The sequence below is a fragment of the Epinephelus fuscoguttatus genome, linkage group LG4 (genome assembly GCF_011397635.1).
Source record: "Epinephelus fuscoguttatus linkage group LG4, E.fuscoguttatus.final_Chr_v1".
Classification (NCBI taxonomy): Eukaryota; Metazoa; Chordata; class Actinopteri; order Perciformes; family Serranidae; genus Epinephelus; species Epinephelus fuscoguttatus.
The window spans coordinates 7,381,882-7,453,970 of record NC_064755.1 but is presented as its reverse complement, the minus strand read 5'-3'; the positions used below and the strand labels follow the sequence as shown (position 1 = coordinate 7,453,970).

At 41.0% G+C, this 72,089-nt stretch overlaps 2 protein-coding genes across 5 annotated transcripts in view; one reads left to right on the top strand and one right to left on the bottom strand.

Annotated features, from left to right (window-relative positions):
* Positions 1-20,584: 20,584 nt before the first annotated feature.
* On the top strand, positions 20,585-57,123 carry siah1 (siah E3 ubiquitin protein ligase 1). Of its 3 annotated transcripts, none has more exons than XM_049574725.1 (5): positions 20,585-20,761; positions 43,893-43,949; positions 51,135-51,316; positions 53,725-54,021; positions 55,295-57,123. In XM_049574725.1, the coding sequence occupies exons 2-5, from the start codon at positions 43,940-43,942 to the stop codon at positions 55,664-55,666; spliced, it is 861 nt and encodes a 286-aa protein (XP_049430682.1). In that variant the 5' UTR covers positions 20,585-20,761; positions 43,893-43,939; the 3' UTR covers positions 55,667-57,123. The 3 variants fall into 3 exon arrangements, with proteins under 3 accessions (XP_049430682.1, XP_049430683.1, XP_049430681.1); XM_049574726.1 differs by lacking the exon at positions 20,585-20,761 and adding an exon at positions 20,861-23,818; XM_049574724.1 differs by lacking the exon at positions 20,585-20,761 and adding an exon at positions 37,825-38,967.
* A 10,727-nt stretch (positions 57,124-67,850) lies between these two features.
* The window catches only part of lonp2 (lon peptidase 2, peroxisomal), a 36,495-nt gene continuing 32,256 nt past the window's right edge, over positions 67,851-72,089 (bottom strand). For both annotated transcript variants that reach the window (XM_049574722.1, XM_049574723.1), the window contains exons 15-17: positions 72,020-72,089; positions 70,817-71,007; positions 67,851-70,735 (exon numbers count right to left, since the gene is read on the bottom strand). The exon at positions 72,020-72,089 is cut by the window's right edge and continues 138 nt beyond it. In XM_049574722.1, the coding sequence (XP_049430679.1) occupies positions 70,505-70,735; positions 70,817-71,007; positions 72,020-72,089 (492 nt within the window). In that variant the 3' untranslated portion in view covers positions 67,851-70,504. The remainder of the gene's footprint in view (positions 70,736-70,816; positions 71,008-72,019) is intronic.

The following is a 72,089-nucleotide window of genomic DNA, read 5'->3' as shown; positions in this document are numbered from 1 at the left end:
AGTACTGCAGGAAGAAGCACTGAGCATCCTCTGTTTTCATCTGAAATATTCTCTTTTCTCAGGCAGCGGCCGTACCTCTAACGCCACCCTCAGGTCAAACAAAGCAATGTTTTTTCTCCATGTTTCATCCTTCCCACATTTTTTGAGTGAAGTGGTCATTACATCCTCACAGCATGGCCACAGACTTTTAGTCTTGTTGTATTTATGGAGGGAGCATGATTTTTTTTTTTTTGTCTTAAACCTAGTTCACGTTACACAATTTTCACCCCGATTTTGTGTCGCAGAGACTATCGTAATCTTTTGAGTGTGTTTCTGTCAGCGGTAGTCTCTGCGTTATAACCTGTGTGCACACCACAAGATTTCTCCACCAAGCCCTTGCCGACAGAGCCCCAGATAAGGTGGTGACGTCACCAAACTTGGAGACGACACATCGTAAAGGCATGGATATTCTTTCCAGTGTTGAATCAGATCTGCCTGCAGGGCCTGGATTCAAACACAACGCACTCCCCGTGATCTTGTGGACGCTGCCATTGTTGTTGTTGCTTGCCGGCTTGTCAGTCTTGCCAGATCTTGGGAGAGAAACAAGCAACCAGGGCTATGGAAACAAGCCCAAAAGAAGCGACTATCATGCATTTAAGTAACTTATTAGACTGATATAGAGAAAGGTGATGTTTAGAGAGCAAGCCCAAATAAGCAACTCCACTTTAGAAACAGGCCCAAAGTCGCGGCTAATAAGCGGACCTGGCAAGTGGCAACCCTGCACTTGCCCTACTCACATTTTTCTACTCACTCCTGTGTGCTGACGTGGGACGCATCCCACCTCTCATTGGCTGATGCTCTTTGTCAGTCGTGTCAGACTTCTCCAGTTTTCTAACATGCCAGATATCCAGTCCCAGTCACAGACGAGGGGGCGACTTGCTCGTAGGCTTGTTCACATACGAGGACTCGTCGTGGAAGACTACATGCCGACTCACCTCCGACCCAAGGCGGTTCTAAAGATCCTCTGCAACATCAAAATCGTGGTGAAAATCGTGTAATGTGAATTAGGCTTTACACACCCAAAGTAATGCTTCATTATTTAATAAAATACTTGTATTACACAATAACCAACTGTGTTAACTGTGATTTATTTTACAAACATGGTAACAGAATAAGCCTTTTAAATGCATCAAACCCCAGATAAAGATAGATGTCAGTTCAATGTCTAAATGTCCTGTTACCAAAGACTATTAAAATAATGGACATAGCTATTGTGATGTCACCCATTGGCTTGTGGACCCCTGCTTTGAAGCTTCAAGTTCAGTATTTCGCCTGTCACAAATTTGGCTTTTTAGAGCCAGAAGTGAAAATATTTGGGCAAGAGGCACTGTAGAGTAGCTAAGTTTGGATCTGACTAAGAGGCCCTGGACACTATCAGCACCCAGTACAGTACAGTACCTGTCACTCAAAGCAGCCACGCCCTTTGTCATGTGTAACTTTAGGCCTTAATGAAATGTAAAAAGGTAAGTTAAACAAATATCCATTCCCTAATACACATGTTGTGAAAAGGGGAATTAGCTGCAGAGACCAAAAACCACTTTTTGTACCAGGCAGTAAACATGTTTATTTCTGCTGTAGTTGGGCATTTAAACATGGGGGTCTGTGGGGACTGGGGACCAGTCTCAAGTGGCCATTCCAGAAACTGGCACTTTTGTGTTAGCTTCATTTTACAGCCCTGGACGTTGCTGTTGGCCTGTTGATATAAAGGAGGTGTGTGTGCATGTGTGTGATTGATCTTTTGCAGTGGCTGAAGGCCTCAGAACACCTCCTCTCCCCTTTCCGCAGTGTTTACAACCTCCCCAATTCATCCATGATCTGATGATATGATGGTTTCTTAGAACTTCTGGATATGTGGCATTGTTTTAAAATGACATAGTGAACCAGATGACTCAGTGTAGCTGCTTGTTTAAAGAGAATCCAGGTGGCAAAGCTGTTTTATACATGTTATGACACCTGCAGCTGATTCACTATTTAAAAAGCTTCACATGAACTCAACATCACTGAAGATAAAATAAATGTCACAATACATAGTGTCACTGTATATGTCTGAGTGTTTTATTGAATGCAACACCAAACCAGTGCAGTTCAAACATTAGTGTGGCAGAGTGCGCTCAGTGGACGGCTGGGATGGCAGCTTTCTGTGGTTTGGTTCACATCCACTCTCAGGAGCCCCTGCACACAAGAGGAGAACAAGCAGTTAGCTTTAAGAGGGGTGGTTGGAGTGGTTCACATAATCCTGCAGACTGAGAGTAAGACAGATCAGCTTTGACTTATTGAATGAGTGATCACATCAGGATAAACAGGTGCATATGTGGCTAGTTTACACAATAACATACATTATCTTTATAAGTCAAAAGCTCATACTCATCTTTAGTCCACAGCAAACAGCAGCAGCTCAGGTGGTGTAATAAGACAGGGAACATAAATAATAGTTAGTTAGTTAGTTAGTTAGTTAGTTAGTTAGTTAGTAATATGCATTAACAGGCTCATGCATCAGCATTGATTACTATTTATGTATTTGTATCCTATTCTAAATCACAGAAAAAAACACAGAAGCTTGTACTTACTTTTGTCGTCCATGGTGAACAGCAGCAGCTCAGGGAGAAAGGGAACATGAATAATGGTTAGTTAGTTAGTTGGTTAGTTAGTTAGTAATATATGCATTAACAGGCTCATACATCAGCATTGATTACTATTTATGTCTTTGTATTATATCCTATTCTAAATCACTTTCTTTCTGAGGCAGAAGCTCGCACTTACTTTTTTCGTCCATGGTGAACAGCAGCAGCTCAGGTGGTGGAGTGAGATGAACCTTTAGTATGACAAAACAAATGTTGGTAAGACATATACTCTTTGAATTATTGAATATTATGAGTATAATATGTTTAAAACAGTTACTATACCTTTTAGCCATGTGAAAGCATTTTAGTTTCTGGAGGAAAATGTTCAGTCATCTGGTGGTCTGAGAGTGATGTCCTGTGTTCTTTTTGAATTTTGCAGCTTTCTTCTTCTGTCACTGCCGTCATCTTCATTGTTGACCTGGAGAGGACTCTGTGCGTGTGTGTGTGTGTGTGTGTGTGCACACGCATGCGCATGCGTGCATCTTCCTCAGCCCCGCCAGACGCAAAGGCTACATGCATGGGGTGTCAACAGCCCCGCCAGACGCAAGGGCTACCTGGGTCATCGCCGGCCTTGCCAGACGCAAAGGCCCTCAGGATGAAAGAAAGGTTGATCAATCCGCCGTGCAATGAATGAGGAGATACTCCCTAAAAATCCCAGTGCAAGACGCTACCTGGGGTCCTAAAAGCCCCGCCAGACGCAAAGGCTACCATATTTACCTCAGCCCCGCCAGACGCAAAGGCTACCTTATTTACCTCAGTCCCACCAGACACAAAGGCTACATGCACGGTGGGTCGACAGCCCCGCCAGACGCAAGGGCTACCTGTGGCATCGCCAGCCTTGCCAGACGCAAAGGCTGACACTCAGGATGGAGAAAGCATCCATCGATCCACCATGCAAAAATGAGGAGACACTTACAAAAGTCCCAGTGCAAGATGCTACCTGGGGTCCTAAAAGCCCCGCCAGACGCAAAGGCTACCTGAGGCTTTGCTTGCCCAGCCAGACGCAAAGGCCAGCCCTCAGGGTTGAAAAGGGTGAATCCAATGGTCCCAGTGCAAGACGCTACCTAGGGTGTCACCAGCCCTGCCAGACGCAAAGGCTGCCATGGGAGTCACTAGTCTTGCTGACATTTTTCATGCCAGACCATCGTAGACTCAATCCGAGTCACCCATCAGCCCCACTCTCCCTCTTCACAACCTCCTCCCCATCTCTGTCTTCCCTGGTCCTCTTTGTGGCCATCTACCCTGCAATCAGAGGCTCAACATCTTACAAGAGGTTAGCATCAGGGTAAGAAACAGGTGCTCATCATGCTGCAGGAGCAGTATGAAGGGCATGAAGATGAGTGTGGTGAAACTTCTGGAGCAGGCGGAGGAGCAGGTGGAGGAGCAGGTGGAGGAGCAGGCGGAGGAGCAGGTGAATGAGCAGATTCAGGAGCAGCTGGAGCAACAGGAAGAGCAGCAGAAGGAGCAGCAGGAGGAGCAGCGAAAAGAAGCAGATCAGCAGAAGGAAAAGCAGGAAGGAAAGCCAGGGGAAAGGCGGGAGGAATTGCAGGAGGAAATGCAGGAAGAAAAGCAGGAGGGTAAGTGGGAGGGAAAGCAGGAGGAAATGGAGGACGGAAAGCAGGGAGGAAAGCAAAGCAGGGGGAATAGTGTAAGGAACATAGGGAGCAGGGTAGAAGGCAGGATAAGGGAATGCAGGACTCACCACCCCAGGGTGCAGTAGTGGGAACCAAAGCTCACCCAACCAGGTGCCAGGCCTGGCCTCCTGGATCACGTCATCCACCCTGACAGGCAGGACTTGGTCATCGGGGGAGCTCGCATTGCCACCTAAAGAAGAAGAAGAAGAAAAGATAAATTTAAACGAAAGTCACATTCTCCACTTCATAAAACAGACCAAATTGTTGAATCTCAACCAATAAGCTGTCGTTGTTACAAATACTCTTTAAACTATCTGTGTGCAGACTATCCAAGAAAATGTTGCCCACAATTCTACATAATAATAATCATACTCACATTGCTGGTTTTGCCTCTGACAACACATCTTGTTTCTTATAACCACAATAAAAGTCAGACTAGTAGTCAGAGCAATCAGCCACAGTTGTGTCATGAGAGGAGAGACGATCTGACACTGTGGGAACTGTGTGTTTCTAAGAGGATGTCACTGCCTCCAAGATAAGGTGTGTTAAACACTGAATGCGTTTACATGCACACTAATAAACCAATCATTATCTGATTTGTTACCTGATTATTCAAGTGGTCATGTAAACAGCATAATCCAATAGGCTTTATCAGATAAAAGCCATTATCTGATTATGAGAAATCAGATAAACACATTTAGCTTTTTCCCCAATAGTCAGATTATTCGGTGCATGTATACCCTTTAATCTGGTTTCTTTTGGGTTTTGCTATTTTATACTCCCACTCCACTACATTTTAGAGGGAAATATTATACTTTCTACTCCACTATGTTAATCTGACAGCTTTTGTTTCCTTTCATATAAAGATTTTACATAAAATAATATATTTTTTTATATTCTCAGTGTTTAAATTATCACTTTCATTTTATCTTACTTATATGTTATACACTTTGTGTGACAAGTTTATATACAGTACACTTGTATATTGCACTTTGCAGTACTTTTACTCACTAAGTATGTAAAATTGGCTCCACATTGATAAACTACACATTAGAATGCTCTCACATGTATTTGTTAATGATAAAAACCAACAGTACTGTAAGAATATAAGCTGTCAGCATGATGAGAGCTTTATTTTGCAAATATATGACTTGCGTACTTTTCGAGGTTTTTCAAGGATATGAGTACCTACTGTAACAGGAAGTTTGAGTTTTAGGTCATGTACTTGGGGAGAAATCCAACTGAAGGACTGAATCATGAAGTAAACTAGGTTTTTCTGATTATGAGATTATTGAAGTGCACGTAAACGCGTCAAATCGGATTATTACCATTAGCCTACCTGATTATTCCCAGTTATCTGATTATTGTGTGCATGTAAACGTGCTCACTGAGATGGAGCCAAAGCGTTAGAGCGCACAGACCTGCGCACGCAATTACGCACCATAAAACGTGGGCACTTTTAATGAATTATGTACAATCGATAAAAGAGCCTCTCCAGAAAATAATCACAGCAAAATCTGTGTTTTCTCGGCACACTAATTGTTTCTATTCAGTTAACGTCACTCTCCTAATTTATGAGTTGCAAAGTTGCAGGACGCGCACAGTTAGTACATGGAAAAACCTCCCTCATCTCTTCACTTCATCAGAAAATAGCACATGGACGAGTGAAGCAGATTTCAATAGATTCACACAATACTAACATGTCAGGTAACGTTACAAGCTGTGAGTGCAGACTGAACAGCTTTGGTTGTAGGTCCAATAACTGTCACACACTTCAGTTCACTTCATCTCTTTTATCCAGACTCAGAGCAATATATTCATCTGTTTGTGGATTTTGTGGAATTTCGGAAAATTAGTTCACTAATGTGACAAAAGGACCCGACAACATACCAGATACATTTTAAGCAGCATCCTCAACTTTTGCTCCTAAACGTTCCATCGTCTCCATGGCGCACAAGATCAACATATTTTTGGCATCATTCAAAAAAAAAAAAAAGGTCGAGTCGCCATCTTTTCCCCAAAAATGTCGATGACCAATTTGGAAAATGCGATACCCTCAAAAAAAAGATAACAGTGTTTTCTACTCACTACCCCACTGTTTACACCTTTCACACCTGTCCCGCATTCAGCGCATTCTCAATAGGCTATAAAATAATTATTTTACATTTTATTTTAGTCGAGTTTCACTCAAAAACAACAGTGTTTTCCGACAGGTCGACTAACATAACCTAACTGTCTTTACATTCAACAATTAACCATAATTCAATGTACATTTTAACTGAAATGATCTTTTAAGGATTTAAGGAACATAAAAAGGCTAAATTTGACATGATATTAATACAAGATGTCTTACCGGCAAAGGAAGTCATCCACCGCCAGGCTCTGGTCAGGTGCTCCATCGCAGGGGGTCCGGACGCCATGTTGTCAGCAGGTAAGGTTTGGTGGAGTTGAAGTTGACCTCGTTAGGTTTTTCTTCAGCTCAGTGATCCAAGTGTATTTTTTGCTACAGGTTGTTTCCAACTTTCCAGCAGAAGGTTTTGCAGTTCAACTCGTTTCAAGTCCAAGTGCAAAAGGGGAGTTTGAAAGGTCTGCAGCCTTTATATACCCTCAGTAGAGCCGTTCTGTTGCCATGGCTTTTACTGACGCACGTGCGTGCGTGTGCGTGAGCAACTGAGAGATCATATACAGTACATTGATGGTATATGGAGGCTGTTGGGCATTTGTGTGTGTACGGTAGGTGTTTCCATAGATAGGTGATGTGTATGAGCTTTCAGAAACACCTGATGTATCACTGTAATGATGAATGATTTCCACCCAACAAGTTTAGATTTAACATTTAGATTTAGATTTTTACATTGGTATTATAGCAAATATATTTTTTCACAAGAAAAGTAAATATGACACAGTTCACAAATATTGCTGTCAATCTAGTAAAACAAAAAGTGACTTAAAAAAAAGAATCACACCACTTTTCTCAAGTATTGTTTGGAGCTAAATGTGTGGAAATGTTGCTGTTAATTTCAGCATGTCCCACCCTATAGTTTTCAGCTGTGTGATGATTCATTTTCCAGATGATCCAACAGGGTTTTTCAATAATTTATTTACCTTAAAAAGAAGGAACATTTTCTCAGCACATGGGAACAAGGAACACTTCATCCTTCAGTTCATCACAAACACTTAAATTCAACACTTCTGGAGCTACATTTTCATGGAACAGGAAGATGGGGGAAACTGTCATCTTTAAAGTAACTAAAGCTGTCAGACAAATGTAGTAGTGCAGTAAAAAGTAATATTTGCCTCTGAGATGTAACACAGTCCAAGTAGAAAGTTGCACTAAATGGAAATGCTCTGTAAAGTAGCTCAAATGTGAAGTGAAGTACATTACAAGAGGTAATGTACTCAGTTACATTCCACCACTTGATGTTAGCAGTTGAACATCCTCCCCCTGATGTCACTGTGCATGTGTTTGTGTTTGCACAGTGCACACTAGTCCTCATGTGTTCATGGTTGGTGTTTAGCTGCAGGACTTCAGGTAAAACTAGTGAGTGAAGCCTAAACACACATTTTGGGCCTTATTGCTATCACTGTTCCATACCTCACACACTGCTTCAGCATCAGATTGAAATCACCATCACACATTACGATCATGTGCTCTGACAGCACAGCAGGTCTGAGTCACTGCTGCAGATTCGTCACTAGGGGTCAGTGTGCAGTAAGATATCACCACTGCAGTCACGTTTCCTGTCACTTCACTTGACAACTTCTGGCTTCACCAGATGTCATTTACTATGTACCATCTGTGACCACACATTTGGCAGAATAGTGCATGAGAGTGAGCAGACTGTAAAGGCTCAACAGAGATAATGGATCAGCATGCCGTCATCTCCCAGCAGGCATTTAAGAAAATAAAACGACTCCTTTCACTATTCTCCACTGCAAACGAAGAATTCAACATAGGATGGATATTTCAAACTCTAACTTGATCTTTTTGAGTTACTTAAACTACCGTACTTTATTTTACTACATACAATACATATACTGTGTTGGTGCAGAGAGCAAAAGGGTACACAAAGGTTATTATACATGCAACAAATATAACTCAATATACCAGTTAATAGATGTGGCCAATTAGGTGATGCCACAAACTAATAAGTAGGTCATGGGCAGTACTTGTGGCTCTGGTAAGTCAAATCTGTGTCATTAATGACATAAACAAACAAATGAACAAACGACACAGGTTTGACTTACCAGAGCCACAAGTACTGCCCATGACCTACTTATTAGTTTGTGGCTCTGGTAAGTCAAACCTGTGTCGTTTGTTCATTTGTTTGTTTATGTCATTAATGATGTTTGATATTTGTTTAAACATTTTATTATTTGGGTAATATTGGGGTGCAACCATCCTGAAGTTTTGTACTTTTTAGGGGATTTAATTTTAATTCTGCTAGGAGATTGTGGTGAAATATTTTATTATTAATGTGGTATTGTTTTTGGAAATGTGGTTTGTGTAATCTTATTCACAGGTTGAATACTCCCAGTGCTGCAACAGTGGGTGTCACCTTCCCAGTCGTGGTCCTCTCCTCCTTTAATAAACGTTCTTGATAAATAGCCGATAACCTGCCTGTTGCTGTCTCTTTACTGAAGTCCCTGTGTCTTAATTGAACTGATTGAGTGTGAAAGGAGATAAGCTTTTAATTCAGTCGTTTATACTTAATTTAAACATCTTTATTTTTAAGGGTCCAGTGTGTAAGATTTCAAGGGACTTAATTGTGTCTTGAGAGGATTGCAGATTTCTATTAGCTGGCATTAGCTTCTACTAGCTTGCTGGCTAGTTCAGGAGGTTAATACCAGGAGCCAACATTTCCACAGAAGTCTCTTCTTCTCCAAAACAAATGGACCCGGTTATTTAAACCAGTAAATAATGTAATGCAGTTTCACACTGAAAAATCATTGTTTTTCCAACACTGCTGGACGCTGAGGGGCTGCTAACTACAGTGGTCGATGCAAAAACACAAATGGTTGTATCTAGAGTCAGTGTTTGGTTTGACTCTTTTGGGCTACTGTAGAAACATGGCAGTGAAACATGGGGATCTCCGTGGACGAGGACCAGCTCAGATAAAAATGGTTCATTCTAAGGTAACAAAAACACTATCTTTATTTTCAGGGGATTATAAACCAAAGAAAATATACTTATTATATTCTAATTCCATCTCTGCCAATATGTACCCCTAAACCCTACACACTGGACTTTTAATACATTCTAAATATTGTAATCATTGAGATCATACCCCATTGAAAATGTACCTAACCTTCCACATTATCTATTTTCTTAATGCATATGTCAATGTGTTGTGTGTCCATGATTGTCCACAGTAGTGATTGATGAAAACAACAGACAAGCACTGGAAAATGGTTTATTAATGGGGCTCTATGTGACATTCGGAGTATATGAGCTGTCTAGACTCGGTTCTTGACATTGAGGTGCCTTAGCTGGCAGCTAGAAGCTAATGGTGGAAACTCCATTAAGAGTGTTAAATATCAGCAACAGTGCTGGGAGAGGTAATGATGATAACCAAGGGAGAATGGCAAGGTGGGCATTGCGCTCCCACAACAACGTCATCCTGAAATCAGCACTAACCTCCACATGAGCACAGTGCAATGAGATGGGGATGAGCTAGCCAATAGTGGGATGCACACACGCACTAACATGGGCACGAGGCCGGACCAATTTACCACAACAAACCACATGAATCTTGGATTACAACACACACAGAGGAAGTGTGACTTCATTCTCTGTTCAGTACACCATCACACGACTACACTGTTACATGACAAATAGTGGTTTGCTGTTAAAATAAAGCAAAATAAAGCCATTTTTTGATTGTTTGTTTTTAGATGTTTTTTTTGTATTGCATTTTACACTGAATTATTCAGCAAGATTCGTTAAATATTCATTCATTGCCTGAATGTTCCATCACTTTTCTCACTTAATAGTGAGACCATGAGACTGAAGCTGGCTGACAGTCCCATTTAAATCTATGGGTTGGTTTATTGTAATAAAGGTCATGTGTTAGTAATTAAGAAGACTGTGACCGTTCATTTTATCTCCAAATCTGCAGGCTGCCATCTTTTCAAGCTCTTTTACGAGCCTTGTTTTTCAATTAGATTTATTACGTGGCACATCTTTTGTGAGCAGTGTTTATACAGTGTGAAATTCCATTAAAACACACTGTTTGCAAGCTGTTTCAGTTTGTAGTGTTGTTAAGAATAGAGGATGACGTTGCTTTACAAAGCCAAACCCTGGTGAATGAGTAATCATGGTGTGTTACAAGTTTTGCGTTCTCTCGTGTGGTCAGTTTCTCATGAAGAGTATATTTTTGTAGGGTAAACCCTTTAGTGTGGCAAAAAGCAGTTTAAACTGAGGATTTCACAGTTTTAAACATGGACTTTAAACCATTTTTGTCTTTTTTTTTTATCATTGGTACAAGGACAATAATCTGTAGTATTGTTTTACCAGCTTGATACCTTGCCAAACACCATCTGTAAAACATGGTTAAATGCAACTGATTTTAACAGAGTGCTACAAGGATGATGTTTTTCTGAAGGCTGACACGGAAGTTAGCATCGCCCTGGTTCCCTTGTCAAAAAGCCTATGGGATGTTTCCATTGGATTTAGATTCTTGCCAAAAATAAGCTCTGCGGAAAAAAAAATTTGTTATACTTGCATGTTTTGTTCAGTAAGATAACCTTCACAAATGAACACCTGTTTTATGATTTTTGAAGCCCAAATGCAACCACCAGAAGAAAAAATCTAATGTTAGGCTATAAACAAACTACACTGTCACCACCACAGCGAGGCTGTAAAGCCATGTTCAGCGTGATGATGTTCTGTAGCCTCATTTAGCCACTAGTTAGCCACCGCCTTTTTTAGGACACACAGAAGCTTCAAAATTCACAAGTGAGGTATTTCCTAATATTTTTTTAAGTTGTAGATCAACTTAACTTGCATGTATTGATCAAATACCTTATTTCAGGAATCTATAACAAAAAAAAAACATCCAAAAAAACCTATTGACTTTAAGACAAGGGAACCAACATTGCTAACATGCTAACTCATTTCCAGGTTTCACAACTCATTCATGCGGTATTCTATATAAAAGTGATTTGTGGTGACAGTAATTTTAATGCATCAGTACCTTTTTGTGCATTTCTGTGGCTATAGTTTTAAAACACTCATAAGAAGACTAACAGGGAGTCTCTCTGGTCAACCTGGTTTCACTCCAAAGTTGTCAAAATCTGGTACTTGGTCAGTGACTTCCAGCAGACACCAATGCAAAAAGCTGTCCTTTCACATCGGAATGATATGCCGCCGATCTGCATTGTTATTTAAAAGCAAGCAAAAGTTAAGGCGGTGGCAGTCTGAGTAGGGTGGGCAGGAGCAATGATGGATGGGTCCAACAACCACCGACCTTCACATGGGAGACAAATGCTCGCTTCCCGCAAGATTATAAAGCCAAACCCTATTTTTTCCTAAACTCAACCACATGCTTTCATTGCCTGAACATAACCACGTGTTTTTGTTGTTGGAAAAAAAAAAGTCAGTTTGCAGTGTTGTACCGATGAAGTGCATTTATTTTGACTGTATGTACATTTCCTGTGAAAACAGAATTGTATTATGAAAACTGACAATGCATGTAACACACAGAACTTGACAAGGTGTCCCAGAGCATCAACAATCAACACAGCCAGGGTGCCTTGCACATCATATCTTGAAGTGTAACGTCATTACCAAACGTAAGTGTTGAGGTCAGAGTGAGGACATGTTGCTATCGTGCCTGACCGACCCCAAGTGGCAACCTCAGTGGCTGAAAAATGAAGCCAATATGAAAGTACTAAGAAAGTACAGTTCTTTGAATGGCCACTTGAGGCTAGTCCCCGAAGCCAGTCACTCCCCATAGACCACCATGTTAAAAATGCCAAACTTAACAACAGAAATAAACATGTTTACAGCCTGGTACAAAGAACAGTTTTGGTCTCTATAGGTAATTTCCCCCATCATGACTACTGTACAGGGGTGAATTTGTATATAACTCACCCGTTGACATTTTATTAGGCCTACTGTTCTGCATAATTATGGGGGTGACAGGCTGCAAATGTTTCAATGTGTAAAAAAAATTGACAAATAGATTTAGATGATTTACATTTTTACTGTAGCATAACATACTGGACATTTTTTTGCCTGTGAATGACTTATATATATATTAATTATATATATTAATATATACTTTTCATTGTTAACCCATATATCATATAAACCATTAAACTTTCCTTATTTGATGTAAGAACAATGCTTTATGTTCATGTCAAAGAAGAGTTAGCATTTTAATATCTTTAACATACTGGGTTTTAAGAAGGTCAGATGAAAAGAAATAACATATGTGAGGGAGTCTCTGCTAAGATTACTTTAAGCTTAAGTCATTGCCTCACCTGACAGGATAACTGAGGCAGGATCTGTAAGAGATGACATCTGGGGCACATGGCTAAGAGTCCTAATCAAGTGAACAGAGGAGGGTTTTTGTGAGTCTCCATGGCATCAGCTTTTATTTTTAGCCTGAGTCCCAAATGTATCCATGTAGCTCATTGCTTCATGTTTACCTCCAGAGACTGAAACGTTTCAATCTGACAGTGTTGGGAGGCAATAGAGAAACTGCTGCTTTTTATTCATCTGATTCACTCAGTCACTGCTACTTTCATTCACCATTTTCATTGTCCTCATTCCATATTTTAAAAGGGAGTGTCCTAAGGCACCTACACATCCAAACTGTGCTTGAATGGCATGTCCCTGACACTCCTGTTTGGGTTGTTTCACCTGTTAGGGCAGGACAACCTTGGCTTTCTTTTTCCTTCTTTTTTTTTTCTTGTAACGTACATTCAGTTCATCAGGAAACTTTCAGCTCCACCCAACTTAAACCTGAGCAGAGGTCTAATGAGCCTGAATAACTGAAAACATCTGTTTGGTTGTGAAAGGTCTTTGACCAACCGGCGCTCCCTTACATTCCACTTTGTATCCAACACCCACATTGCAAAAACACTGCTTTCCTTTGCTTTGTGACAGTGAAACATTCACAGGAGTCAAATAATAGTAGGCGTTTTAAGGATGGTGTGGTCCCCCTTTTTGAACAATTTCCATGTTTTCAATTTGATTTTAAAAAGGAAAAACCCATTCAACATCCTGCCAAAAAAGCCAGTGGCCCATTGAAAATCCCAGGGTTAAAGGTTGTGTCTATGTAGACAGGACGGATGCCAAAAGGAAATCAATCCTGCCGGACTGAAACTTAATATTGTACTTCCTGATATTGGATATGGAGGGATTTTCAGGGGGAGGCCCTGTAGGTGTAGGGATCACACACGTTTGGAGTAATGATTATATAAGAAGCGCACATGTTTCAGTCACTTTGCCTTCATGCAAATGTGTGCAGCCTGATCCCTGCTAAGCTGACACATGGACTTATAGGTAAAAGTCTTTTTTTTTCCTAGCAGAGAATTCAATTTTTTACAAACCTCTTAGACTCAAATCCACATTATCATACGATCTGATTATTCATTATTTTCCAGAGACAAAAAAAACATGCTGTTCTAACACAACCCAGCAGCAGCATTACATAAGCAACATGCTTCTCGCAAACCTGGCTCTCATTATGCAAATGCATGTGGCTTGTGTTTTAGGCAAAGTGACTTGCCAACACTGACAATGTGTGTGTCCGGAGATTATTCCTCGATTGCAGTGAAAAATACTGATGCTAATCATACTCAGGTCTGACTGAGCCAAAGAAATAGCTTCAGGGGAATTCCCTGCGGACCAGGCGGTCTAATTCGGGACAGATTGGGGTGCTTCTTGTTGCCATAAGAGGCCTTTGCATGCAAAGCGTATGGCTACTGCACAGCTCATTTGGCAGTAACACTGTTTGACTCTGGATTACAGGAAGAACAGAACAAATATTTTGTTTCCCTGGGAATTTTTAGCATTGGATCTAGACTACACTACTCTCTTAAAACAAGTGGCGTAATGTTGAGTCTTTTTAGGTTCTCTATCTTGGTACATATATGACACCCCTAAACAGTTCAAAGTGGAACCATTTTACAGGATTCAATATAAATAATGCCTACAGGGCTCAATCCTAAGCACCTATGGGTTTTTTGAAAATTCTTCATAATGAAGAAGAGTTTTTTTTGTGAGTATAAATATGTTATTTTAAAGGGACAGTTCACTCCAGAATCAAAAATTCATATGTTTCTTCTTACCTATAGCCTAGTGCTATCTGTCTAGATTTTTTGGTGTGAGATGGCGAGTGTTGGAGATATCGGCCATAGAGACATCAGCCTTCTCTGGAATATAATGGAACTAGATGCCACTCGGCTTGTGGTGTTCAAAGCGCTAACATATATATCTATATATCTATATGTATGTATATATATATATATATATATATATATATATGCACGTTTGAAAAACTCAACAGGAATGTCTCTTTCAAGATAACGTCTGTGCGATGCTCTGTATAGCCAAAGTAGGAGTCTTTCAGGCCTGTGTGGGCACAGGATGTGATTGTGCCTCCTTCCACCACTTCTGAGCACAAAATGGGGAAACACTGGTGCCCATTATAGACTTGTGGCTTTTACACAGTTAATTAGGCCACTCAAATCTGTCTGTGCCACTGTTTCCCTGTTTTTCTGAGTCAGACTCTGTCCTTTATTGCCTTTCTTGTTGCTCTGTGGTCCTGTGTGTGTAATACACAACCTTGTAGTTATGGTTATAAAGACATAGACAATGCTGTTTTTGCTGCACTTGTGCTTTGATCACTGCCCATAGACCATGACTTAATAGCCGGATTTCATAATCACATAATTACATTAATCCACCGTAAAGTTATTTGGCAGCCAGAAGACTTTAAGCTACACAGCAAGCTGGTGAGAGGAAATACAGGACATGATGTAATGTGACACTGAGTTTGTTAAAGCTTTTTATCCATAAAAACAACCTCTTCTTGAGTGTCATAATTCTCTTGTCATCATGTGGGAACCTGCAACACCTTGTCATGTGACCCAATGTGGACTTTGGCCCACGCTGTAGTTTGATAGACCTGACCCAAGACTCTCACAGGAGAAAAGACACACTTAAAGGAATAGTTGGACATTTTGGCAAATATGCTCATGCCGAGAGTTAGATGAGAAGATTGACATGTCTGTATGCTAAATATGAAGATACTGCCTGTTAGCTTACCTTGGCTAAGTATAAAAACAAGAAATAGGGGGAACACTTAGCCTGGCTTTGTCCAAATGTTATGAAATCTGCCTACTAGCACTTTAAGCTCACCAATAAACCATAGACTGTATAATGGACATACATACAATGACATCACCAGGCCCTCAGGAAAGCAGCTTAGCCTTGCAGATATTTTTTCCCAGTGGTCACTCGTGGTATTGCAGTGAAAAAATCAGCCCAAAAAAAATTCCCAAAGAAACCATTATAAAAGAGATGCTTGTAAAACTGTTGACAGGACCCCTCTAATGGCAAACAAAGTCATTTATGAATTTGTCTATTATGAATTTTTGATCCATGGAGGTTTTATGTTTGTAAAATGTCACTAGAGCTGAGAAAAGCAATTTAAATATCTGAGACGTCATCACAATTTTAAGTCTATGAGCTGAGCAGGAACTATTTGGAATTTTTGAACTGTTCTTTGTATTTTGATAACATTTGAATATTGTGGGGTTGTGACATCACCAGTATATTACTGCCAAGTGGGGGACTGTGGGCACTTCTGGAGGCAGCCCCAAGTGGCCATTAAAGGAACTGCAGGATTTTTGGAAATCTGCACTCAGCCCCAGAGCTTGCCTCTTGTAATTAACACATCATATGTCGTTTATTTAATCTGTACAAAAACTGAAGTATAAAATCAACAAATTGTGGTTTTATTAGAGTTTAAGAATGTAGTCACTGCATCTTGCCAAGAAGTATTTTTTGTACATGTTAAACAAATGAGAAATAACGTGTGACTTGGTGAGGTGCTTTGTTACCTTTGGAAAGACCCAGGCTAGCTTGTTTCCAGGCTTTATGACATGCTAGGTTAACCAGCTTCTAACAGGAGCGTCACATTTAGCTTAGAGACATGAGTGGTGTCCTTTTACAGTTTCACGATATGAACTGCCACTATTGGCATATCATAATGACAATATCGATAACAATAGGCCTGATGTTGGATAATACATCAAATTTCAGTCAAACATATTGTGAGACAAGCACCTTGCACAATAGCGCATCAGTAGCATCAAACCAACAATGCTTCAAATGCCATTCCCAATCCAACCAGCTGCCTGCCTTATACTCAGCTATTTCCCTCATTTGACCTCCTCTGCTGCAGGCAGCCAACTGGAGCTAGAGGACAGGGGTTCAAAACCAGTCCGGTCAGGGTTTTCCACAAGAATCTTAGCTGTAAACAACAAGTCCTCAGTAAGAAGCCTGAGAAATCCACAGCTAAGAATTTGCATTGGTTTCAGGATAAGCATCCACTGCCAAACAGCGTTATGTCTGGAATTTGCTGATGAACATTTCTGCCGGCTCCCATTCACCTTCTTCCTCTTCCTCACCCTCGTCTTTCTTTTTACTTGTCTTTCCACTCCACCCTCTGCTCTTCTCCCCTCTCCCTTGCATCTATCACTGCTGTCTCCACACTTCCTTCCTCTCTTTATCCCAAACTCTCCTCTCAGGCTCCCCTCTCTTCAAACTATCCCCCTGACCTCCCCCTCCCAAATTTTCCTTTCCCTCAAGCCGCTCTGTCTGCATCTTTTCCTTACCCTCTTCACTTGAATAAGAACAAAATAAAACAATATGTATGTTGTTATGTCCAACCAGAAATTCAAATTCTAGCAGCATACCAGCGCAGCTTAACATTCTCTTGGGTTTGGATCGCCTCACTTCCTCTCCCTTCCTTCCCCCAACCCCTCTCCCACATACTCCTTGCTGCTCTCTCTGCTGTTTTTCATTCCTTCTCTGTTTGCCCACACTGTATAATTCCCATCATCATAGGGAAATGGGCTCACTCATAATTGCCTCCAACACATCTACAACAGGACATCCAAAAAGTTTCTCTTGTTCAGTGATGATGACTTTCAGAATAACTGGTCAGCACAGATCTAGTTAGCAAAGACATTTAATTCTCTTCTTAAATAAAACTTTATAAGCCCCAGCATTAATGATTTTTTTTATTATGAATATTTTTATTTTATAGCCTTCTTTTTATTATATCCTCCAGAGTTTACAGTTATGTGTGAATTTCATTCAGTGCTTCTGTTTTATCGTTGTACTTTATAGCAGCCTAGTGCATTGTTTTTTAATCTTTAAAACAGTTGTGTATTTGGGGAAAGTGCTTTATTATGATTAGCCTACTTAAAGTAGCAGCAGCAGTAGTGTCACTTAGTATGTACTAGAAAGAAGTGTTTATGCAGTGATTATGATATGGTTGGTTGAATTCTTTCAGAAAAATATAGGGGGTCATATAGTGGATAACTAAGAGTAAGACTCTATGCTAGCAGCTCAGCCACGCTTAACACAACGTTTCCTTGAGCTAAATGCTAACATCTCCATGGTATGCTCACTTGTTCACTATAACAATGCTGGTGTTTAGCAGGTATCATATTAACCATGTTTACCATCTTAGTTTAGCATATTAGCATGCTAACATTTGGTAATTAGTGCTCAACTTTAAGAACAGCTGACAGCTACAATGACGTTGTGGTTTTTTTACCCATGGGTGGTGGGTAAACTTTACCCTTGAGTTGGTGCGATAGTTTCACCCAGTAGTGGGAACCACAATTGGCCCAAACTTGGTTAAAATTGACTCTGTAGTATGTTTTCAATGATTTGTTTGTTCGTTTGTTTGTTTTGTTTTGTTTTTGTTTTGTTTTTTTAGAGTGTAGCAAGTAGTATTTTCAAGTATTTGGGTATGAAACACAGGATTGGACAAATTGAAATTTTGGCTACATGATGGCACAAGATGAAACTGATGATGAAAATTTGAGGGATTACAAAAGTTACTTCTATTAAAGCAAGAGTGTGTACGATATAGGGAGATTCAGTGGCATCTAGCAGGAATGACTGCACATCGCAAACATTTGAAATCCCCTCTGGTAAGAATTAATTAGGTGTCCGTCCATTCATTCATTCATTCATTTTCCGTAACTGCTTATCCTGTTGAGGGTCACAGGGGTGCTGGAGCCTATCCCGGCTGACACTGGGCGAAAGTGGGGGTACACCCTGGACAGGTCGCCAGACTATCACAGGGCTGACACAGAGAGACAGACAACCGCACCACGGGGTTTGAGCCCCTCACCCTGGGTTCAAAACTGAACCCTCTTGCAGGGAGGCAACCATGCTAACCACCGCACCACCCTGCCATCTTTTACTGGGAGCCATAAATTGGCTTCCAGTAAAAGGTGGCAGGGTGGTCTTCTCCTCTCCAAGACAAACAGACCCAGGGATTTAAACCGATAAAAACACTGAATAAAGCAGTTTCACATTACAAATCAGTGTTTCACCAACACTGTTTGAAATGCCCGAGACAGGCCACTAGCCCAGCACCTGCATATGTGTTCTCACCTTTGTTCCCTGATAGCTTAAGATCCAGACATTACATGTACCAAACTTCAGAGTAATCCATCCAACTGTTGTCAAGACATTTTATTAAAAAACATGAATGTCAGCTTCATTGTGGCGCTAGAGGCAAAGTCAGGGGATTACCCAAAAGCATTAGGAGTCATCTCCTAGAGACCATCAATGTCTGTGGAAATTTTTACAGCAATCTATCCAAAAGTTGTTGAGTTTGGTCAGTCTGGACCAAAGTGGTCGACTGACTGACATAGTCATCCCCTAATCCCAGCATCAGCGTGGCCAAAAAGATGGTGTGATGTACTGTTAGAGAGAATATTCACATAGGAAGCTATCCAGAAAAAAAGTGTTATTCCTCAATATATTATCCATATATTGGACACGGAGGTGTTACACGCTATATTTTATGATAATTAAAGAGCATACCATTTACATCCAAAATAAAGGGGTGGTGTTATACTGATACTGTCGTGATAGAGGTAGTCTACATTGTACTGTGCTGAATGTTCAGAGAAAGAAGCGGTGTCCTCAATATATTCAGAGAGAAATGTATGTCTGTATGATTACAATAAGACGTATACTTACAGTGCCTAAACCATTGTTGAGGACAGGACAATAGGATTATATTTACAAAAGTCTGTTCCATCTTTCACTTTTTTTTTTTTGCTGTGTGAGTTTCTCTTGCCCTCCCATGCGCTCAGGCTGCTGCCAGCCTACTGGGACAATGCACTTACATAACCAATCCTCCTCTGTAATCCCAGCCTGTGTGGCTCCTCCCACTGCCTCCCTTCACTCCTCCCCTCTCTCTCACAATGTCTCCCCCTCCTGATGCCCTTGCTGCTGGTGGTGGTGAGGGGGGGACTCCCTTATGTCCAGATTACTATGGAGGAAGTGACATGACCTCTTAATCTTAATCTCACCCAGTTATATGTATGCTCAGCATCAAGACTGAATCACACGGCTTCATTCTCAAATGCTGAGACACTGGTGTTCGGCTGGGAAACATGATAGTTTCATACTGTCAACTTTTTGTAATTTGCTGTTACTGCCCAAAATCTCATGCAATGTCATTAAGGAGCTTAATTAGGCTATTAAAGTGTCAAATTTTGTCCATTGTCTTCCCACACTAGTGTAATGTTAATGAAGCTTCTCACAGGATCACAGGGTACAGGATATGTAGGTGCACCCATCTCAGCGTTACCAGACTTGTTCTTGAAGACTTTTGCCACTCATTCAATCATCATTTTTTCCCCAAATAATTTAAAGCTTTTAACGCAGTTGTCCTTTAATTACAATACAACCCAAACACGGGCATTCACTTGTGGTAAAAGATATGACAACGAATTGGAGAAGTGAAAGCAAAATGATGTCAAAGTACAGTGCGATTTGAACAGCACTGTCAACCTTGATTCTCCAGGGATAGTGCAGGTGTGTGTGAACCTGTGAGTGAGTGTGTGTGTTATGTGAAATATCCTTAAACAATATGAAAGTATGAAATTAGGTGTAAGGCAGTGGGTTATGCAGGTATTTACTCTAAATTGTAATGTAATTGTCAGTTTGGACCCATTTGTAGGCTACAATATGCGATTCATGCAGAGCGCGCTCTCGCGACAAACTTCAACAACTGCGCGCGCTCTGGTGCGGCTGGTACTTAACGCCTGGCGTCTCGTCTCTGTTACAGGAGCAGTGCGAATGTGTACACCGAGCAAACGAATGAGACGATAAAGAAGGATCCCGTGTCTATCACCTCGCCATACATTCACCCTTGGATCTGCAGTGAACTGAAGGATATTTCGCCCGAGGTAAGCGGGTGTGCCGTGGCGAGTGGAACATCGGTTTTTCGAGTGTAGTGTGTGTTGGGGGAAAACAACAGCTCCGCTGTAGCAGACGTTAGCTTCCTTCATTAGCGCGGTGCTAATGTTGGCTGTTAGCTAGCTGTGCTTGGCAAAAAAAAGCTGGCTAGCTGTGTCGGTGGCTTGTTTGTTGTCGTGACGTTTTGAAATACACACTTCTCTGTGGTGTGCAGTCGATTGGCATGCTCGAGGAGCAAACGTCTATGTCAACGTCCGCTGAGCTATGCATGAACAACGTTAAGGTATCGGTTTCTTAGCTTGTTCACACACACATGCTAAGCTAACAAGTCACCGATTCAGCTAGCCTCTATGCTACGGGGTACTGCTTTACGGCAAGACAAGGCCTTGTGTGTCTGTAACAGTTAATGCTAGCCAGGCTTCGCCGTTGTCTGTCTTGCCAGACAAGGCCATTTTGCTTTCAAAGCAGGTTAGTTCAGGTCAACAGAAACCCATCATGGCTTTGTTTTGTGTGGCTACGTTACTGGCAGAACCCGGTTTAGTCACGGATGTGGAGGAAGTGATGACTTATGTTTACTCAAAGTAACGACTACGGCTGCTGTCAGAGAGCCACCGTGACTGTGTGTGCGTGTGTTTGACCTGTTTCAAAGGGGAGGACGAGTGAATGTCAGCTTTTTGTTGTTATTGTTCCTGAGATTACCCTGATCTGCTTTATTGCATCTTTACCTCTGTGTGCAGCAGCTGAGCACGTATTGTAAACGTGGACACCTGTAGATGTATTAGGAACTGTGCTGCTAGAAACAGAACTGTAATGGTAACCTGGTATGACCCTATGATTGAGTTACTTCAGTCAAGTAAGGGAGCCCCCAGTGTCTTCATTGATGCAAAAGCTTCAGATGTAAAAATGCTGCAACATGAAATGCATGAACTGGGCAGTATGTTAAGTTTGCAAGGTTGAAAACTCTTGCTGTTAGTGTGCACCCTGTGATGATTGGAGATGACTTATTCTCAGTTGGAAATATAGAATCTTTTAATTAATCCTGTCAGAGGTTTTCATTATCTTTACATGAAGGGGGAGCATGCAGATGGGAAACACATACTCGAGCAGAAAGATGTCAACATGCAAAATGCAGTGCCTTTTAATGTATGATTGTGTTAGTAGTCATATGACATGCAGGTGAGCCTGTTTGTACATGTTCTTCTCAATATACTTATGCTCCACAAACACATACAATAACACAACAGAACAGTTTGTCAGATGACACCTTTAGAGCTGAGCCTATACAGAGACTGTATCGCCAAACTCTAGGTGAAGAACCTTGAGGTCATCCTGATATTGCTGGTTCAATTGCAACAGTGTTGGAAATAAGCACCAGACACCAGCCGAATGCTGGTAAAATATGCAAGTGGCTGCTAATTTGCTTCACTCACCCGTCACCAAAAAATAATGATCTGTTAAGGGGTGATAGATTTTGGAATCCACCAGCCACAGTGGCATGTGGACAGGAAAGTTAATTTCCAACCCTGACTGTTAATGTCACACATTGTGCTTTTAATGACCTTTGTTCACGTTAATTTGATAATTACTGACAGCATATTATACAGCTTGTTGAAACAGAGCAGATATAATAGGGATATCTATTTTGGATATGTACATGGGCATAAAAAGTCCTTTGGTCATCAATTCAGTATGTTACTGATGACAGAAGTATTTGTCACATTATTTTCCTGATTGACAACCAGCAAATGTTTCCCTTTTCATGACTAACAATCAAAAAACAAACAAATGAAAATGCTTAACTTTTTACTAGGGGTTTACCAATAATGGATTTTTAAAGGCTGATTTAATAACAATAGTTTGGAACATGCAACTTGACAGCCAAATAATCACCCGATATCACCCCCAAGCCCCACAGAAAAAAATCTGACGGTGGTGGAAATGAGCTGTCTTTGACTTTACAACAAACTGGATAACAGTCAAACTGAACATCAGAGTGTTAAATACTTAAGTACATCAATCTGGATCACTAAATATTAACTGATGAATACCTACATAGGTACATAAATCTGGAACTGAACATAAAACTAACTGTAAAAATACAGGTGGGAGTGATTATTGTTTTATAGCTATTAAAGGATAACTTCAGCATTTTTCAACCTGGACCCTATTTCCCCATGTCTATTGATCAAAAAGACTGATGTGAACAACAATTTTTGAAGTTGGTCCAGTATTGAGGGAGCTGCGGAACGAGCTATAATGGAAGCACATGGGGCAACTAAACATCGTCACTGTATGTCCATTAAAAGTAGTTATTTTTGACACTCAGATTGTTGTTTGTCTAAAGTGTCCCTTTACCTTTCACTTGATCCAATGTGTTTGTTATTACCTCCTTACACAGAAGTCTCCTTCTGAAATATCGCAGTATCACCAGATGTCACTTGTTGCAGGAAAACAACAGTGGAAATTGTGTCTGAGTTCTGGAGAGAGTATAGTAATCAGAGTAGTTTACATTTTACTGTAGTTCATTGTTATCTGAAAGATATTTAGTGTCATGGATGATGATTTACCTGATTTCTGGATGACGCCTTTGGATTTGACCGCCGCTGCATTTATGTGAACGGAGTATATGCTGAGAAGAGTGGTCAAGGAGAGAGAGAGAGGAAAGAGGCAGCGGAGGCTCTGCAGGATGGAAAGCAGAGAGACCATGGAGTTTCTGATGTTGCTGTGACCCTCTCCCCACAGAGGGAAAATGCCTATGTTGTAAGGAGTGGTTCAGATTTGTGCATTTCCGACCTGTGCCGACAAAATGAGGATTGAATCTCCGAGCAGTTGTCATACACCTTGTTGGATATAGGTGCGCTAGAGTTTTGGCTAGTTGTGCTACAAATGGATCCTAACACACCTGTCCATACACTGCCCATGAAGACCTGCAGGTCTGCAATGACCACAGGGATGACTGCTACCAAGAGCAGAAGATATCAGGAGCTTATTTTCTTAAAGAAAACTACTGTTCCAAGAGTGGATTTACCTGCTGCAGACAAGTGGAGGTAGGCTAATGCTATTAGCTAACGTGATTATGTTTACTGTGCATAGTGTCACACATGAAAGCATGGCAGAATAACAGCAAAAACAATCAATAAACGATTAGAAGGTCCAAAATATCAACTGATACAGCACTGATTATAACAAATCTATATTGATTACCCATTTTCATCAGCTAACATTTGTAATGATAAAATAAGTGATATCAACAAGCTGACACTGTCTATGCCACAGTGTGCGCACGTGGTGGAAAAACAAGATTTTTTTTGCTTTGGTATTATACAACCTGTGATATATTTTTATTATATTTATATGCCTACATTTGCCCTTCCTATACATCAAGGAGATCCCTACTGGCTATGAATGATGACAGTAATGTTTGTCATTGTACGAACCTCTACACACGGTCTTTTCAAATAAGATAAGCATTTGTTATTCCCACAGCGGGGAAACTTGTGGTGTTACAGCAGCAAAGGAAATAGTGTAATAACAAGAAGCATCAGCAAGAAGTCATGAATGTGTAAATGGTAAAATAATTAAGAAGTAAACCTCAGCTGCCTTTTCTCTCTCTTGCTGTTCTTCCACTTTTCATGCATAGATTCCGTGACAAATAATGGCAGCGACAGAATTCTAAAGCCTGAGCTGTATTTGAAATCCAGTAAATAATCATCCATGAAATTGAAAATCTGTTAGAAAACACTAAAATACATCTTCTATAAATGGATCGAATGAAAGGTAAAGAGACACTTAAGTTGCCCTGGCTGCGGGCTCCCTCAATACTGGCCCAAGTTAAAAAAAAATAAAAAAAAAATTGTTCAAATCAGTCTCTTTAATCAGTTTACACAGGGAGATAGGGTCCAGGTTGAGAAATGCTGAAGTTATCCTTTAATTTTCCTAACATCAACCTGAGATTATCAGGTACACAATGACGTCACCTTTACTTTGTGTGTGGAGCTTCCATCAGAGAGAGACAGTATTTCTAGTCCTTGTATTTGATATATGTATTTCATACCTAAGTGGAGTCATTTTGTGTTTTCAAAATACTCACATTAATTTCTCCATGATCCGTCAAACATAAAAAAACAAGACGTGGTGAAAACGCAGGAGGGCTTTTAATTTGAAAAGAAGGCTTTTGATATAAACAGTTACAGACTCACAGACTTTTGCTATAGTGCTATTAGCGGTCCAGCGGTCCAGCTGCAGTCCAGCTATAAACTTTATGTAAATACATGTTAAAATGAAGAACAACTTAGACACAATCACAGAGCAGAAGGGAGCTGCTTTCTCTGGTGCCGTATCCACAGATCAGCTCCTTTTGCTCCATTTAACACAACCCTCCCCTCTTCAGGTCCGATCGGTGATGCGTGTCCCTGTGTGCCTGGTGGAGGCGGTGCAGCCATTGGCCACTATCGAAGCCAAGTTCCGGCGATAATGATAGTGTAACATCCTATCGGCGTTGATTATATGGCCAAACCAATAACTCAGTGGCCCTCTGCTTTCTACAGTCAGATAACACTGTGGCCATCAGTCTGCTCATCAGCAGGGTCACTTGTCCTCTCGGATGATTTACACCAAATATAGATTCAGTTTTCATTCATTAAAGATCAGTATAGGCTTGAGAGCTGCATGGCATTGATAAGAAGAGAGGTGGTCCCATTTGTTGTCAAAGATTGGAATTGCAACACATCTGCTCACAGCTTGTAATAATTTTCAGCATGTATTTTAACTTGTCTGGTGCTGCCAGGTGGTTTATTTCTATTAAATGCATTAATTGCAGTGGTAAATCAGCCCTTGATTGGATGACTGTAATGAAAAGCAGTAATACTCTGGGTCCAGAGGAATGAAGTTAAAACCACTGGTTTAGAGTTCTGCATATTACTACAGTGAAACTGCACTAAAGAGTACTCAGGATCCAGACTTAACACATTTACAACCAAGTCACAGATGTGATTGTAGGAATAAATCCAGGTAAAAGCCTGGTCTCCAAACCCAAATGGAAACCTGCCTAAAGCTCAACTAAAAAATCCTAGTGGAACCTTTTTCTTTTAAATGACTTGGACACCCATACGGCATGTGTTCTGTTACTCTCACTGGCTTCTGCTCAGGTTGAAGTTGGATGATAAAGGTGGGAGTTGTCCAGCCCAACAGGTGCAACAAAACTAACAGGTGACTTAGGGATCCTAATCCATCAGTCTGCACATGCCCTTGCAGTCTTGAGATGAGGTCTAATCAGCTAAAATAAGCACACACCCATACAATCCTGGGCCAAAAAATGGACTTCTTGTTTTTTGCTGAGTGTGCTCTGTACAGTGTTGGTTGTCTGTAATGCAGCAGCAGAGATGAACTTGTTTTGACCCGAGGGTTTTCAGTAGCTTTTAAGAGGCTTAGTCGTTCGGTAATGTAGCCACCGGGGTGGTTGTCATATGTGGATGGATGTTGACAGATGCCAAGATGACAGGGATTTATGTCATGGATAGGAAAGACTCATCCTCATGAAATCCTCATACTTGGTGAAATGCAGAACATAAAGGTTTGCTTTTGCATATTTTCTTTAGTTGGATGAAAAAGTAATATAGCTCAGTTGTAGTGGCTCAAACTCAGCAACTGTTTGTAGCTGAGCTGTAATCGTTTGCAGAGATCACGGTTTGATGCATACATCAGTATATATTTGGGATAGCAGGAAAAACAAGATTGAGTTTTTTGTCAGTTATGTAGAAAATATGTTACTGTATAGAAAATATTTAACTATTTAGATTTAATGTATAATGGAAAAAACAGATTTGTATTTGTATTTATTTATTTTTTAAAATAACAGGGACAGTAATAGACACTTGCATGTAAATATGTAGGCTTGTAGCTATTGGCTAATTTCTATCCTTTGTCCCTGGGCAGGTTGATGTTGATGTACAGTCAATAAAACAGAGATACAATAGCAAAATACAATGACATTAAGAGTGAAAGGTACAATAAACAGTCTAGATAGACAATAAACCATGTCACTCAGAACAGACCAGAATAAAGCGACCATAGGAATTTGGAATATCAAGTGTTAAAGTGCTAGATTGCTAAAGTGCTTTAAGTGCTAAAGTGCTTAAGTTTTGAAGTGCTGTTGTATATTGCACGTTGCCCTGTTGCACATATTTTACACACACAGACGTGTGTGCAGGTGTTATTGCACAGGTTAGCACACATAGGTAAAATTATGTATGCACTATTTCACAGAATTTGCATACATAACAAATGTATGTAAGCATACAAGGTCACTAGACTGGCTTGTCACCAGCAACATCCCTGACAACCAGACAGATACACGAAGAACAGTACAAATATCATTTAAATCCAGTACACATGCCAATACAGCATATCCAATGGCTTTTAGGATTCATTGTGATTGCAGCTTTGATACTCCAATAACCACATTTTTAGATGCTTAGTGAAAGATGTAAGGGTTGATAAGTCACGTATGTCACTTGGTATCGTGTTCCATAAGTGAGACGTTCGATATGAAAAAACTGACTGCCCAAAAACACTTTTCCTGAAAGGGACCAGACAGTCACCTCTAGATCCTGCTCTGGTTGACATGTTTGAGTTAACGGCGGTGGAGCTAGTCCATGGAGAATCTTGAAGACTTAGGTGGCATCTGCATTCTGCATATGTTATTATATTTTCCCAACTCAACAATTCATGTTTCTTCAAGATGTTACAATGGTGGTGCGAGTTGGGCTTTTTGTCTGAGACTTTTAGAACCTGCTTATATGCAATTTCTACAGGCTTTAGTGTGGACTTGCATGCCAGTGCCCAAGTTGTTACACAGTAGGTCATGTATAGCATGATCATCACACTTAGGTATAATTTTGCAAAGTCAATAGTTAAGTTGTTTCGAATGTATCTGAAGTTTGACAGATTGAATTTTATTGTATTCACAGTTTTTTTACTTGCTGTTTTGAAGCATAGCTGTGAATCAATAATAATTCCTAGATATTTAAACTCCTGTACGACTTCAAGTTTTGTTCCATGGACAAGCACATCAGCAGCCACATCAACATTTTCCTTTTTAGAAAAGAACATACAAACATTTTTTGACACGTTGAGATGTAAATGGGAAAGTCTGAGCCAGTTGGACACATTAGACATAGCTGCTGATAACTCATGTGCAGCTTGGCATTTTGTTTTAGCGTGCACATACGCAACTGCATCATCAGCATACATCTGGAAAGCTACATTTGACGGACAACATTTGGGCAGGTCATTAATGTACAGACTAAACAAAAGTGGTCCCAAGACCGAGCCCTGCAGTACACCAAGATTATTTTCAGAGGTTGTGGATGTTGTATTATGAACTCAAACACACTGTTTCCTCTGCCCAATATATGATTCTATCCATTGCAGTGCTTTTACAGAAAGGTTAAAATATGACAGCTTAGTTAGTAAGATCTGATGATTCAGTGTCAAATGCCTTTCTTAAGTAAAAAAAAAACAGCTCCTATGACACCCCCAGTGTCAATTTTAGACTTTTTAAGTTTTCCAAAAAAAAAAAAAGCAAATGGCTGTCTGTGTTTTCTGAAGCCAAACTGCATTGGATTTAGGTTGTAAGGACTGTCATTCAGATGTTTAATGAGCTGCTCTGCCACCAGTCTTTCAGCTACTTTGGAAACTGCAGACAATTCAATAGATACCCTTGCATGAAATGCTAAAACAACATAAAATGCTAAAACAACAAGCTTAACAATTAATCAAATTTCAAAATAGTTGGCAACGTAAAGGTTCTGTGTGTGACATTCAGAGCATTAATATGGCAGCAAACCACCATTTGTTATATAAAGATATAGTGGCGTAATGATGTCCTGAGCAGAGAATGAGGTCATGCTCCCTCATTGTGTGCTATGTAATCCGAGCTTCTCTGTGGTTTGTTGTGGTAAGCCGGTCCGGCCATTCATGAATGTTGCATATGTGTATCCCACTGGCTAACTCATCGCTACCGCATTGCACTGCACTCATAAGACAGTTGCCACTGATTCCATAACTGCAATGTTGCTGAAGCGTAGTGCCCACCTTCTGGTTTCCCTCAATTAACACCATTAGCTGTCTCAGCACTGTTGTCGTTGTTTATGGAGTTAGCACCATTAGCTGTTAAGCGCCAGCTCTGCCACCCTCCCGTTGCCAGGCAGCGTGTATGCTCTGAGTTTTGCATAGACCCACTTTGATTTTTTGGTGCACTCACAAATAGAAAATCAAAATTGTCAGTCAAATTAAATCAAACATTTGCAAGTGATAAATAAAAAAACAGTGCACACATCTAGCAACAAATACCAATACATATGTGTTTATTAGATGTCCTCTGTCTGCATTTGCATGTAGAGCCTGTCAGCCTGTTGTTTGTGGTATGCTTGAGGTATCGTACCTCACAGCTTATTTAATATTGGTTCTATCATGTCACTAATGCAGTGTATTTGGTCACAGTTGTGTAGCATTTACACACATGGTAAGGTTACAAACTGTTTTCCTGTGCTGTGTTTTGGTTTTCTCCTCAGTGGTATAGCCTGTTGGTGTTCGATTGAATTTACATTGTGAGTTTTGCGGTGAAGATGATGTAACCCCCTATGTGTGCTAACAGTGGCTCTAATGGTTTGGACACCTGGCACATCGACCCAAGGTATTAACGGACTTGCCTTTGTGGCCTGTAATATCACTGCAAAGAGAAGAGAAGAAATCGAGGCTGGTGATATGATGAATAGCTAGCTAACTAACCTTGTGTAGGATGTTTTACAGGTTGTTGACTAGTCACTCCCCAAAAGGACTCAAATGTTATTAGGCTATAGCCTACTGTGGGAATGTTTTTTTGTTTTTTTGTTGGTAATAATAATTCTAAGAAGTTTCAAAGCAGTATTCTTATTCATTTAAAGGGCATAAGGGAAAGCCAAGGATTTTATCTGCTTATTTCCTCCCTTGCACTTAAAACGTATGACCTATAGCACAGGACTGCACAATTCTGGCTTGAATTGGAATTATGACTGGCTACATTTCTATCATAATTCTTAGACTAGTGCAGTTGCTTGACCTCCAGTATTGCAGCTTGCAACTTTCTCAAACTACTTATCCAAACACCTTCACAGTCAATGAGGGCTGGACACGAATATTCAACCATGTGTATACTTGTTTCTTGTGTAACTATTGTCAGCATCACACAGCTAACAATACCTAAAGGTTATTAATGAGTTTAAAGACAGAGCTCAGCTGTTTTGGGGGTCAGTGTTAGTTTGTTTGTACCGTTTAAGGCTCAGTGTTGGATATTTGGATGTCAAGCTTCCTACAGACTGCGGGATTTTAACAATCTCTTTAAGTTTAGTACAAGCTACACTGTGCGACATGGATCTGATAAACTTGTGTACGACATCAAGTTTGATGTATGCAGATTATACGATGACAGCGCCTACTGAATCGCAGGCTGTGATGTGCGATGCAATAGCCTCCCATACTGAGGGCGCAAGGATACTGCATGGGTCATTACCTGTCCAACGGGTTATTACCTCTCCAATTTCAATATGGTTCAGGTTCTCGCCCTGTCAGCGTGGGTTTTCTCCAGGTATTCCGGCTTCCTCCCACTTGGTGGTTTGCTTAATTGGTGGCTCTAAATTGGCCGTAGGTGTGAATGTGAGCATGGATGGTTGTCTGTCTCTATGTGTCAGCCCTGTGATAGCCTGGCAACCTGTACAGGTTGTACCCTGCCTCTCGCCCAGTGTCAGCTGGGATAGGCTCCAGCCCCCCCTTGTGATCCTTAAGAGGATAAGCGGTTATGAGAATGAATGAATGAATGAATGAATGAATGAATGAATGAAACAGGTTTTCTTGCCATAATCTATTGGTCAGGCAATATTCTGTTGTAATGATTCGGGTGGTTCAGTAGATTAGCTATAATGTGCCTATGGTACTGTTTCTTCTCGGAAACATTGCTTGAGTAAAGTTTATTTATATTTTTGTGCTTGGGACTGAAAAGTTGCAATGCACTTGATGATGCACCTTTTTTTCAGCACCCCATAGTTTTTTTGCTGATGGGCCTTGGCACATTTGTTTCACCAACCTCACCTTCGCATCCTCAGCATTATGCAAAAAGCTTGGTTGACTCATCTTGTATTTGATTTTAATGCAGTCCATCTGAGCTGTGTCTGCTTGTGTTGCTGCTGCTGTCACATGACTACCTGTGTGTGCTCGTGTATGCCTGGTGTCACATGGCAATACAGAGGGGATTGTCTCTACAGAATTCCTTTTATGTGACATTTCTGAGTAAGTTTTAAGCCTTCTTATGGCAAGGGTTGTCTTAAGATTTAATTACATGTCACACTGCTAAATGTATGTAGAGTTTGGCAAAACAAATATCAGAATATTTGACGTTATGTGGATAATGATCCTCCTCTTGCATCATGTAACGACCCTTTTATGTTGTGGCCAACAGTTTTAATTGTTTCATCTTCAAGTCTGAGATATGCTTTTTCTGTCATTTTTGCCAAGCAGATGGATCTAAATACTACGATGCCCATGAACCTTGATGGCTGTTGGCATGGATAAGAAGCTAGTCAGAGTTGTGAATCATAGTGTTTGCAGATTCGATACACTTTGTTATAGTTGAGAAATAAGGCATGACGTCATAGTTGTGGAATTCACCCACACTTAACCAGAATATAAAATGACTTGATTTTTAGCGCTGTCTTCTTAAGCTTCACCCATCAATAGTGGTGCAAATCACCATGTACACTAGCTTTTAACTTTGACTTTTTCTCAAGAACCAGATATTTCCTAAGCAGTTCTTTATATTTTGTATTAATGATTTAACCAGGTAAGTTTAGTCCAAGCTGTAGAAGGGCTCTTACTGTGAGTCATGTAACCATGTCTATGGGAGAAAATAATGCCCAAAATAACTTCTCCCACTTCACAACTCTGTTGGTGCTTTCAGGCGGTATTTAATCTATCAACGGGTGGGTGAGCTGCTATGTGTTTATGTGAGCATGTGTCTATGACCAAGCTTGTCAGACCTTTGCTTTTTTTATGCCTCCACACTGGCGATAATCGTGGCTCGAGGAGTTGTGTTTTCAGGTTGTCTGCCTGTCCGTCTGTCCCATTCTCATGAACATGATATGTCAAGAATGCATTGAGAATTTTTTTTTCCAAATTTGGCTGAAACACGCTCTTGGACTCAACAATGAACTGATTAGATTTTGGAGATCAAAGGTCAATGTCAATATGACATTGTCTGTCTCATTTTTGTGAACGTGATATGTCAAGAACACCTTGAGCGTATTTTTTCAAATTTGGCACAAATGTCTACTTGGACTCACCAATGAACTAATTAGAGTCTGGTTGTCAAAGGTCACTGTCACTGTGACCTCACAAAACATGCTGATGGCCATAAGTCAAAAATTCTTCTGCTAATGATGATACATTTTCACACAAATGTCTAATGCGATAAAATGATGGTGTGATGGCATTTTATATCCAAAAGATCAAAGGTCAACTTCACTGTGTCTACTCAGTGTCATGTCTCAGGAACAGAAAGGGAGACAGCTGGTCAGATACTGAATTGGTGACGCTAATCTTGGATGTCCATCTTGAAACTGTGCTGATTGTATAGATCTTATGTGCTGCCTGGTTGAAGACATCTGAGAAGTATCCAAATTCCAGAATATGAAGTCTTCTTCCAGCAACATCTATATTTGAAGCATTGTCTACTGTCATGGATATATATATGAGTCTGGACAGACATGGATATAAACTGTAACTGCAACTTGAGTGGTTGGCAGAGGCATGCATAATTTTAGTTTACTGTCCTGGCACAACATCAGCAGCACATGTCCAGCGAATAGAGCTCAGCTCTTGCTCACAAGAATGACAGCTGTTCCTGCCTGATTGTATGTGTCTGTGTCTGTGTGAGAGAGTGCAAGAGAGACAGAGAGAGAGTGAGTCATTGGCTCTGTAACAGTGAGGTAATTCTAGATCTGTTACTAATGCCAAAGGGAGTCCCTGCTTGTTTTATTTGTGTGTGTGTGTGTGTGTGTGTGTGTGTGTGTGTGTGTGTGTGTGTTATATCTGCTCATTAAAACACAAGGTGAGAGGTTTTGTGTATGAGTGTGTGTGTGTGGAGTTCAGTTTTGCCTTGTCCCTTATATTCCAGCACTGTGTGGCTTCTCCATGGTAACAAGCTGCTAAGCAGCACTGTTACTCAGTTGTTTTTCCTGCTGTGGAAAAGATGTGACTGCCAAAGCAAAAGAAGTTACAACATTACCCCCCAAAGGAAATGCTCATGTGTTGCCATTGTCTTTGTTTCATTCAGGGATTAAATTTGGGGCCAGAGCTGGCTGCTACACACACTCAAAGTGATATTCCAGCACTCTGCTAACAAAATGTCCTTGGATGGAATACATGTAGTGATGGTCTCTGACTATGTGCAAAAGTACAACCTTGCTTAGAGATAGCGGAGTACTGTTAGTGAGGAAATTGTCATTCACCTGGTTCACAAAGTCTCCAGTCAGCAAGCAGAGGGTTGTAGCATGAAGTAAGTTCAACAGAGCCATTCTGTGCCTTAGCTGGCTCAACAACCCTAAAGCCTCAGTCAGAAATAAGGGGTATCATGAAGGTGGTTATCAATGTGCTCTGTTAACCCAGGCTTTCTCCTTTAGGCTTTGGGTGTGTTCCCATAACATGAGTCAGATAGTGTGTTTAGTGCATCATTTGACTCTTAAAGTTGATCAGTCCATTCTGACTACTTCCACCTTTGAGGAATATAAAAAAGTACTTCAATAAAAATCACTGTTGCTTCAATTAAGGCAAGAGTAGAATAGTAGCAGAAAATAATAGCTATGTGAGTTCACAAGTCAGTACATTTATTTTACCACTGCATTTATTTCTAACATAACAGCTAACCTGCACATTTTACAGCTCCTACACTTTAAACTTTAACCAGCAGATTTGATGTTATGCGTAAGAACTGCATTTATTTATACTGACACTGTTTATGAAAGATATGTATTGGAAGGAAATTGTTTTAGTGTTTCAGGAAAATCAAAGAGAAATTTATATTACAGATTCAATATTACCTATGATTAATACCAAATAGACTAACTGATTGGTGTTCTATTAGCTGTAATATACAGTGTAAAACTTATTCAAAGTGGTAACATTATGGTATGGTTTGAAAGGATTATACCGCATTTCATATGCAAGTCAACATCATCCTGATCCATAATATAGTGATCTATTAATGTACAATGCCACCTACGGTTTTATAGAAGGCTTATTTTAAAGCCAGTGTGGACCAGAGAACATGACAGACACATCCAGTAGTTCAGTAAGAGGAACAACAACTTTGTAGATAAAATAAAACAATTTTTTGCTCAGATTTACATACATACTCCAACCCACTAATCTCACTACGTGGTAAACCCCTTAGGACTGTTTAGAAGAGCCCTATTGACAACCAAGGACTAACCTATAGTCGATCCTTTGCTCTGACTAGAGCGCCTCATGAATGTAAAACCTTTACCTGACTCAAAGGACCTGTTTCTGTCTTCGCTTAACATGAGAGTACTAGCATGACATGAACAAAAAATGAATCACAATCGCACCTGAGCCTCAACAAATCCACTTCCTGGTGCACTGCTATCCGTTTGTTTGTGAGTGGTTTCCTCTGTTACCGTATCTAGCTGTGAGCCAGATGGAAGTACCTCTCATTAAAAGTGAATTGGCTCCTAAATGTTACATGTAAAGCTTCCATTGGCTTGTTCACACTTGCATTACACAATACACAGTTGTCAAACTGCCTTGTTTGGAACAGTAATGTCGACACTTTAGTAGCTTCACAGATTGTAGACCCAAGTGTCGGGTCAGGGTCACTGGTTTTTGGGGAATTGGGCCTGCTTGAGACTTGCAGCTGTGTCTAAACCTGCCAAAAACACTGTCATCTTTCTCTTATGCGCTGATTTTATTTCTAAAAGTCCTGTAGACATAAGGTTTACACAGGTGTTTATGGGTGCAGAAAACTGCTGGTCCAAGATTTTAAATAGACTTCATGTTTTCCTCCCCCGTCATTCTGTATTTACAGTTTGGAAAGTATGACTTGTTGAGACTGGAAACAAAATGTTTAAATTCATGTGAAAATTAGCTGCAGGATGTACTCAGCAACAGTCAAATGATTGAGTCCAGTAAAATCTCATAAAGCGTGATAATTAGACCTTCAAGAGGATTGTTAAATGGCACATTTGGCAGGTCAGATGATAAATCTTTTTTACTGTAAATGGAGACTTAATGTAATCAAAGCATGTACTTAACAGATAACAAAGAAAATATTTCTTCTTCAGCAGCTTGCGTCAGATTAGTACAAGCAAGACTGTCAACAGAAGTAGCAGCAGCGGTCATTTCATATGGAAATGTGGACTTGTGCTTGTCTCTATTCTTGCGTGTTTTACAACCTCCCTGCCAAGGCGTGCTTCATACACCTCTAACTCACTTGTCTTGTTGTTTCTCTTGCTCCCTTAATTTCAGTTCAGTTATGCTTTATTGGCGTGACAAATTTCAGACCTTTGCATTGCCAAAGCATGTTTAAAATGTAAATAATCAGTCTCTTCCCTCCCTCCCACTGTCTTCTCTTTTGTGAACCCCTGCCTGTAGGTGATGAAGTGTTTGGGTCTGTGGTGATGAACTGCTGCTCGGTCCAGATGGCTCATTGTTGTATCTGCTGCCCTGCCCCTTTAATAACACACTACTGGCATTGGCTAGTATCACTAGTGCTGTTTTATAGCTGTGTGTGTGTGTGTGTGTCACAGCAGGTTCTCTTTGTGCCCATATTTTTTGTGCTGCTGGATTTCTGACTGCATTATGCTTTATATTGTCTGGTGATAATGTGAACAGATGTAGTGTAACGATCGTGAAGAGAACACAGTAGAGGGAGTGCAGCCTCCCGTCTTCTCTTTAAGCTGAGCAAGTCTGAAGGAGCTGTCACACTGGTAGTTTAGCCAGAATCCAGGAGCAGTTCTCCTAAAATAATCTTAAAATAATCAGTGGTTGCACCCCTATGGTGGTGTATGAGCAGGGATCAGCTTTAAAGCCCAACAGGATGCCACAGTTTGTTTGTTTTTCTGGGAAAGTAGTGAAGGTGGATATTTTTTCCACTTCTTCCTGGTTTCCAGTATTCCCCCTGCACTGATGCTAAATGATTAGCAACGTTGCTGTATAAAAGTCTCCCTATACACAGTTAACTCACTGTCTCTACTTTTAGTAGCCAGAGTTGGGGATGACTAAGGATATATAAACTGAAAAACCCTTAGATAATTTGCATCGATAGGCATTGATGATTATTGGCCGATATTCACTCTGAATTGTTGGAAGGCAAGGAACCGATCAGATGGCACATAACATGTGAGACCAGTCTGCCAGTTGTGACAAACTGAAGGCAACAAGGAACAGTCAGTTTTACATTGATGGTTTATTGCTAACCTACATCTCGTTCACCTGCCTGTCCTGAGTGCAGACACACTGTCTCTCCTCGCTCGCCAAAAACACATACTGTACTGAACGCTTCTGTAGAGGCTGTGATACAGTTTGCTGTTTGACTACCAGTTCCTTCCAATTCACATTTCCTCAGGAATTGAGCCGTTTTGTCTCTGCAGCAAACATAGGGTTGATCATTGTTAACAGTCACATATTGTTTTTACAAGCAATGCTAGTCACAATATGGATTGACATCTACAACTTTGTACAAATATGTGTCTACAGCACTTCTTGTGTCAGCGGACAGGCTAAATGTCTTTCAGTGGCACAAAATAAAAGTCATGCACTTCAGCACTGCTGCTGGAACAAGTCCTAAGGGAAATTCTGGTGTCTCAGAGAGATGGTCCTTCTGTCAATGGTGGTTTCAAAATGGGGAAACTGTGGTTACAAAAGTAATGCGCAAGCTGACCACTGATTGGAACAATTGTACTGCATTTTTTTCCTTTTTGTTATGGAATCACCCAAAGTGCATTTTAGTGCTGTGTGTGACCAGGGACATCGTCTCTCTTTCTGTTTGCACTAAGCTAGGTATCACTCTATCTCCTGCTGACAGACAGATTCTGGCTTGCAGTGATATTTTGGTTTCACTTGTGCTTCTTTTCCTGGCAAGCTCAGTTTTGTGTAGTGTGTTTTGAGTGGGAGAGGGAGCCAGAGAGTGTGCAGGAGAGAGAGTGTGTAAAAGAAAGGAGCAAAGGAGGGGTGAACATTTTGCACAGCTAGAATAATTCTAGAAAGTAACAGTTAGCATTTTAATCATCATGAGGGATGATGATCTAAGAAAAACGTCACACTGTTTGGAACTGGAAAATGTGGCTTTTGTGCAAATCTTTAATTTTGCAAATGCCTGAACTCAGCGGTAACACGCACCACACTCCCCAAGTTTTAAGATTTTTTTCAACTAATGTGGTGTGAAGTTATTGAACGTGATACATAGACTTATTACGTTGTGGCGGACAGGCAGAGGGGAAGTCAATAGAAGGATAGAATGAAAAGAACAGGCAGTGAGAAAGTGAGGTATGGTGTCAATGAGGGCAGCTGGTAGTGCAGCCTGCAGCCAGACAAGGCTGAAATCTGAGACTTGCACAACCACAGAGCCGGGCGGAGGGAGGGGGCAGAAAGAAAGAAACACAAGTGAGAGAAAGGGAGAGAACGTCCATCGAGGAGAAAGAAGGCAAAATATGCAGGCTCGAGGCAGAGCAAGCATGTGAGGAAGTGTGGGGCAGAGAAAGGAAAATGGAGAAATACTGACATGAAAGATGAAGTGTAGTAGGGCAAATAAAATTTGTAAGAATTGAGTCAATGTCTGTGTAAAAGAAAAATGATGTGTCGTGGAGAAGAAGGGCTTATGTGTTTGGTTAGGGAGCTGCCAAGAGAGAAAGGGGAAGGGTGTGAGTGAGCATGCTCTGTTTGGACTGACATTGGATGCCGGCTTAGCTCTTCTCCGTCTTGCACAGAAACACACCCAGCAGCAGTGACACCTACCACACTCCAGGGGACTGAAAGAACATGGCTTGAATAAAAGAACACAGAGGAGAAGAAGCCAGAGGGAGAGTTACTTTGTTCAGGGCTTTCCCTCCTTTTCCTCTCTTGCGAGTTACAGACCTCTCCTCTTCTACCGGGAAAGCAAGAGAGAGCAGGGCTTTGTTTTCCAATCAGTAAAGGATTATTCTTCCAGCAACTCTTAACACCATACAAGATTTGTTTTTCATGGCAACCAGCTTGTCTTTTGCTGTGGGAATTGTGCTTTTGTGCTTCAAACCTGCAAGTTTGGAAAATTAGTTTTGGAAGAGGATGTACCTTTTTAAAGCTGCAGTAGTGCAGCACCAAACAGTCCCTGAAGATCTGGCACCAGGGAAAACAAAGGTGGAACTTGTAGAAGGATAATTATCCAGAGTTGGAGGCAATCTACTGTGACTATCTCATGTTTTAGTTCCTAGTGGCTTGTTGGGAGGAGCCAGGAGTGGCAGGTTGACCACACGCTGACGTACTGCTAACACACTGCTGACTACATTTGCAAGGCTTGAGTGTAACAGAGAGCAAATCACTGAGTTTGTCTGTTTCTTTGTGCTGCGGCAAAAGCACCTAGCAACCTGCTTGGTGTTCGTTCTTTTTTTGGTATTCAGTTTGGCCTGATAGGCAGGTCTGATGGATGCCTGTTTTGCTTGCTGTTCCAGTGACTGAGGAATTTTATTTTGTACTTTTTTTTGTTTCCACAGACATAGACAGACACTCTGCTGTCCTCCTCTTGTCCCCTCCCCTTGAGGATTGTTATTTTTGCGGGTATTAGGCATCTCAGTTTGCCCTTGTCTGGACACAGCCCTCATTCTTTCATTCCAGCTTTCCCTGGACCCTCATGAGCTTATGCTTCCAAAGTGGGAGACCGGGAGGGAGAAATGTGATCCTCTGTTTTGCGGTGTGTTTTGGGCAGCAGCAACAGTGTGGTTTCCATGGAAAAGGCCAGAGAAATATGGTGTCGAGGGGCTGCATGAATGCTCTACCCCTATGTCTCTGGTCCAAGTGAAATCAAAGCCAGCTAGCGTAGCACTGCAAGCTCCGCCCTGGAATTCCTTGTTCAGACTCTTCTCATGTGTAGCCACAAGGAGCGTGCACAGGACTAAAGGTGAATGAGCTTTTAAAAGTTTATGCACATGAAAGCGCACATACTTCTGGAAACATTTACACCTTTTTCTCCTCATCAGCGTAATGTGTTGTGTGCAGCTCTCCCTGCAGCTGCAGCCAAGGTGTTGTAAAATGTCGTAAATTCCTGTGCCGAGTCCAGCTGTAGCTCTGTCTGTGTCAGGTTGATGAATTGATACTTTGTGTAGAGGGAGCTTGGCTAACAAAAGTGTGCGTACTGAGTGTTGTGACTGAATGTATGTTGAATAGCTTATGTCTGGGTACAGAAGACGCTTCAAGCAAGCATGCCTGTGTGCATTGTGAATTATATGTGGTGTTGTGTATGAACACTGTACAGTGTGTGTGACTGAGAAAAGAGTGGGCTATGAGTTGAGAACAAAGAATGGCATGTTTGTGTTGAAGCCCAGCATGTTTTCTGCCTCCCCCTCTGCTCGTGCTCCGTTAGTCTGTCTCCTGTCTCTTTCTGTTGTCTTCTTCCATATCCTCTTTACTGTAGCTTTATCTTTTCCCCCAGTTGTTTGCTACCCTTCCTTCCTTCTTTCCACTTGTTTCTCTCCCTTTGTGTCTCTTTCTTTTCTGTTTTATTGTCTGTATTTGTCCTTTTGTGTTTTACAGTCTCAGGATCTCTGAATATTAGCCTCTTTTGGATTCAGTTTTCATCTGTCTGGCGTGTTGAAGGCATCTGAGCCTCTGTAGCGTGTGAACCAATGTGTTTGTGTTTTGTCTGAGGCAAGTTGACGCATGCTGCAGGTTAACTTAAAGTCAACCTTAAAGCATTTTGGATTAGTGCTTTGTTTAGAACTGCCGTAAACTCTCCCTGGAGATCTGTCTCTGCTGTGAAAACAAGAACTACAAATACTTTGCACGTTGAAATAAATCCACCTCCCACTTTGGGAAAAATGGGATCCTCGTTAGTGTTTGATAAGCAGAAATGTAGATGCATTAAAATCGATCTCATTTTTCCTCCAGGAAGGATAGTGTACTATGTGCTGATCCATTAGCCCAGCAATGGCTGTGTTTGCATGCACTTAGTGAACTAATTCTCCAGTTCCGATTTTTATGTGGGTTTACACACATAATGTGCTCACATAAACGACATATGTGAGCACATAATATAATCATTCCTCCTGGTAACAGTGGCTATTAAGAGATTTCTTCCTAATGCACTTTCAGTGTAAGTGATTGGGGACCAAATCTACAGTCCTTGTTTGAGCAAAAAATATATTCCAAAGATAATTCAAAAAAAGATAGGCTGAGATATCCAAATTAGACAAATTAAGTGCATATCTTCCAAATATGGACATTTTTGAATCAATACCCTCCTTGTGTTTCTCTGGACAGTGTTTCTTTGTAAAGCTGCAGGGGCGAGAAAGTAACAAAAAAAGGAAATTTTGGACTAAAAGAACAGACTGGAAGATATCCATTTGATTTATCTAACTCTGCAAAACAGGACTGGTTACCATTCACATTTGAACCAGTTCTGGTAACTGGAATTCAGTACTGCTACCCAACAGTACCTTTTTTCAGTACTTTACTTTCTCCGTAATTTTTGTACAAACTGCAGGGCTGACGTGGTAGACTAAAAAGCAATTCTCTTCCTCTACTCTTTTCTAATCACACATAGAGCTAATCTCCTGTCTCTGTCTGTCTGTTTGTGTGTGCTCATCAAACAGTGATAATATGCTATTATTAAAATGAAATAGAAAAGAAAATAGACCAGATGCTGACACTGTCACAGCAGATTGGCGCTGCAGCGATAGTTTTGCCTCATTGGGAAGTGACTGGCTTCCAAGCTTCAGGGCGCTTTGCGGCACTTGTGTTTCTTGTCTAAACCCAGTGTTCTCACCCAGATGTGCTATCAGGTACCAACATTTGGCAGCGATGGATTTATCATGAAATGGCACTTTGTAGTGCCCATAATTCACTCAGTACCCTTTTAAGTAACAGAGGTTGGGACCCAGTTCTACTGCAGAAGCCTGTTAACTTTAGATAAAGTTGTGGATATATTGTTTATATTTTTTTATACTATAGTTGCAAGAGAGCCTTGATAAACTGTGAACCTTTTAAGATTTGCAGAAAAGTCAGTGTCCGAAGCAGTTCACGTCTTGAGCAGAAAAGTCAAGACACACATTGTACAATGTAGAAGTATTCACTGACAGGCTCTTTCAAACTGTTGTATTCTGTTCTAATTCTATTGGACAGGCATGAACAGAGGGGAAAAATGATACGAACTACAGTCATGGGTTCTATCAATATGATTTAAGTCATGGGGAGGGCTTTAGCAGGGGTTGATAGGACAGACAGGGTATGTCAGGGAGAAGTTGGAGTACATTGTAGAGTAGTATAATATAAGATACTACAAAGCAAAGTGTTTGTTTACAGTCACAGACCTCTATTTACTATTGGGATGTAATGGGAAACACTGCCTTTTATAATGCTAACTTGGAATACATTAGGCCCTGCTCTTGAATTACACATGCAAATATTTGAATACTTCAGTTCAAAATGACTCTTTTTCCATGTGCTTGAGAATACTTCCGATATTCACTCTCACATTGGATTTATTCGACTTCATGTACACATGGTGAGCTGTTGTTGCTGTGATGTGTAAAGATGTAGTAAAACTGTGCTTTAAGCTATTCTGTTTATATTGGCTTTAACGTGAATATAGCTCATGCAAAGATCCTTAAAAACACCCGACTTTGTGTTGCAGCTTGAAACACAGGAAGTTTTTGTAGCCTAGAGAGTGTTGATAACAGATGAAACAATAGAAGAGCTCGAGTAAGTGCGTTCCCAGTGCAACATCTTTGCCATGTGTTGGCAAGCAGTTTGTTTGCCATGTGTGGTGCACAAAGGAGTGAAAAATCTGCTACAGTTGGAAGAAGCCATCTACATGGCAAAGACACCTTTTAATGTTGTTACAGGGAAAAGTCTCAACATAATCTTTTAAGTAGGATGCTTTATCATTATGTAAATCCTGTGTGCTCAAAGTGTGTAATATTTACATGGGCTCCACCTTGCATCACTGCCTCAGTCACATGATTTGACTATTTGTGTGCAATATAAACTTTGCGTGCTTGAATCTTAGTATCTAAGGGAGTGTCACAGTGCTTCCAAAATGAATGCCCTGTTATCTTTTCCGTTTTCCAACAACAAATTGACTGCTGAAGACATGCAGGTACATACTGTTTAGAAAATAAACCTCTGCTAGGTTTGCCCACTGTGTTGTTTAGAAACAGTTTTGTAAGTGGAGAAAAGAAACTTGTCATCTCCTCCTGTTGATGGTTTACACACACATCGACATGTTGTATTGGACTAATTACCTTTCAGGATCTTATACCTTGGACTATTTATGCCTTTAATACTAGGTCCAGATTCTGAAATGTAATGTATCTTAGGGATCCAATGATTTATTGGTTGAATATCTGTATTGGCTGATATTCACCTTGTTGACATCAGTCTGTTGGCAGATGAGATAACGTTCATCAATGGAAGTGGCCGATGGTGTTCAGTTGTGTTGCATCAGTTTGGTGCAGGCTTAAAAGCGGGGCTCTAGACTTATATAGTGTCCCCTTATTTCAAAGAGCAGGTCATCCACTGATTGGAAGATCAGAGATTCATTGCCCAGCTCCTCCAGTCTGAATGTTTAAGTATCCTTGGGCAAGATACTGAACCCAAATTGCTCCTGATGGCTGTTCCATCAATGTGTGAGAGATATGATCGCCTTTGCCACCAGTGTCTGAATGGGTGAATGTGACATGCAGTGTAAAGGCAGTTTGAGTGATTGGAAAGACTAGAAAGGCGTACTTTAGAACAAAGATTTTGTTTCCCTGGCACAAAAGGAGGAATGAATAACCACAAAATGAACAAAAACATATGTGTCGGCCCAGAATTTAACAATCCGTGCATTCTTGATAAAATTGTGTTTACCACTTCAGAAGTAATCCCTGATTCTAATACAGGTATTTGAGGGGCTGTATAACAGCTGTTGGAGCAGTGTAAGGGTTTTTAACATTAAATAATAACTCTGTTTATGTTTGTTTCAGTATAGAACAGCTTCTCTGCAGCAGGTAGCAGTTTCAGTGGCTGTAGAAGTGGTAACAGGCAGTGACGGAGCATCATCAGGCTTGCAAGTGTGCTAGAACATAGTTAATTAACATTGCCATTTGAGTTGCTATTTAAATGACACTGAGGTCAGGATGATATCGTCTTTGATTAATTGTAGAAGCTATTTGGTAAAAAGTGAGCGTTCTAAAAAGCCTATCAACCAACAGTGTTGGTAAACAGATGTTAGCCAGCTGCTTGGTCACTTCTGGAAACTGATGCATCAGCATGTTATCATCCTGACACAGTGATTAGGAGCCACAGACTTTAACTTTGGGGATGGAGCTTTATCTGCTTTATGAAATATGAATAAACAGTGCTGGGAAACCAGTGTGGAGCCAGCAGACAGCACAGTAGGAATCAATGATTGTAGAAGTCTAGTCTAATGTGCATTGCATTAGCAGCACAGTAAGTGGCTTAAATGCCTTGAATGAGCATTGCTTAGTCTCTGTCAAGTGCACTGAACAGGCAGTGCCTCTCCCGGTCTCTTCTGGTCTGTTGGCACAGCAGAGATAAACAGGAGACTGTGTCATCGTGTACATCACATCCACGTCATATGTGAACAGACTTGAGCATGTGTAATACCCACTGTCAGAAATGACAGAACCAGGCCATCACAATGTGGTTGACTAACATCTTCCTTCACTGGCCAGAGTACCGCACATTGAACTCTCTTTCTGTAGATGGTTATTGTAGGTTTACTGTTGTGGTGTAATTAGCTGGTACAATTCCAAACCAGTATGTTTTATTTCTAGATTTGTTTCTCAAAGTCATGATTAACCTCTGTTTTTTCTCTCTTTTCAGAGGTCCCCACATTTCAAGAGAAGACGAAGGCCTTATTTGGAAATCTTATGGACGAAGGTTGGTATTTGTTTCTGTTAGTGTATTTTTCCACCCTCGTCATCTGTCTCCCTGTCCATCTACAGTTGTATTTGATGACAATAGTTCCAGCGGCCTCTTCTGTTGACAGATTGTGTGTGTGTAGTCATAGATGTTAGTTGGATTGTTTCCTCTTTGAGGATTTGGATCTCCCAGTTTTGCTCCATTTGGGCAACATATAGCACTGTGTACTCTTTGTCCAACACAGACAGGTGTGCAACATGATGTCTCTATCTGCTTACAGCTTTTAAGTTCAGTTTTTGTTAGAACATACTGTTTTAACTAGGGCTGACCCCTGAAAGTCGATGGGTCGAATCATCCCTCTGTGACCACCCAAAACCTGAAATTCTTTAAATTGCCTTTTTGTATGTTTTGTCAGTCAGTGTGCATTAAATTAGACTTCATCATACACTTATTTATTTATAGCTGCCCACCACAATATCAACTTTGACTACTACATATTGACTATTTCAATTTGAAATAAGTAAAATCTTATTTCATCGTAGCACTGAGCGCAGTGCATGATTCGCTTAGCCCCTCCACACTTGCTTTCTCTCTCTTTTCATCAGATCACAAATAAGACAAGCTAAATGAGATAAGCTAACATGCTAGCACAACCCGTGGTCACTCCGCCTCACTTCCACGGCTTAGGCACTACTTTTTAGAGGAGAGCAGACAGCAGCTCTAAAGATGGTGTATTGAGGGTGGAGGATTTAGAGATACACTATGCAGGATTTTCCTAAGAACAATGTATGGACTCATATCAAAGTAATCGTCTCAGTCATTACTTACCACCCATGAGAAGTGTGTGGCGAGACACTGTTCACTCTGCCTGTATTCTCTAATTTTCTTATGTTCTGTGTTCAGGACGCTAATGGGTGTGAACCCCCAAAACGTTAAGGTGAGGTTGAAGCTTTATACAAAGATAGGGACAAGCTGCCAGACCATAAGCAACAGGCATCCAAGAGACAAAGCACAGAAAAAATGCAAATATAGAGCAGCGAAACGCCAAACGAGTAAATCTAGGGTTGGCTTTTACTTTGACTTTCACTGGTGAGCTTGTTTACAAACACGAACTGACAATCTAGAATAGTATACCTCTAAGAAGCTAATGAAAACTCTGGAGCCATGGTACACTGTCCCTAAGAGAGACACTGCTCCCTTTTTTGTGCACACTGTGTGCCTAACAAATAGTTTATGCACAGTCCTTTTGCCTTTCCCATTATGTTGCTCCCTCTGAACACAGAGGACTGTGTATCAAGGAGGTGGAGGAAGGATGACACAAACAATGACTGGGCACAGAGCAGTATGTGCTCATTGTCCTCTCTCTGGTTAGCTGACTCACTCTTTCTGTCTCTCCAGCCCCTCTGAGCTCATGTTTTCACCTCCTCCTCACACTCTTTGTTGTACCACTTTGTTGAATGTATAATTTTGTTGTAAAGGCTCTCTGGGGAAGTATCATCCATAATGAGCCACTGGTTCTCTTCAATGTCCACGCTGTAAAAACTGAAACCCAGAAGCCATCTAAACTGTAAATTCTGAACTGTGCTACTATGTTTATCCCCCCACTGACTCCTTTTAGCTGGGCTTGTTGCTACTTGTTGAAGCCCTACATGCTGCCAACTAGCTATTGTAGCTGCTGTTAGCCAGGCAGCATTTGTGTCAGAATAAATGTTTAAACCACTGAGAAAATAATTCAGCATATCCTTCTTAAAGTGGAGGAAACTTGTTTATATTGTTCTTAAAGCCATATAACCATCACCACTTTTGCTGTTGGTGTTTTGCGTGCCCAGATCCCAAAAGTGTGTGTATAGTTCAGCCAATCAGAAGCAATGTGTTAATCACATCAATCACAACTGAGCTGGCTTTTTGAAGCATTGCTGTGCACCAGTGAAAATCACTGCTCTTCTGTCAGAATTCACATCATAAGTTTACATTATAACATCACCTGTAAACAGATAAAACTCTCTAAGTTGAATTAAAACAATACAGTAATTCACTCATACTGGGATTGGGTTTGGCAACATAAGTTTCTCAACTCTGCAGCTACAAAACGTTCCCCCTTTTCTGGCCTCCTGGTTGAGGTCCAGTGTTGATTTTATTTCAGAAAAGTATGTTTAGCCATACAGTAATTCTGCTGACTGAGCTGCAGTCAGAAATCTTCAAGTAGTATAAAATGTAACCCACTCATTTTTTTCTAGGCTACATTCAGGTGAATACAAGGGATACATCTTCTTTTTTTGTTACAATTAAAGGGTAAGTTCTTTATTTTTCAACCAGGACCACTTTTTCCCATGTTTTGTGTGTAATAGACTTTATAGAAACAACAGTTTTTGAAATTGCTCCAGTATTGAGCAACAGGCCTCAGCCGGCAGCTGCAAAACAGGCTGCAATGTAATCACTCAGGGCAATTATGCACCATCAATGTACATCCACTAAAACTGCTTGTCTTTTTCCCTGAAAGGGTCAGATTGCATTATGGCAAGGATTCTACAGACATAGACCTTTTCGTTAAAAAGTAAGATCTTTTTGTTTAACTGGAAACAGTCTTGATATTGCTATCACCAAACTCACCAGACTACATTTGAATAAAGGGTAATTTTGTCAGTGTAAAACACATAGCAATTTCGGGGCTGTTTCTGATTAAACAACGAGAATCTCACTCTTCAATAAAAAAGGTTGATCTCTGTAGGGATCCTTTTCATTATGCTATCAGATACTTAAATAACAATCTGAGCATCTCAGTGGCAAAAACAAGCCCTTGCAATGGGCATACATTGATGGTACATAATTGCCCCGAGTGATTACATTGCAGCCTGTTTCGCTGCTGCTGGCCGCAGCCCTGTCACTCAATACTGGCCCAATTTCAAAAATTGTTGTCCCTATGAGTCACTTAAACACAAAAACTGAAGTTACCTTTTAAGTATTATCATGATTCCAGCCAGTCTGGATCGGCAGTTTGATATGTTTCTCCCTGACATCCACCCACTTGTCATCGTGAGTGGTCACACACATCATGATGGCACTGTGGTGTGTCACACAGATACACACAGCTGGCAGTCAGTCTCCACTCTTAATTACTAGTTGAGTTCTTATTAACGCTTGTGTAAGCAAAACGATTTTACATTTTTCCAAATATAGCAAGTATCTATTAGAAGGATTTTCCTAACACATCACCACACATGGACATAAACAGCACATTTAAGTATGGTGTTGGTCATGTAGTCATCAGAGTTGTGGTATCAGTGTGAACCAAACGGAGGGCGTATTGAATGTGTAAGGTTTGACATATCTTTTAATGTAACTGGGTGTGTTTTGTATTCCTTAAGTGTAATAATGAACTATCGGATATGTTCAATATTTAGTTCATGTTAATGGTACAGAGAGAGAAGTTAGTGCTTCAACATATACTGTAATTTAGGTAATAAGCTTGCTGAGAAAATGTTCAGCAAAAACAGTGCAAGTTCTATGTACAACCAAAAGAAAAAAACATTTAGAAATACTTAAGATTTACATGTGTCATAAAGCTACCCATCTGCAGGAAAATACTCTTTGCCACCAATTCTGATCATAGCATTGTCTTCCAACTGTATTTGCCAAGTTAGTGACTGCCTGTATGAAGCTATTTTGTGTTAGTTATTTCAGTCTTGAATGCTAGCTGACTGTGACCCTGGCCTTGGCCTAGCTGAATGTCCTGAGCTAATTCGGCACCACTGCTCCTAACGTTGCTGCTAGCATGCTAACCAGCTAAGAAGTTCTATTAATAGCTGCTAAGGCATTATCTCCACCACAGCAGATGTGTTTACAAGCCGGCAGACACAGTCACAGCTAGCTAATACTGTCTCTCATTAGGTCCAGTTTTTACCTCTGCAGTTGGCATGCGTGTGCATGTGCGTGCACAGAAAGGCTTTACACTGACAGATGCACTTACAAAAGCGGTCAGCCTGCTGGCAGTGCTGCCAGCTACCAAGCTAGATGTAAAAGGGAAGCTTATGCAAGTAGTGATGACGTAGTTAAAAGCATCACATTTAATATTTACGGTTATTGGGTGAATCCGAACCCTCTGGAAGAGGACAGAAACATCAGCAGGAAATCACTTAAATTTGGAAAGGCTTCCTTGCTCGGACCCCTGGAACTGACTCCTTGGTTTATAGTGCTGTTTTCAGAAAAATGACCAGACTGTGTTTTTCAGAGATTTTTTAAATAGTTAAAGGCAATCATTAATAAAAAAAAAAAAAAAAACAGTTCCAAAAAAAAAAGATCCTGATGCACATGGAAAGACTAACTATTATCATTCCCCGACTGCTGCAGAACTCTATTTAACACCTCGAAATTGCTAAATTAGCTGCTAGGTTAGCCAAATTGGGCAGCCATTACTAAAGCTTTGGCAGCATTTTGCTAGTGGGTGTTAATTTGCCAGCTGTTGCACTGTCTGTGTACATATTGCCGTGCTGTCTCACTACCTGATTCTCTTCTTTTGTCTTCACCTCCCACGCATACTAGCCTCTCCTCTCTCCACATTTACTCCTCTCTGTTCTGGGTCTCCCTCTGCTGCATCTGTCTGTGGGCAGGGCTATAAAAAGGATGAACTATGCCAGGTAGCGGAGTAGGTGGGGACACAGGCATGCACAGTCATCCCACCCAAACCCTGAACTGCCCGGAAAAGTTCTGGCATGTGAAACATCCCCTTTATCCTCCTGTCCTTCCCTCCCTTTTTTATCTCCACACCCACACTGCTGTGTCCACTCTTTGCTTATTTGCACATTTTTCATTCCTTTTCTCTTCCCCTGTTATGTCCTCTTAACCCCTCCTCATTTTTCCATGTTCCTTTTAAGTTTTAGCATTTTCTGTCCACCCCTGATATACTTGCCCTGCGTGATTCTAAAGTTTGCTGTCTCATTCTTCCTCTCACTCACCCTCCCTTCTTTGTTCATCATCTCCTCCTCCCCTTCTGCTTCCTTCATCTCCAATAGCTCTCCTTCTGCCCCCGTTTCCCAACACACACCTATTCTCCTGCCCATCATTTATTACTCTCCTCCTCTCTGCCCTCTCCTTTTCTCTGCTCCACAGGCCATCCCATACTTAACCACAAACCTGTTACCAAGGCAACTGCACAGCACGATAGGAAACAGCAGCTTCACACACCACATCTGAGTTCACTTTAGTGTCTGCTTGTTCTTTTTTTATATATATGTGACCAAGAAAGTCTGTGCTGCGCTGACTTTTTGCTGTGACAATAATAGACATGTTGAACATGGTAGGCTCAGAGACTGCCAGGCAGTGACAGAGAGGATACTGATGTATTCTTCGCTCATTCCTCATATGGTGCTATAGAAAGATGCTATATCCCCCCTTAAAAGTACAGAAGCTCCAAATGAAATCCAAATGCCTGAAGCAACCAGTGTCTAAACTCCTAGAGGCAACAGTTACACAAATAGGGAAGTGTGGTAGAATGACTAGCCTACAGAGTTTGAGACATGTGGGTAACCACTCTGTTTTCCTCTGTAAGGCAGCAAAGCTGTATAGTATTATATGATGATTGATTTTACATTGATACACATACTGAATCCATGTGGAGTGTAATCATACTGTCACCATCGACAGTTGATCACAAAGATAGGATTCTTAACTTCTTCTACTCCACCCTTCACTATGATGGAATCCTTTGTCTTTTTTAGGTGGGCACAGGGGATATTTAGGGGGAGATAGCAGGTCAGCAGTATATGCCACATAGAAGTGGTATACATCATCTGAAAGCTGGAAGCCTGAAGAGTAATTTGAGATGCAGCTCATCACTGTCACGTTTTTCTAGTCACAAATATGTAATAAACATTGTGTTTTGGTTAGGCGCCTATTTGAATTTAGAGTAAGTATGATGACTGTCAGTGATGAGGTTAGAATAGATTAGTTTAGCATCTACCTACATGACATCATGTACACTGAATAGCACAACTGGTGAAAGCATAAAAGGAGAAGGAAGTTATTTTTCCCTCAACACAAGAGTTCATTTGGGAACAAATTAAAACGATGATCCCTCATCTGATGATGAAAACTTGGAAAAACGGTTATACCGCCGAGAATATTTTTGACCAGTTGTGCATGTCAATCTATACTAATTGCTATTTTCAGTTTACTGCACTTCACACCACTTATGTCTGGCGGGAGCTAGCTAGCGGCACCACTCATTCAGCAATTATCACTAGTAATGTCGTCCTGACCCAACAGGGTTGCTGTGGAAACTTTGTGCCCATCCTCCCGTTGCCCCCCAGCTTGCTCCTGTGGGTAAACCCCTAAATTCCTTTAGCATTGTCAACTATGTTTTTACTGTTAGCTCTGTTACCACTGTCAGCACGGCTAATTGTGCTAACACAGTAAACAATGCTAAAAGGGGTTTGCAGTCAAAATGAAACCACTTCTCACCACAGAGAACTGGGGAGAGACCAGTTGGTGGACACAGTGTTTCCGCAGCAACATGTTCTGCCACTGGGATGGTGTTATGAGCTAAATGAGCACTCCCACTAGCTGGCTAATGTTAGCTCCCACCCAACACAGCGCACAGTGCAGAGCAGCCAAGAAACCAGTGGAGACCGAACGCTGGGCGGTGGGCATGTATCCACATGTTAACACGGCTGGCCAGCTGTCAGCAAAGGTAACAAAAAATAAATTAAAAGTCAAGACATTAACATCACAAAACATTCAAATGTCACCACCTCTAAATGGATAGTGCTTTGAAATACAGCACTAAAGCTCACTGAGGCAATGCAGCACCAGACTAAGTAGAAAAGTAGAACATTAACTGGTTAGTTAATGGCTGTCGGCCTATTGAAAGCCAACCAATTGGGTTTTTTTTTTTTAAATTTTGTATGAAATGACCAGATTTCATGTCCCATCAAACAGGCTGGTGTTGTCAGTCTCAGTCTGCCTACCATCCTCTGTTTTCCCACATCTCGTATTAATGGATTGTCCCTCAGCTTTGATGTAGGGGTGTCAGAGGTATACAGCCAGGGACTCAGAGCACATAACTCATAGAGGTGCTGTAAGTAAGAAAAGTCAAAGTTAGAGAAAGAGGCCGTATTTCTCTGATACAAAGATTTTTTTTCTCTGATATAGTGCCATATAATGTGCTGAAAACTTTATCACCGCCCTCTCCCTCTCTCCCTTCACCAGAAATGAGTCGCCAGACTGCCACCGCGCTGCCCACAGGAACCTCCAAGTGCCCCCCCTCCCAGCGCGTGCCCACCCTGTCAGGCACCACTGCCTCCAACAGCGACCTGGCCAGCCTGTTCGAGTGCCCTGTCTGCTTCGACTATGTCCTACCCCCTATCCTGCAGTGCCAGTCTGGACACCTGGTATGTACTGTCTGGCCTGGAATGTGACCAAAGCTGGTTGATATGTACAGTACATTATAGATATCACATCAAGTGCCTCACTTTCATTATATTTTAAGTTAAATGTGTGGGTGTGTTGCACACAGCCTGCGAAGTAGTCAGACATTTCCTCATGGGCAAAAATAGTTATATTATTGAGCTTATTTCACCATTAAACTAGTTAGGCTTTAATAGTGTTGATTTAATAATCATAATATCATTAATAGTCATGAATAGCACAGCTTCCTATTTAGTGAAAGAAGTGTGACCATGGCTTTTTATGACCAAAATAATTGCTAAATAATTTTGGTCATAAAATAAGCTCAGTGAGAACTGACATACCACTGTTTTCAGTACCTCAGCTATCAGTGTGTTTGTACTGTGCTCAGTATAAGTTGCAGAATAAGGTCAGGGGTTCAGTCAGACATTATGATAACAGCTGTTTGAAGTATTTCAGTTAAATGTAAATTCTGTCCCATTGGAGTTAGTAAATAACAACATACTGAATTGCTATATTCTTAATCTAGTCATGGTCACTATTATTATTACCCTTAGAAATCCCTTAGTGTTGCAATTGGTCATTTGAGGCTGACTGCTTATTGCAACTTTAAAATAGAGGAAGTTTTGTTATTAATTTCATAATTTTTATTTATTAAGTAACCTAGGCCCCCACACAGTGATTAGAGATACACATCTATTTCTATCTCAATGTATCTGTGTCTTATTGTCCTCCTTTTTTTTTGAAATATATATTTTAGCCAATATATGCCACTGTTTAAAAGTATTGTTTAAAGCTAGAGTTGGTAACTAAAAGTATTTTTTTGTCATAGTTGCTGAAACTGTCGATATTCATGAGACAGTTATTCTGTGAGAAAAAGTCATGTTTCCCTGCACCAGGTTCTGCTTCCAATGGCTTGACCATTACCATTGAATGAAAACAACCAATCAGAGTTGAGGAGTTTGTAATGTAGCTGTCAATCATGTCAATCACTGCTATTGACTGTCAAACCGGGCAGCACTGATCAAATATGAATCAAGATTCTGTTACTGCATTACCTATTTCTCACAACAGATGTTTTCAGAAACATATTTTAGTGTACTGTTTAGCTATAAAATGAGAAAGTTTGTGACAGGCCAGTGAGCAGTGCTTAGTTTTTGACTACTGTATCTAACCCGGCCACTGGGTAACCAACTTTTCATTTTACATCTAAACAGTACACTAAAATATATTTCTGACCACAGTTCACGAGCAGTAATTGACATGATTTACAGCTGCGTTAGGTAATGTCATAGTTGCTGAAACTGTCGATATTCATGAGACAGTTATTCTGTGAGAAAAAGTCATGTTTCCCTGCACCAGGTTCTGCTTCCAATGGCTTGACCATTACCATTGAATGAAAACAACCAATCAGAGTTGAGGAGTTTGTAATGTAGCTGTCAATCATGTCAATCACTGCTATTGACTGTCAAACCGGGCAGCACTGATCAAATATGAATCAAGATTCTGTTACTGCATTACCTATTACCTACTGTATCTAACCCGGCCACTGGGTAACCAACTTTTCATTTTACATCTAAACAGTACACTAAAATATATTTCTGACCACAGTTCATGAGCAGTAATTGACATGATTTACAGCTGCGTTAGGTAATGCTTGGCTCTGATTGGTTATTTTTGTTCACTTGTGGGTAATGCCATTGAAACCCTACAAGGTGGCAGAGGAGCATGACTCTTTCACAGACTGTCGTATGAACTACTCTCTGGATGTAGTGACAGATTCAGCAAATCTGATAAAAGTTAACCACTACATCTTCAAGGTTTGAAAATTATGATGTGTATTTTTAAAAACGTGAAAGAGTTCCAAGGGTAGATTCCAAAAATTTAGCCTGATAGTGTCCCAGGAAGAACTGTTGGAGCCTGAATACATTATTATACAGTAATGTCCTCTGTCCTCTGTCTGAACTGCTCCACCTACTCATGATAAATACTGTTCAGCAGACAAACTGGGTTCTCAAAATAATAAAGTCATCCCTTAATATGCTTCCTGTAGCACAAGCTGCAGGTTTTAACAGCTCACAATGGCTGCCAAATTAAAGTACTGATGAAACAGACTGTATTTGTAAATAAGCATCTTGACCCAGAGTGTAACTCCAAGAAAGTGTTCCAAGTTATTGGCTAAAATGTCAGTTGCACTGAAAACCAAAAAACAAAAAGTTTAAGTATACAGGGAAATCAGAGCACAGAAAATGAGGGCAACTATGATAACAAATCTTGGGTGCTTGGGCCCCTGATGACATTTCAGAATCCTCTTCATTCCTCTAAGAGAAGAACATCTTGCGGAGGAAAACCCTAACTTGTTCCTTAACATGTTTTATGTGTCCTTTCCCAGGTATGTTCCAACTGCCGGCCCAAGCTCACCTGCTGCCCCACCTGCCGAGGCCCTCTGGGCTCCATCAGGAACCTGGCCATGGAGAAGGTGGCTAACTCTGTCCTCTTCCCCTGCAAGTATGCCTCATCGGGCTGCGAAGTCACGCTGCCTCACACCGACAAGACGGAGCACGAAGAGCTGTGCGAGTTTCGGCCGTACTCCTGCCCCTGCCCTGGCGCCTCCTGCAAGTGGCAGGGCTCCCTGGACGCTGTCATGCCTCACCTGATGCACCAGCACAAGTCCATCACCACACTGCAGGTCAGACACTGACTCGTCTTCTCTGTTTCTTATATAAATTAGGCTCAGTAAGGGTGTTAAGTGACATCTGTCGAAGCAAAAGATGAGTCTTTTGGGACACAGGTAACATCTCTATTTGTCCACATTTGTGTTTAGGGTGAGGTAAGTTTCACAGCACCATGAATGACCCATCAGATCCTGGGCGTGGTTAGAAACATGGCTGGCATATATATGTGTATGTGGAATATCAGCTGTTATTCTGTACGTTTCCATCCACCCTACTGTAATGGGAAATGCATTCTGTTGTTTGTGGTATCCTGTTAGTCATAGAGACTGACCACATTTCTCTAAAAACTACAGCTGATCATATATAATTAAATTATGGATGTTTTGACCAGTTAAATGGTTTTTGGTTGGTCTTTTCAGCTCGTCCAAACTCAGGCACCACACAATACTTCTACCTTTGTTTAAAATTTCCAAATTTGTATTAGTGTGCAAAACATTACTGTGCTTTACTTTATTTTAATTTAGCATTTCCTGCCAAGAACAAGAAAACAGTGTGATTAAAATTCAAATTAATGGGGCACTCTACTCATTTACATATCAGTAACCATATTTGCATAATATACTGCAACTATAAAGTCCTCTCATGACACCACTTCTGCTTTTTTATACAGAACCAGACAACTGTGGCATAATGCTGCCCCAGTGTTTGATATTGGGAAGCATGCTGGCTTTCTGAAAACGAAAGAAGTGTGACTTGTAACACAGCAGCATCGGGCAACAGTTTCTAAACAATAACAATGGCATTACACAGCAATAACAGTGATTAATGTCCCCGTTATATGGAGCTCTCGGACCTTGTTGTTTTACCAATTTGCGGACATTTCGGTTGCTGTTCGTTATCTCTGAGTTAGCTGCTAACTGCTAGGTGCTTTTTAAATCTCTCGGTGGTGAATTGCATAACACGCCGTCAAAACCTCACACTTTTAGGGCTCTTTAATAACCCCTTTACATACAGAAATAGAAACGCTTGTGTCCTTTATGTTAGCATAGATACTGCCAATAGATGGCACTAGAGTGCAGAGTCAGAAGTTTCAGAAAATGGCAAATAGTTATTTAGAAAATAACTAGTTTAAAACAGACAACAAAGTATAGGTACAAGCACTGTTAGGTTTGTGCTCCAAAAAGTGTTTTACTTAAACAGTCCTCAAGTTTAGGGACTTTTCATGATATGTATCCTTGTGAGATGATGACTAAACCTGTTTGACCTGTTTTGTGTGTCTCTGTCCAGGGGGAGGACATCGTGTTCCTGGCCACTGACATCAACCTCCCGGGCGCCGTGGACTGGGTAATGATGCAGTCCTGCTTCGGCTTCCACTTCATGCTGGTGCTGGAGAAGCAGGAGAAGTATGACGGCCACCAGCAGTTCTTTGCCATCGTGCAGCTCATCGGGACCCGCAAACAGGCCGAGAACTTCGCCTACCGGCTGGAGCTCAATGGGCACCGGCGCCGCCTCACCTGGGAGGCCACGCCGCGCTCCATCCACGAGGGCATCGCCACGGCCATCATGAACAGCGACTGCCTGGTGTTCGACACGTCCATCGCACAGCTGTTTGCGGAGAACGGCAACTTGGGCATCAACGTCACCATCTCCATGTGCTAAGAACTTTGAAGAGAAGAGGGTCAAAAAGTTACAGATTGTCAGGGGGCATTTTTTAAGGGGGTCAAATCGGTTGTGACCTCACAGCGCTAACCCCCTTTCTGCCTCACCCCTTGAGACGTGGAACTGGACTGTCTGATCGGGCAGCCGCGGAGGCCCAGGGGGTGGGATGGATAAATGGATGGATGGATGAATAAAACAAGGACATGACTGTGTAGTGATGGCTATAGACTTCTTAACAAACACACAAACATATGTGAGACTCTTGCACGCACATGCAGTCTCGCCCTCTCTTGGTCATAAAACAAGGACATAAACTGAAAAGCTGTTCAGTCAAACTCGCTTGTCAAACTCCCGTCTCATCAAGTGATTTTTCCCACCGCTCTTATTTTAGTGTCTCTCTTTCTTCTCTTCCCCTCCGTCATCCTCAGACATTTCAGACACTACAGCTCTGCGACCTTCACCCAGAGACGCTGGAGGCCAGTCATCACTGAGCAGCCCTGCGCCCTGACAGCCACACACTGAGGAGGGCTCAAGCTATATTTCAATATGGACTCCCGGTCAGTGCTAGTCAGCTATCTAGCCACACCTACCCCCAACCCCCCGATTCCCTGCTGTTTGTATTCCACCTCAGTACCACTCAGACCTCCTGGATTGAACGGTTCACACGCTACCGACACTCGTAGGGCTCCAACCGTGGCTGGCTTTCACCTCAGCGGGCGTCTTCATGTATTAGCTAGCTCAGAGTGGAACCCAAAGCTCATGAAGTTCTGTAACGCAGATTTGGGTATTTAGCTTCACCTGTGACTGACTTTGCTATTGATGGCTGGGACTGGAACCGCCGCCCACAGACATGGACGGCTGTAGCACCCATAACCATTGACATCCAGTTATGTCCAAGACAGCAGTCGGTCTACACAACATCAGGCTCATCTGGTTTCCTTCCGGCCCACATCTGGTCCACCCGAAGCTAAAGATTGTGCATCGGACGCTCTTTAAATAGTTGACTGTCGTTGTTGATAGTTCTTAGAACAGACTCTGCTCTCATACTGTATGGATTTAAGAAGGCCCTCAGCTACATCAGCCCTGGATTTTTTTTTATTATTATTATTTTCATGGAATGGACACCACAGTGGAGTTCTCACACACACAAAACACACACCTGTTCCTTGCATTACAGGCCATGTGTGCAGGTGTACTAGCGAATGAGTTGAGTGCGTGTCGGAGCATCTTTGACCGAGGATTAGAGGGGTCTTTTTGATGTTTTTCAGAACGAGGAAGAAAAAAAAACACTGCATTTCAGTTGAGTCACAGTTTTCTTTTGGGGTTTATTTTATAAGTCTGTTTCTTTTTAATTATTTTAGTTGTCTTTTTTTTGTATGAGAGGAGCAAAGAACTCCTGATATGTGTGTGTGTGTGTGTGTGTGTGTGTATGTATATGTGTGTGTGTGTGTGTGTGTACGAGATGGACGTGGCAAAAATTCTGCTCACTTTCTCCCTTCTCTCTCCGCTCTCCTTTCAATTCTTCTCTGCCTCCATGTCGCTCTGTCTGCCAGTGTCAGCCTCAACCACTGATTGACTGATCACCCAACCAGGAATGAGGGACAGTTTCTACCGTTACAATGTTGCTATTGTTATTATTAAATGGAGATTATCATAATTATCATTTTTTGTAATGACTTTTAAAAACAAAAATTAAAAGGCAGTTGTAAAACTTGTGGCTAAACTTCAGTGTTTGTAGTTAAAAAGCAAGTTGTGTCGTTCTTCTGAAGGTTTGTTTCCACCCCACCCCCCTCGACCCCCCCACCCTCGAGTTGAATTGTTTTTCCTCATCTATTTGTCTCTCCGTCCTCTTGTTTGTGTGGTAAGTCTTTTTCTTTTTCTTTTTCTTTTTGTCTGTGAGGAGGGAGGGAGGTCAAGCCAATCATCTCTCCCTTCCTCTTCATGTGGAGTCTCAGTAATGTTGCTGCTCTCCCTCAACTCCTTGACTTTTTTCTGTTTTAATTTGTCATTAAATAAATCTATCTTTTTCATACCTGGTGCCTTTTCTTCTTTTCTTTTATTGTAGGACTCTGATTCAGATTATTGCTGTGTCTTTTTAATCCCAACACAATGTAGGACAACACCTCACCTTCAGGTCCATGTCGTGGCATTTCTGGGTTTCGATCATGTCAAATGACCAATTTTGCGAGGTTATCATGGAGTTGTAGTTATTAAGGACTTCTCATCCATGTTAGCTTAAAGGTATACGATGCAGGGATTGTCATCTACTGTTTGTAAGCACAACATTGGAACTTTGCTACTCCTGCCTACACCGTTTGTACATACACTGCAAGCCACCATTGTACGACCGTTACTTTTGTTGTAGTCTGACTCACCGGATGTAGACTGGGGGTGTAGACAGTTTCATTGCTATTCTGAGCCCTCGTTGACTTCAGCCGTACATACCGTGACGAGTTCACTGTCATCACATAAAGTCTGCAAGCTGCTGATAGACAGGCCTCAAGTCTGTTTCACTCATTGCTGTAGAAACATTAGAGCAACAGTTACAGTCATGTACACCATGATCACTGCTGTCATATGCGGTCTGCTCATCTGTCCCTGCAGATAATAAGATATGAATCCCGTCTATAGGGTTGTTTTGCGAGTGAACAAAATAAATTTCTGTATAACTTGTAGACTGCAGGTATAAATAAATAAGGGCTGAGCTATGACTAAATAAACTGGGTAGATCTTTTGTTGTTTTTCGGACATGTTTCGGACATATTTGGCATTACACTGTGCAACCTATAAGGTAGGCTGCAATAATGCAGAGCCTTTTGATTTCCCTCTGTAGCCTATATTTCGACATATTTCTGTATCAGGATGTTGAATATTATGATAATAATCATAACTGATGATAATTGAGTTTTAATAGGCTACAGTAACTGTTTTACATACACAATTTTTATTTTTTTGGTTGGCAATTGGGGAAAAAAAAGTACAACTTCATGTCCATATTGCAATGAATTGGGGGCGATTAAATCAGTGAAGTCTGCACCCCAAGCAGACACTCTGGAAGTCTGCAGAAAGTTCGCTTTAGGCCCCTTGAGGACTGGTTGGAACATTTGGAATCAGCCATGGACCTCGAGCTGATGTTTTGCAAAGTGCTGGTTAAGGGTCAGGAAGGAAGTTGAAAGTGCAGTGAAATGTCTTATTTGAAATGATCAAAACAGCAATTAATTTATGATCTAATTACCTGAAGAAATCTGAATCTGTGTTGCTGGGAGTACATACATACGGATTGTATGCACATTCCAGTTGGGTACGGGGCAGGTTGGGAAGCAGGATCGGAGAGAAAAAAAAACACGCTTTGCCTTATGAAGACTAAATAATGGATCAATAAAACCTTTAGGGAGCATGCACATTTCAGTGGGGGGGACAACCTCTGCTTTTTAATTGTTGTTTCTTGCCTGTTCACAGAAAGGTCAGAGGTCAGGGCTGGCTGCGGAGCAACATGAGTTGCTAAGAAAAAAAACCAAGAAGCACATTGCCGCAGGAATTTGATGTATCATGTCTCATTCTTCAAATAAATATTTTGGTGTTTTCTAGAGAATATCTGATAGCAAGAATTTACTGCTTCTGCTTCTGCTGTTGTTAACTTAAGGATTAAGGTGGTTAATTTCCCACTGTGCCTCTGCTCAGTACTTACAGGCTGTGTGTGTGTGTGTGTGTGATTGTGCTCGCAGCCCCCAGGTGTGAATCAGTGCATCTTTATTACCGCATCAGGGGAAAACACACAGTCTCAGCAAATCTTTGGCTAAATATGTTGACACTGCTAATTCATATATCAAGGCCATTCATCATGAACCACACACAGTATTTCTGCTTCTTACTAAGGTCAGAGAAACACAGCAATACATGAAGTTCAAACTAAATCAACACTGTTATATGTGAAAGTGATACTTGATTTAGTCTGCTGCATAAACAAACAGTGTAATCTCAATCATTATATAGAGGGATGCACAGGGAGCTTATTACCATTACAGTCACCAAAAGGTGTGAATGTTGGCTGAAACTGAAGCTGGAGCTGTGAAATGCATCCCGGTGATACTGTCCTCAATGCATCTGTCGGCCTCCCGAGTTTATCATTGTTAAGTAGGTCTTTGGATGTAGGGCAGCCTGTGAGGTCAGATAGGTAGATCAGACAGGCACCAGCGTGGAACACAGGAATAGTTTTGTGCAAAGGAGCACAAGCTTATTGCCAAAGTCACTGAGGAAAATGTGTACGCAGAAAGATGGCAGGGCGAGTGCATCTGACGAGCCCTCTGTCTGTCAGAAGTCACGCAGTGCTCTCTGTCCCACAGTCTGGAGGTAAGGGACTGTACCACATTGTACATTTTTCTTTTTGCTGAAGGGATTTTTGGAAGACTTACTATCAAAAAAAATAGAAAAAAATCAAAGAGACATGAAAATATGACTGCTTTACTGTCGAGAGTTAGATGAGAGAATTTGATCTTTTCTTTTTCCACGTTTGTAGGCGAAACATGTAGCAGCAACCTGCGGCTGGTTAGTTCAACTTAGCAAAAAGACTGGAGACGGGGAAACCAGCTAGCCTAGCTCTATCTAAAGGAAACAAAATCCACTTACTAGCCCACCTAAAGCTCACTAATGAATGCATAACATTTTGTTTAATATGTACAAAAACAAAACTGTAAAAACAAGAATTTGCTGTTTTACAGTGAGCTGTGCACTGGGACAAGTTGCCAGGCAACCAGCGTAGACTCCTGAAACTTACAGGTCCCCTTTGTTGAACTGTAGTTCCTTTGTTATATAAAGTCAGAATGTAATTTAAGTTCACACTTTGCCATCTTGTTCACTGATCGAAGCAGCAAAATGAAACATGCTTACACTGACTGTTTACAGTTTGGAACGCTGCCAATTTAATCACTTCTTTCTGTGCATTTTCTCCAGTCCCTGGGCCGTGTGAACACATACACATAACTGTTTGCTGTCCCACCATAACTAAGACACTTAAGACCCAGACACACCAAACTGACATCAAAAAACTGGTGGTAATGAAGGCTGACTGTTGCATCGCCTCACGTCACCTATTATATGTCTTGGCCAGAAGGTTGTGCTTGAACACACCGCAAAGACCACAGCCAATAGCCAACTAGCATGTATGTATGTGTGCCTGCATGAGAGGGAGTAACTCTCCACACCAGCAGGTGGCAGTAGTTTGTGTTCATAGTTAAAAAAGGGAAACTAGAAGACCCTACTGGACAGATTTAAGATGCTAGTTAGCCAGTTAGCACATTACACAACCCAATGGGATGTTGAACGAACAAAAGACATTTAGCATGCCCTAGCCACAAATAATTATCAGCCTTTTCTGGCTAAAAAAGAATTTTGGTGTGTGCTTTACAACCTTCTCCACCAAAACAAACAAAAAAAAAAGTAAAAGACATAACCCTTCTTGATTTCCTCCCCTACACTGAAACTGGATTTTCGCCTCTGAGTGCATCACAACATATTGAGGTTCCCTTGTTCAACTGGCAATATCACTGAGTCCCATCAGAGGTGGGCCCAAGGCATTGTTTTGCAAGTCACAAGTAAGTCTCAAGTCTTTCCACTCAAGTCCCAATTCATAAACTTAAACAAGTCATAATGTGCATTTTCCTCAATGTCATGCCAGTTTAACAACAGCAAAATAAGATAAAATTTACAGTAGTCATGAATGCTTTTTAAAATTTGTATTTATTTCTTAAAACAAGTTTCTTGGAAGTTGTTGCATCTCTGTCAGTAATTTTTGATCCACACATTTTACATACTGCAGTTCAGTTTTTGTTGACTAGTCCAAGTGAAGTCACGAGTCACAGGTGTCCAAGTTGAGTCTAAAGTCATCAGATTTGTGATTCGAGGCCTGGCAGTGGCCAAAGACAGAAAAAAAACCCCTGAGGCTTCTGTTGGTAGGCCTTTGATGTGTCTTAATATAAACTGTAAAAACCCACATCATGGTATTAAACTATGTGCTGACATGGACCAACTAGTGCCAACAGTGTGGCACACACCACAAAAACTAGGGCGACAGACGCTAACCAACAGCCCAATACTGACCAACGGCTGTCAGCTTGGTGTTCCAGGGCCCTTAAAGGGGAACACCACCTAAACTAAGAATTCCAATATGTAATTTCCATAATTGAGGAAAGTTCAATCAATATTTGTGAACATGAGCTGCTCTCTCTCAAAGCCAGAAACCAGAGAGGTAAGTCTCAAACTTGTGATGTCATAGGGTATAAAGACTAGAGCTGCTCCACAGACAATGAATGGGAGGCTGATTTTATGGACCCACACAGTGTTTGTTTTCTTTTTAATACTCAAATGAGCTTCATTTTATCAAAATATGAAACAAAAAAATCAGTATCATATGTAATATCTTACCAATTCATTGTCAGAACAGCTCCAGACTTTATACCCTATGACATGACAAGTTTGGGTGTTTAGCACTCCAGTTTTTGGAGTTCTTCATGTTTACTTGTATTTTCTGGATTGTCTTAGACCATAGGAATAACGTGTGAATTGTGAAAGTGGGTTACCCCTCTAATGCATTAATAATAACTAATAATAATAATAACTTTATTTATATAGCATCGTTCAAAACAACTGTTACAAAGTGCAACATATTAAAAGCTCAGCCAGGTAGCTTGGTGCCAAACCATGCAGGGCTTTAAAGTCAAGAGTAAAACTTTAAAATCAATTCTAAAACGTACAGGTAACCAATGAGGGGAAGCTCTTAAGCTAAAATAGGTGAGATGTGATCATGTTTTCGTGCTCTAGTTAAAAGTCTGGCTGCAGCATTTTGGACACCCTGAAGCTGTTGAATCAAGTTTTGTCCCAGGCAAGTAAACACAGCATTACAATAGTCCAGTCGAGATGTTGTAAAAGCATGAATCACTTTTTGAAGATCATTAAAGAAGTAAAAGATCTGATTCTAGAGATGTTTCTCAAATGAAAAAGGCACGAGTGGGTTAGCCTTTTAACATGGGACTCGGGAGTGAGGTTCTGATCCAAAATAACTCCAAGGCTCCTAACAGTGGGAACGACGCGCTGAGCTAAAGAGCCAAGAGCAGGCAGAACTTGACTGTGAGAGTAAACTTGTTAAACGCAAGTTCAACATGTTTTTATTGAGTAGGTCGAGGCTTGAAGAAACAGAGTGGCTGGCACATTAGTTAACGGGAAGCTTTGTTTATTTGATATAAGTTTGATAATTTCTAATTTGACTTCTAACGTGAACTTTTATGTTCTGATAAAGAAATAAATGTTTAATTTGGAGTACTTCATCTTAAATTCCTTATTCCAACTTTAATGTTTATTTTATTTTGACATGTTAGATGGAGTGCATGCATTTTGGCCAGGTAAGGAGTGGATCGAAAGAAAACGAACTGAAGCATAGGTTCAGCCCTGTTCAGCCAGTTTCCTACGGTCCCTAATGAGCCTTCTTTAGAGCACATTTGATCCTACAGTAACACATGTAGTTTGTGTATTTCATCACTGTTAAAGAATGTGGTGCACGGTTAGTATCATCCTCAACCTGAACTGGAGTGTAAGACAAATCCAGACATGTTGGTTCAGCCCTCTCTGCTGCTCCCCCTCCTGCCATCATGTGGTCACGGGGGTCCAGTCTCTCTGCAGGAGCCACACCTAAAATTAGCTGATGTCAGAGCATACAGTACAAGCTGTGTGTTGAGGGGGTTCTCTGCCATGTGAAGTGGGCATGCTGCCAGTAAGCTAAGCACACCCCAAGGGCCTCTGGGTAATTATGCTATACGTTAAGGTCCTTCATTCACTGGAGGGGAAATGTGTGTTTGTGGTGAGGGGGGATGTTGAATCCAGAGGGCTTAGAGAGGGAGCCCTAATACTGGGGTTTAACTGAGACTGGGTGTGTCCACTGTGAACTCACTTTGACACACATGCAGTGTACATACATACATACATACATAGACATCATAAAAGAGCCACATGCAAACACTGTAATACTCCAGCTTTAAGTGTTTTTTTTATGTTGTGACCAAGAGGGAGGGATGTGAGGAATTACAGCCCAGAAACACAGGTGATATATGTTGTGGTGAAGTATAGAGAGAGCACCCAGCACTTCACAAGACTGTTTCACCATCTGCAGGCCCTCTTTAGTTCTTTCCTTTAAGACTAAATAGCGGCCCCTACAGGCTGAAATCGTCACTATACTGGAAAAAAAATACAAAATTGAAATGAAAAGGTGCTCAACATATGGCAAGGCCTGTTGGTATCTATTAGACTATGAGATATCTTGTGTGCAAAGCATCTTGAGCCGATGATGGTGTAAGAGAAAGACTGTTTAAAATGGTTTCATCCTGAGTGGAACATGAACATGCAACCAGCTGAAACTTCTCCTGGTTAGAATTCCTTTGGTGTTCATTGTTTAGTAGGATTTTTATCAGGAGGTGAAATAATCCACAGAGGTCTCTTTCTCTTTAAAGCAATCATACCTGGTGATTTAAATGGGTAGAAACACAGAATAAAGCAGTTTCACATAACAAATATAAATGTTCTTATGGTGGACCATGTGAATGGCCTTATCTAGAGCCAGTGTTTGCTTTGTCCGTTCTGGGCTGCTGTAGAATCATGGTAGTGCAACATGACGGACTCTGTGGACATGGACCCGCTCCTTGTGCAGATAAAAACGGCTCACTCTAAGGCAACAAAAAGACAGTTCTTATTCTTAGGTGATTATAGGCTAAAGAAAACATACTTATATTATTTTCCATTCATGCCTATATCTCCCCCTAAATCCTACACACTGGACCTTTAACGATGAGAGAGCAAAACATTGGATACTTTCAAAATTCAAAACATTGAAGACTTTATTTTCGTCACTTTTCCAGAACAAAAAAATCTTTGATGTCAACAGTGATGTGTATTATGTCATGCCTATTTGGCCAGCAGTTGTACAGATAATCTTACTCACTTATTTTGTTAGACTGACGGTTATCCAGTTACCACAGATTGATAAACCCTTATCTGACACTCAAAACAGCAAAACAGAATGATCATATTTGAGTGTTGCCGGACTGCATTATTTTGTGAAGTGCTCTTGTTATTCTGTAGACCCCTACTCATGGTTCACCAAGGTCCTCTTCAGTGAGCAAAGTGCAGGCTGGGACTTAATGAAGCTCCCAGGGCCATGTTTTGTAGCACACGCCGAAACAGGATAAATGCACTAAAATGAAGGTGAATTGATGTTAGCATGGATGGTGGCAGAGTTGCTGAGGTTTGAACACCTCTAACATCCACTCCATGTGCTGTGTAAACAGTTATGTCTGAAAAATATCTGATCCTGGGCCAGTCCAGTAGATCTGTCTCTAAAAGGCTTATGTTAGGGGAGAGCGGGGTTGGTTGGGACAGTATTGTTTTTGGTTCTGACCTTGTTACAAATCAACAACATGTAGACAAAACAAGACAAAGACTGATTATCTTGATTGAATAAGACCCATGTGAAGTAAGTGAGTGAACGTTACATTCATTAAATGATTTATAATGTTAAGCTGAATTAATTACCCATTAAAAAAAAATGGAAGAACTTCATTTAGTCCTACATTTCAAACCCTGAGCATACTTTGAATGTGCACAGTTCAACAATTTATCCCCCCCCCAACTCTAAAATTGACTTCATTTATTTTTATTTATTTCCCAAATGAACAAACTCATTGGCTACATGTAGCCTATAGTAACCATATTGAGCTGATGTAGGTGTCACTGAAATGAAGACCAAATTCCATGTTTCAGCAATGTGTCTGGCCTCTGGTGATTCCAACCCTAAGTAATTTATGGAAATAATAATTTAACAAATGTTTTCTTTTTCTCAAGGAAATGTGTGAACAAATGACATTGTAAATATAAGGTTTTTAAGTGTAGTCTTCTTTTTTTCATGTAAATTTTATATATACATGCATGTATCAGAATAAGGAGTCCCAGCTGTCCACAGGCAGAATTTTGCACTTCCTGACATTGGGCGAGAGGCAGGGTACACCCTGGACAGGGCTGACACGTAGAGACAGACAACCATTCACGCTCACATTCACACCTACGGACAATTTAGAGTTATCAATTAACCTAGTCCCCAATCTGCATGTATTTGGACTGTGGGAGGAAGCCGGAGTGCCCGGAGAGAACCCACGCTGACACGGGGAGAACATGCAAACTCCACACAGAAGGGCTCCCTCCTGGGATCAAACCAGGATCCCTCTTGCTGTGAGGGGACAGTGCTAACCACCAGACCACCGTGCCGCCCTGGTTGTAAGATCTTGTATTTTATTAACTGCTTGACTTATGATCAAAATATTTTCACAGTACACTTTACTTTTTATTTTTAGGGTTTTGAGTGAGTACTTGATGCATTCAGGTAAAATGGGACATTTTTCTGAAGTGAAAACAGTATGTTTGTAGGCCACCAGGTGCCATAAAATCATGACATGCAGTTGTGTGTCACCTTGTCTTATTACACACATTTTTTGAATTTTTGTCAATTTAAAATATTAAAGATGATGCAGCAGGTCCATGTCAGTCCACAATTAGCCATAATTGTTACACACACAAGCACACATATTCATGTCCATTGTAGACAAATGAATAGTTACATAATATTAATGATTTAATGAATCAGTGATTGGACTGATACATTAATTTAACCATTAAACAAAAAAAAAAAAAACATGACCGTGTCATTTTACCTGAACATGTCATGGGAGTGAAGTAGGGGCGCTCAATGTGTTTAAAAGTTCAAATTTTATTTAGTATTTTAGTTGGCAACATATTGTCTTTATAGAGATGGAGCAGAGATACATACACTTGAGGTAGTCTGTGGAATTATATGTGGTGTTCTTGGTAATCTACTAAAAAGTGTTTCAAATTACCCGCCTTCACTCTGGTCTGTGAGTAATGTCATTTTGTGTTGATACAAAAGTGTCCCAACCAGCCCCGCTCTCCCCTCTTCAGGCTCTGCCTAGTGCAGTCCAAGCTAAAGACAGCACTGTGCTAACAAACTGCTGAAAGTCTTTTTTCCCCAGGACTTCTCATCAAATAGCTGCATGTCATCACCAAAGTGTGACAAGAGCAGTCAAGTAAAATGCCCGATGAGCAGGCCTGTCTGACAAACAGCCTCCAGGAAGATGATTCACCTGCTGCTGTCAACCATCCCTCTCATGTACAATCACCTAGGTGCCATTACGGAAAAGCAAAGTGGAAAAAATCAATATTTTATGAACAATGAATCAAATGATTACATGATAAACCCACAGAATCCACCTGACTCCCTCCCTCTGCTCTACAAATATAGGAAATGTTTACATCATTGTCTTGGTTTCCTGGCCCACAACTTTTCTGTTTTTGTTCACACTCAGAATTGTTTTCAGCAGCATCAGGCAGCTGTTTAAACTAAAAAACAAAGCTTTAAAAACTCGGTGCATACTGTCTGCACAAGACAAAGTTATCCATTAGCTGGTAAGACTTTAGCAGATAATGAGACACATATTTCTTTCAGGAGCTGCTGGAGAGTTAAAAAAAAAACAAAACTATTGGACATTCATCAGGTGGACAGAACCATGACTCCACATGGATTCTACTTTATTTGCTTCATGTGTAAATGAGCAGCTGTTTGCTGACAAGTTTGCCATAACTTGTTGATGTCAGTGCTGCTTACAGTTTCTGCCCACTGCCCTCACGTGGCCAAAATCAGTTATTGCAGGTGAATGTTTTTTGGCTACTTCTCAATGTAATGAGACACACACAGGGACCTGTGAGCAGCACACCATAACATTCTAGGTTTTTTTGTCATTTGAAAAATCAACACAACAAAAACAATCTCTCACACTGGTTGAATTATCACCGCTGGTGTTTGCATATTCTGTTTCAAGAAAGCATTTCTAAAATGGTCCCAACCGCTGTTTGCAAAATCAGTTTTGTACCGATAAAACTCTTTTGATGCTCTTGGCTTTTATTAATGTGTCTGTGCAAAATCCTCTGCATGGCTCCATTAATCTTTTCATGGCTGTCTGAATATAGAAAAACATACTGCACACCAGTGTTTCACATTACATCGCTACAGGGGAGAAAAAAATCTGTGGCACAGATGGACTCAAGGACAAGAACATCTGAAGGAATAAGAAAACACTTTCTCAAGGTTTCAAGCATCTTTAATTCAACTCACAGTTTTAAGTTACTTAATCGGACACGAGCGCATGTTGGTTTAGTATGAAATCATATGTGTCGTATTTGAAAGTCATTAGTGCTACAGATTTCTACACCATCCATCATCCATACTGATAAAAGGAATTTTAAACCATTCTTTAGTCAACACCTTTGTGGAAGTGCAGCATTGTGGCTACAGACCACGAACAAGACACAGATCTGACCTACTTCTGCCTGTCGCTGACCTCTGACCCCTGTGCTGAAATGAGTAGAAGTCAGTATGATTCAAACACTGTCTGAAACAACTTCATCATTTTTCCTTTACCTCCATTCATTTGAGTGAAAAAAGGACAATTTCATCTTTCATTCCTTGAGAAGACTGTTGAAGGAGCAGTGTGACGGATTGAGTGGCATCTAGTGGTGAGAACTGCAGATGGCAACCAGCTGAAACTTCTCCTGTGTGCCAAGCGTGAGCTCCCAGTTAGAATTCCTTCAATGTTCGTTGTTCAGGAGGTTTTTACCAAGAACTGATTTATCTGTAGAGGTCTCTTCCTCTTCACATGAAAACAGCAGCTTCGCATTAAAACAAAAATCTGTTTGTCACAGCCAGGCTGCTAACTATGATGGCCAAGGCAAAAACACAAATGGCTCTATCTAGAGCCAGTGGTTGTTTTGTCCATTCTGGGCTACTGTAGAAAAATGGTGGTGCAACATGGCAGATGTTGAGGCTCATTCTAAGGTAACAAAAACGCAACAACTGTCATATCCCCCTAAATCCTACATACTGCAACTTTAAGCTAGCTAGCTTATCTGAAAACACAAGTGGCTACACAAACTGCGCACCAGCCTATTGATGCAGCTAGCTACCTGGTTGAAGCTAATGTTCATCACGCAATTAAACCAGCCAGCACACGTCATGTTAATCAAATACTGTTTATAGTACACTGTATACTGCTGAAGCATTACTGTTACAGTAGCTACAGCATTTCAGTTAGCAAGCTAATGCTAATAAACTTATTAAGAAGTTGGAAAAAAAATGAGCTGATGAAATATAACAAAATATTTCCAACTAACTGACTGAAGGTTAAAGGAACAGTGTAAAACTTATTTATCCATGCAGTTTTTATGACTACTCTGACAACCTTTGGCTACATTTGGTCACTTTCTCCAGAGCTTTTAATGGGACCAATGATTGGTGACAAGACGAAACGGTTTCAGAACGTTGCAGAGAAAAGTTGCGGTGGTGTGAACTGACCGGTCTGAGCTCGACTCAAGCCGGCTGATGGTGTCACCTGCAAATCAGCTGGGAAAATTGCTGGCAGCTCATTTTAGAGTGTAAAACTCGTCTCCTGTTTCTACAGCCAATCAGCTTGTAGTGAAGTCCACTGGTTAAGTCAAAATGACCGCAGACAGAATGTTCACTTGCTGGGGCAAGTGCTCCATCCCTGCTGAGCCTTCTGTTCCCTTCCTCATGGTGTGCTGATGTCGAACGGGACGGTGGGTCATTGCTGCTGCCTGCTGTATGTGCCTATGCCCCCCTTCACACAAACACACTCTCACTGACTAATTACCGTTGCTTACTTATATTATTGTGGCGTATCTATTATGAATACAGTCCATCTGATGCTGGTCTTGTCTCTGTTTTCAGCCGTTTCATCACTACTACAAATGGAGCTGTAGCCAGCATCTCACTATCACTATCCATGTTTTCAGAAGCTATACATTATATTCAGCCACAAAATAAGCCTGAAAGGCTGGAGAAAGTACAAAGAGTTGTTGCATAGAGATGATACAATGTCTCATCTAGTTGCATTGGTGTGAACTGGCAGGTTTATAGAATGTTGCGGAACACTGCATTGCAAGTAGTTGCCTGTCTCAACTTGTTTTATAGCCAATCTTTGGTCTGAACTGGGCTTTAAGATTTTGTCATCATAAGAATATTTGTCCAGAGAAATTGTTTCCACACCTCGGGCAGGCAGGCAGTGCCTCAGTATGGGATACTGTATGATCTAATATGATGATGATCAAAGTCATTCAAACTTTCCATATGAACACATCTCACCACATTCCATCATCACATACACAAACCATTAGCACATTGTTTGCTGTGGCTTTACTAAGCTCACATCCACTCCACTTGACCGTAGCAGTGATGTTACTATAATGCAAATATCAAAGAAAAGTGCAGCCAGTCAGTCTTTCAAAACTGAGGCTGAACCCTGAAGGGCTCCAACATGACAACACTCAGATGTTACGTGACCTGAATCTAGTCTTTGTGTCTGTAATGCCAATATGTGATTTACAAAGATGCCGTACCAGTAAACGTCACATGACAGAGTTGTTGTGCACTTGTCCATGTAAAGTGAATTCTCCCACAGGGTGTGACTCTGATTGAAGTGTGATTTACCTCAAATTATGTCTTCAATAGGAAAATAATAATCTGATCATAAAGATCACAACAGCAAAGAATCTTAAAACAATAACATGACTGTCAGGATTACAGCTGTGCACATTAACTGCATTAACTCATTTTCTGCAACTGCATATCAGTAGACTCATTAGGCTCCAAGCTGCTGACACACTCTCTCCTCTGTTAGGACTTCACATTGTCACTGTGTGTGTGCATTTATCAGTGTGTTACAGTTTGCTGGTCAGCTGAGGGTGTGTGTGGGTACTGGCTGTTCCTGGAAACCCTCCATCGAAGGCAGCATTCAGCACCTCGTTCAGGTTTGTGGCGGTGACGAAGTCAAGGTCGGCTCGTACATTGGCTGGAAGCTCCTCCAGGTCCTTCTCGTTGCGTTTAGGGATGACGACGCGCTTCACTCCTGCCCTGTGGGCCGCCAGGACCTTGTCTTTGATCCCGCCCACCTGAGGAAAACACACCAATCCAGTGTGCTGAAACTGCAAACTGATTTACATTTTATCATGTGTTGAAGTGTGATAACTCACTGGCAGCACCAGCCCTCTTAGCGTGATCTCTCCTGTCATGGCAACGTCTGATCTGACCAATCTGCCGCTAAACAGCGATGCTAGGCAGGTTACTATGGTAACACCTGCAGAGGGACCATCCTTGGTGACAGCTCCAGCAGGGAAGTGGAGGTGGATGTCTGTCCCTTCTAGTGGGTCTGGACCCCCCGCCACTGTTCAGACACACAGATATCAGCTTTAAATGCATGTTAATTAGAATAATTCACAACTTCCTTGCTGCCTGAAGGCAGAATTTTGATGTCAAAGGTAGAAGGGCATAAATTCTTAAAAGAGCTTTAGATTTTCAGATAGCCCTACCTGAGGTATGTAAAGATACATTTTAAAGATTAAAAGAACTTTACAAGAAAGTTACTTTTACTTGAGGTAATATTTGATGGTGTAGATACAGTCCGTGTCTAGTCATAGTCAGTGGGGGGGGCGTGATGAGGGGGGAAACAGTCCTTGCCCCCAGCAAGTTAATGCCGTTAAAGTGCAGCTTTTAAACTCACATAAGAGAGACTATTACATTTACCATGAGATGAATTAAACTTAGCATGAGATCAGTCCCCTACAGCCATTGATGCTATAAAGTAATAGACTAGTATGTGAGTGTGTGAGTGAATTGCATGATGATGTGCTAAAGTTATCATGCAAGGATTTGCAATCTCAAGAGCTACAGGTCTTTGGTAGCTCAAAGCTTTTTCTTAATTTTACAAGTGGCTTCACAATTGCACACTGTTTTGGTAGTTTTAGATCCTTTAAAAAAAAACAGCCCTAAAATTGTGACTGCAAAATCCACCAGACCCTATTGAAACAAACAGTAATTTCAGTATGTACAGAGGGAGCATATATTCACATCTAACTGGGTGAATTAAGGGTTGGGTTAGACAGCGGAAAAATGAACCAAAATGGTTTCTGTCAGTTTTATTTTGTTTCTGTGGACTTTGAATGAAGTCTGTTTTAAGATGACAAGATAACTGTTTATCTAAATGGAGTCTGGTGGGTTTGGAGATAGCCATGTTGGGGCTGTTTCTGGTTGGACAAAAAGGATGTTACATTAACAAAAGGTCTATATCTGCAGGGATCCTGTCAATAATCTTGTCAGTCCTACGTTGTGCTACAGATTATTTGTATTTCACTACAGGCATGTACAGTATATACATGTATATATCTGTGTGAACTCACTGTTGGTGAGCTGGTAGGTTTTGGCATTCGCTCTGAGCCAGCTGATAGCCAGATGGGCGGATTCTTTCAT

What these genes read in the sequence shown, in the direction of transcription:
- siah1 (XM_049574724.1), top strand. Translation starts at nt 38,709, where the DNA reads ATGCTTCCAAAGTGGGAGACCGGGAGGGAGAAATGTGATCCTCTGTTT. An exon ending in AGTGCCAGTCTGGACACCTG is followed by an intron (nt 51,317 to 53,724) that starts GTATGTACTGTC and finishes GTCCTTTCCCAG; the next exon opens with GTATGTTCCAACTGCCGGCC. An exon ending in AGTCCATCACCACACTGCAG is followed by an intron (nt 54,022 to 55,294) that starts GTCAGACACTGA and finishes GTCTCTGTCCAG; the next exon opens with GGGGAGGACATCGTGTTCCT.